The 69912-nt window shown below is 45.7% G+C and overlaps 3 protein-coding genes and 2 non-coding genes across 14 annotated transcripts in view; 4 read left to right on the top strand and 1 right to left on the bottom strand.

The window, feature by feature from the left end:
- Positions 1-4742, top strand: part of ANXA9 (annexin A9) — a 27772-nt gene extending 23030 nt beyond the window's left edge. For 3 of the 4 annotated variants that reach the window (XM_060201729.1, XM_060201728.1, XM_007531537.3), the window contains 2 exons: positions 2950-3072; positions 4257-4742. In XM_060201729.1, the coding sequence (XP_060057712.1) occupies positions 2950-3072; positions 4257-4319 (186 nt within the window). In that variant the 3' untranslated portion in view covers positions 4320-4742. Of the gene's footprint in view, positions 1-521; positions 662-2949; positions 3073-4256 lie in introns of those variants that run through there. The other variant, XR_009552570.1, reaches the window with a different exon arrangement.
- A 536-nt stretch (positions 4743-5278) lies between these two features.
- On the bottom strand, positions 5279-22665 carry MINDY1 (MINDY lysine 48 deubiquitinase 1). 5 transcript variants are annotated; one of them, XM_016191884.2, is made up of 10 exons: positions 21936-22541; positions 18153-18978; positions 17569-17626; positions 16836-16900; positions 15339-15497; positions 13576-13678; positions 12070-12212; positions 8197-8388; positions 7776-7901; positions 5279-5739 (listed from the first exon to the last, which is right to left on the bottom strand). In XM_016191884.2, exons 2-10 carry the CDS (start codon positions 18648-18650, stop codon positions 5659-5661), a joined length of 1425 nt encoding a protein of 474 aa, XP_016047370.1. In that variant the 5' UTR covers positions 18651-18978; positions 21936-22541; the 3' UTR covers positions 5279-5658. The 5 variants fall into 5 exon arrangements, with proteins under 5 accessions (XP_016047370.1, XP_007531598.2, XP_060057704.1 ...); XM_007531536.3 differs by having other exon boundaries at positions 7776-7931; positions 21936-22524; XM_060201721.1 differs by lacking the exon at positions 5279-5739 and adding an exon at positions 6336-7664 and having other exon boundaries at positions 7718-7901; positions 21936-22628.
- Positions 22666-23669: 1004 nt separating this feature from the next.
- Positions 23670-65816, top strand: PRUNE1 (prune exopolyphosphatase 1). Of its 3 annotated transcripts, XM_016191896.2 has the most exons (8): positions 23670-23849; positions 38176-38268; positions 39814-40016; positions 45990-46174; positions 48743-48901; positions 51231-51325; positions 55867-56025; positions 63522-65816. In XM_016191896.2, the coding sequence occupies exons 1-8, from the start codon at positions 23811-23813 to the stop codon at positions 63948-63950; spliced, it is 1362 nt and encodes a 453-aa protein (XP_016047382.1). In that variant the 5' UTR covers positions 23670-23810; the 3' UTR covers positions 63951-65816. The 3 variants fall into 3 exon arrangements, with proteins under 3 accessions (XP_016047382.1, XP_016047383.1, XP_060057706.1); XM_016191897.2 differs by lacking the exon at positions 55867-56025; XM_060201723.1 differs by lacking the exon at positions 39814-40016 and having other exon boundaries at positions 23781-23849.
- On the top strand, positions 38525-38628 carry LOC132541565 (U6 spliceosomal RNA). Its single transcript, XR_009552711.1, has one exon. It is a non-coding gene; the product is annotated as a U6 spliceosomal RNA (small nuclear RNA).
- Positions 38903-38983, top strand: LOC132541599 (small nucleolar RNA SNORD24). Its single transcript, XR_009552734.1, has one exon. It is a non-coding gene; the product is annotated as a small nucleolar RNA SNORD24 (small nucleolar RNA).
- Positions 65817-69912: the final 4096 nt, after the last annotated feature.

Below are 69912 nucleotides of genomic sequence, written 5' to 3'. Positions count from 1 at the left end.
ATTTTTTAAAAAATATTTTTTATTCCCTTGTTGCCCTTGTTGTTTTATTGCTGTAGTTACTATTGTTGTTGCTATTGATGTTGTCATTGTTGGATGGGACAGAGAGAAATGGAGAGAGGAGGGGAAGACAGAGAGGGGGAGAGAAAGACACCTGCAGACCCGCTTCACCGCCTGTGAAGTGACTCCCCTGCAGGTGGGGAGCCGGGGGCTGGAACTGGGATCCTTAAGCTGGTCCTTGTGTTTTGCACCACATGCACTTAACCTGCTGCGCTACTGCCGGACTCCCAGCTATTTTTTTTTTAAAAATTCTACTTATGTGTTTATTGAATAGAGACAGAGAAATCCAAAGAGAAAGGTAAGTGCTGCACTGTTTCACCACTCATGAGGCTTCTACCCTGCAACTGGAGACTAGGAGCCTGAATCCAGTCCTTTGTGCACTGTGACACGTGTGCTCAACTGGATGCACCACCCAGCCCCTTAGTTTCTTTTTTGTCATTGCTGGGTCTTCTTCACTGCTTCAGGCTGACTCTCGCAGATAGAGTGACACAGAGCAACAAAGGGAGAACAGGAACGACACCACAGCATGGAAGCTTCCTCCAGTTCAGTGGGAGCTGGACTTGAACCTGGGTCATGCACCTGGCAAACCAGGCACACTGTCCAGGTGAGCTATTTGCCAGTCCTCAACTTAGGCTAAATACAGTGATTGTATACCAACACCTCTACAACTTTGACGTAGCCAGTGTTAGTAGAAGAGAAGAATGAGGGAGTCGGGCTGTAGCGCAGCGGGTTAAGCGCAGGTGGCGCAAAGCACAAGGACCTGCATAAGGATCCTGGTTCGAACCCCGGCTCCCCACCTGCAGGGGAGTCGCTTCACAGGCGGTGAAGCAGGTCTGCAGGTGTCTATCTTTCTCTCCTCCTCTCTGTCTTCCCCTCCTCTCTCCATTTCTCTCTGTCCTATCCAACAACGACAACAACAATAATAACTACAACAATAAAACAACAAGGGCAACAAAAGGGAATAAATAAAATAAATATTTTTTTAAAAATCTAAAAAAAAAAAGAAGAGAAGAATGAATACTAGGAAGCTATTGGCAACCTTTTCACAATTCAAAACTGATAATATGTGAAATTTTAAATAAAGTCGCAATGGGATGGGGTAGTAATATGAGTGCACCTATTACTATGTGCAAAGACCCAGGTTTGAGCCCCCTGCAAGGCAAAGCTTCACAAGCAGTGAAGCAGGTCTACAGCTCACTCTTCCTCTCTCCCTCTCCCCCCTCCAATTTCTCTCTGTCCTATCCAAGAAAAAAGAAAGAAAACAGGGGAGTCGGGCAGTAGCACAGCGGGTTAAGTGCATGTGTTGCAAAGCGCAAGTACCGCCGTAAGGATCCCGGTTCGAGCCCCAGGCTTCCTACCTGCAGGGGAGGCGCTTCACAGGCGGTGAAGCAGGTCTGCAGGTGTCTGTCTTTCTCTCCCCCTTCTGTCTTCCCCTCCTCTCTCCATTTCTCTCTGTCCTATCCAACAATGACGACATCAATAACAACAATAATAATAACTACAACAATAAAACAACAAGGGCAACAAAAGGGAATAAATAAATAAATATTTTTAAAAGGAAGAAAATAAATAAAAGGGAAAAAATGAAAGCTAGGAGCAGTGGATCATAGTGCTGGCACTTCTTCTAGCGTTTGCCGAGTGCCGGCACTGAAACCTGGTGATGACCCTGGCAGCAGTAGATAAAGGAAGAAATAAAGGAAGAAAGCGAGCAGCAGCAGCAGGTTCACAATGATAGCTCACCTGGGAGAGGGCCTGCACTTGAGCTGGTACCAGTCCTTCTCCCATTGTTTTAGTACTTCCCCTATGGTGTCTCTTTCTCTCTTCCTTATCTGAAAAAAAATTGCCTGGAGTGGTAAAGCCCCAATGATGACAATAAAGAGAGAGGGAGAGAGAGAGAGAGAGAGAGAGAAGAGAGGGAGGGGTGCTGGGGAGAAAGCATAATGGTTCTTTAAGACTTTCATGCCTGAGGCTCTGAGGTCCCAAATTCAATCCCTAGCGCACCTTAAGCCAGATCTGAGCAGTGCTCTGGTCTCTGTATCTTTCTCTTTGTATCCCTCTCTTACTAAAATAATTTTTAAAAATTTTAAATAAAGACTTATTTAGGGAAGAGACCAGAGTACCACTCAGGTACATGCAATGCTAGGGATAGAACTCAGGACCTCATGCTTGAGTCCAATGCTTTATCTATTGTGCCACCTCCCAGGCTGGTAGCAAATTTGTATCTTCTTTTTGTATTCTGAATTTGGAGCTGTCCTCCTTGGCATTCTGGAGGAGTGAGGCACTAAGCTGGAAAAACATGAGGAAGTGAGGAAGGAGACTCATCTCTCCTGCTGTGATCCCTCCCACCCCAAGTCTGGAATAAAACCACTTTCCCACCTCTCTGCTGTGACCCCCCCCACACACACACCCCAAGTCTGGAATAAAACCAGGGCACAAGGACCAGTGTAAGGATCCCACTTCGAGAAGGGGTGTTGCTTCATAAGCGGTGAAGCAAGTCTACAGGTGTCTATCTTTCTCTTTCCCTCTGTCTTACCCTCCTCTCTTTATTTCTCTCTGTCCTATCCAACAACAATGATAGCAATAACAAAAATAATAACCACAACAATGATAAACAACAAGGGCAACAAAAGGGAAAAAATAGCCTCCAGGAGCAATAGATTCGTCGTGCAGGCACCAAGCCCCAGTGATTACCCTGGAGGCAAAAAAAAAATTCTGTCCCAACTCTCCTGCTGTGACCCATCCACCCCCACCCCCACCCCAGGTCTGGGATAAAACCCCTCTCCTACCCCTTGCTCTTGCTCACCTGTCCCTCCCAGAATGCTCACCACACTGTCCAGGCCTTAGTTACTATCTCCCACCCTCCATCCCATCTGCTTCTTCTTCCTTCACCAGGAACCTGAGCCCAGTCACCAAGTCCTCATGCGCATCCTTGTGTCTCGCTGTGAGGTTGACCTTCTAAGCATCAGAGCTGAGTTCAGAAAGAAATTTGGGAAGTCCCTCTACTCTTCTCTGCAGGTGAGACTTGGCTATTTCTTAGCCCCGAGTGCTTAGTCACACAGCTGAGTATTTTTATGTCCCAGGGAGAGCCCATGGTGCTGGTGGGACTTGCCTTCTGCTACCTCCTTCTCCGCCTCTTCCTCCTCTTCCTCTTTTTCTCCTTCACCTTCCTCCTCTTTTTCCTTCCTTTGCAGGACTTTGCATGGCTCCACACCTGCATGACTCTGCCACTCCCAATGGACTCTCCCTCCTTCCCTGTTCAGTCACATATAGAAGTAAAAGAGACAAGCAAAGAGGGAAGGAGAGACCAAGAAAGAGGGATAGATACCACAGGACCACACCACCACTTGTGAAGCTTCCTCTTTGCATGGGACTCCCATGTAGTGCTGGGAGAGAGGAGGCTGAATAGAGTTTCTCAAGCATGGCAACATGTGTGCTGTACTGGTTGAGCTATCTCTTTTTACCAGAGCACTAACCAGCTCTGGCTTATGGTGGTGCAGGGGATTGAATGTAGAACTTTGGAGCCTCAAGCATGAGAGTCTCTTTGCATAACCATTATGCTATCTAGATCCCTCCACTCTCCCTCCCCCTTTTTGTGGATAGGACAGAGAGAAATTGAGAACGGAGGGGAAGACAAGAGAAGAGGAAAGACACCTGCAGACCTGCTTCACCACTTGCGAAGCGACCCCCCCTGCAGGTGGGGAGCTGGGAGCTCGAACCGTGATCCTTACACTGGTCCTTGGGCTTTGCGCCATGTGCGCTTAGCCTACTGTGCTACTCCCCAGCACACTGGCTTTTAATTTTTTTTTTTTTTTTAGAGAGACAGAGAGATGAAGCTTCCTTCAATATGGTTGGGACAAGGCCCCCAGGTCATGCACACGGCAATGCTGCACATTATCCAAGTAAACTTTTTTCTTTTTTAAATCACCAGGGTTTTCACTAGGGTTCTGTGCCTCCATAACTCCACCACTCTCAGCAGCCATTTTTTAAAAAATCTTCTCTAGATGGGAGGGGTGGGAGAGAGATGCAGAGAAGGGGCACTGCAGCACCACGTCACCATTCTTGAAGCTTCCCCCCTGCAGGCACTCTCATGTGGAGGCCAGAGTCCAGAACATTGTGGCTGGTAACATCCGAGCTCTTCCATGTGAGCTATCTCCCCATCTGATGCTGGGTCTTTCTGATACCTGACTCCCTATCTGCAGGAAACGGTGGAAGGGGACAGCCAGGCAGCCCTGCTAGCACTGTGTAGAGCTGAAGACATGTGAGACCTCCCTACCCCCACCCCATGGCATGCAAGGATCTGACATTCTCTACTGAGCCTCTTGAAGACCCATGGGACCCCAAACTGGATCACCCCTCACTGAGTACCACATGATCCAGCTTCTTGTTTTTCTGTCCTTTGTCTCTCCCAAGTGATGTCTGGCTTTGGGTGCATCAGTTGTCTTGAGGGTGGGGCAATAGGGTCTCTTTGAAAGTTTCCGCCCTTTGCGTCCGTCCCTGATCCCGGCCTGACTAGTTCTTGGATAATTTGTTCGCTTTACCAGTTGTGCCACTGCGCACGCACGCCTGCGCGCACACACTCCGCCCCACCAACCGCCTGTCTGATACTTGAATTTTCTTGGCCAGTTTCCCTGTTGTTTGTGTTCCCTGACTGAAGTTTGGGTGGAACAGGACATGGGCTGAGAAGACTTTGCTTGATGTTGGATGTCCTTTGATGTATACGTCAACATTCCCCTGGAATCCTGCTCAGGTCTCCGGTGCAATAGCGATCAACATCCCTGCTCCCCGCTGGCCTATAGTGCCCCTCCCTCACCCTCATTATTCTTTCTTTCCCAGGAAGTTTTAGGCCAAATAAGTAAGGGACAAAAATTAGGACAAGGACAGAAATGGTCACAGATGGCGAGGCACCATCTGTGTAAACTGGGAAGCAAGCAGGGGGCCCAGCTGTCATCCCTTCCTGGGGAGTTTTGGGTTAGCCTGGAGCACAGCCACCTCCAAATTCATCTGTCCAAAGCATCCCCCAGATGACAGCTTTCCCATCCACATGTCAAAAGCAGATTGCAACAAAGATGCATGTTTTGGCTCCCCCTGCTGGCTCTGTTAGAAATGACCAGCAACCCTCACCCCACCCCACCATGGGGTGAAAACTGACCCACCCCTTCTTGCATTCCTCAAGGAGGTCAAATGCTTAACCCCACTGCAGCAGAGAAAGGTAAACAGCAGATCTCAGGAAAGATGTTTTATTTCCAACCCCCTAAGAAGGCAATACAAATCACAGAGAAAGAAACCCACCCCAAGCCCTGACCCCACCAGCCAGAACAATGCATTCCAAACAGGGCCCTCGCCCTGCAGCCTGAGCCTGAGATTAGTTTAACTGTCCTGGATAGGGTCTGGGGGACCACAAATCCCACCCATCCAGCCCCAGCAATGGCCTGGGATGACTGGCAGGAAAGAAAGGCAAAGGTGGCAGCACATGAGGGCAGGGCAGTCAAGGAATCTGGCCCTAGCAATGACCGCCTGCTCCAATCCCCACCAGTCCATAAATAAGTGGTTCCCCCCACCCTTCCATGTCACAGGTAACAGGAAGGTTGGGTGTGGCTAAGGCTACAAAAGGACACAGTCAGGCTCCTGCTTTGACCTCTGCCGCCGTTCCCCAGCTGGGCGTCTGGTTGGGGCTCCTCTGGCCTGTATGGGAGGTAACAGGGGTACCTAATTAAGCATGGGCCAGCAAAGAAGTTGGGACAGGGCCTGTAGGGAACATGGGGAGAGAAAGGCAGGAAAGACAGGGGAGCAGGCAGGAAATGGTGTAAGGGAAGCCTTGGAGAGACAGCTGCAGGAGTAACAAGTGCTTCTTTTTTTTTTTTTTTTTTTTTTGCATCTCCAGGCTTTTATCCCTCTGAGCTGACTTTTGTCAGCTAGAAGGGGGAGGGGCTGGGTGGTGGTGGTGCAACTGGTTGAGCACACACGTTACAATGTACAAAGACCCAGGTTTGAGCCCCCAGTCCCCACCTGCAGAGGGAAAGTTTCATGAGTGGTGAAGCAGTGCTGCAAGTGTCTCTCTGTCTCTGCTCTCTCTCCATTTCTGGCTGTCCATCCAATAAATAAATAAAAATAATAAAAAATATTAAAAAAAAAAGAGAGAGAGTGGTCTGGAGGTGGCACAGTGGATAAGGCATTGTCTTCTCAAGCATGAGGTCCCAAGTTCAGTCCCCGGCAGCACATGTACCAGAGTGATGTTTGGCTCTTTCTCTCTCTCTCCTATCATTTCTCATCAATAAATTAAAAAAAAAAAGAAAGGAAGAAAGAAAGAAAGGAAGGAAGAAAGAAAGAGACAGATACCCAGGAAGTAGCACAGTGGTTAAAATGTTGGACTTACAAGCATGAGGTACTGAGTTTGATCCCCAGCATCACAAGTGTTAGATGGATGCTTTGGTTCTCATAAATATTAAAAAGGGAGGGAACAACTTCACAGCACTAAAGCTTCCACTAGTGCAGTGGGAGCTAGGATCCACTGGGTCTTGTGCACATGATAAAGCAAGTGACCGATCCCAGTGAGTCACCTTGCCTGCCCACGTACTTTTTTTTTTTTTTTGCCTCCAGGGTCATCGCTGGGGCTTGCACTATGAATCCACTGCTCCTGGAGGCCATTTTTCCCTATTTTTGTTGCCCTTGTTGTTGTTGTTATTATTGTTATTGCTGTTGTTGGACAGGACAGAGAGAAATGTAGAGAGATGGGGAAGGCAGAGGGGGAGAGAAAGATAGACACCTGCAGACCTGCTTCACTGCTTCTGAAGCAACCCCCCTCCAGGTTGGGAGCCAGGGGCTTGGACTGGGATCCTTATGCCAGTCCTTGCGCTTTGCACCATGTGCACTTATCCTGCTGCGCTACTGCCCAGACCCCCGTACTTTCTTTAGAGAGACAGAAGTAGCAAAATAGCTCACTTGAACAGTGTGCTGCTTTGCCATGTGCATGCCCCCGGTTCGAGCCCAGTTTCCACTGCATTGAAAGAAACTTTGGTGCTGGGGTCTCTTTTACTTTCCTTGTCTCTATGCAAAAAAATAATAAGGGTTGGGGAGACAGCATAATGGTTATGTAAAAGGCTTTCATGCCTGAGACTCCTCAGTTCCAGGTTCAATCCCCAGAATACCATAAGCCAGAGCTGTGCTCTGGTCTCTCTCCTTCTGTATCTTTCTCTAGAATAAAATTTAAAAAAAGAAAAGAAAAATACTTAAAAATTAAAAAAAGATAAATCTTTTGAAAAAAGAAAGCAATATAAGAACAAAATCAAGGCATTAACCCCTTCCTTTAAAAGAGTGAGAAGGGTTTGGGGCAGGTTAAGTGCATATAGTACAAAGCGCAAGGGCCCACACAAGGATCTCAGTTCAAGCCCCCAGCTCCCGACCTGCAAGGGGGACATTTCACAAGTGGTGATGCAGGTCTGCAGGTCTCTCTCTTTCTCTCCCCCACTCTATCTTCTCATCCCCTCTCCAAAAAAAAAAAAAAAAAATCAAGAAACAGAGGGAGAAAGGGAAAGAGATCACAGTATAGAAGCTTCCTCCAGGGTGATGAGGGCCAGACTCTAACCTGGGTCTTGTGGACACCAAAGCAGGCACACTGTCCAGGTGAGCTGCCCTGCTCAAGTGCCCTGGACAGGCAAAGCAGGGTGAGAATGCCAGGGGTGTGGGATAAGCCCAGAGAAGGAGGAGGAGCTGAGGCTCACCTGCGGCAGTGGGCCCCGCACCTGTGCGGGCTGGCCCACCTGTTGCTGTTGGTACTCCTCTTGCTGCAGCTGCTGGGCCAGTTCCAAGTCACTGAGACCCACTGCACCTTGTGGCTGCTGCTGCTGCTGCTGCAGGGACAAGGCAATCAGGTAGTCCTGGAGGTGGGGAAAGGACGGCAGCTGTCAAGTAAACTGGGCCCCAGGGCCCAGTTTGTAGTAGAGGTTTGGGTTTCCAAACTGGTCTCCCTTTGCCCTGCAAAGTCTCAGGTTCTCCCCCTAAAGTAAACTTCCAGGACAGCCAAATCTGTGACCTGCAGCACCAAAGACTATGCAACGTGAGAGACAACCCAGAAGTGACCGAGGGGCAAGGCACTTGGGTCATAAGCTACAGTCTCCAGGTGGCAAAAGCCTCCCTGCACACCTGATCGAGCTGCCGCTGCTTTTCTGGAGAGCCACTCCCCCCTTCCGCTCCAGGGTCCTTGCCCAGGGAATGACTCAGGTGAAAGTCGGAGTCACAGAAGCAGCTGTCCCCGTCCACGTTGTGCAGGCTCTCCCACACCACTTGCTCCTCCTGGAGGAAGCCCTGGTCTGTCACCAGCAGGTACAGGTGACTCTGCAAAGAAGAGAACAGAGCTGACTCGGGAGACACACACAGGGGTGGTTTACTACCAGCAAACAGACCTTGGGTGACAACTGAGTCGATCATCATGCTAGCTGGAGCATGCTGGTGTAAGGATGTGGGTGTGTACCGGGCTGGGGAGACAACATAAAGGTTATACAAAACAAACAAACAAAAAAATTGCCCTGGCCAGCAGCCCACCCTGAGCAGAGAAGCCAGGAGCCTCAGCCTATTTCTACCTTCTGTTAAACCACTCTGATTTGGGGAGAGAAAAAGAAATAGAACTTTTTGATAGTGTGGTAAAAACATTGATTTGAACTATTTTAGTAAAAGGAGCACCAGAGAAGATTGCAATAGTGTCTACTTTACGCCAGATAAATAAAGGTTCTTCGCAAGCCAGAAAAAAAATTGTGAGGAGCCAAGTGGTGGCACACCTGGTTAAACGCAACATTAACAGTGTGCAAGGACCCAGGCGCAAGTCCCTTCACCACGAGTGATGAAGCAGGTCTGCAGGTGTCTCTCTCTCCCTCTCTATCTCCCCTACCTCCCCTCCCAATTTTTCTGTCTCTACTCAATAATAAATAAACCTTTTTTAAAAAAGGAAAAAAATCGGGAGTCGGCTGTGGTGCAGCAGGCTAAGCGCAGGTGGCGCAAAGCACAAGGACCGGCATAAGGATCCCGGTTCGAACCCCGGCTCCCCACCTGCAGGGGAGTCGCTTCACAGGCGGTGAAGCAGGTCTGCAGGTATCTGTCTTTCTCTCCTCCTCTCTGTCTTCCCCTCCCTCTCTCCATTTCTCTCTGTCCTACCCAACGACTACAACAATAAAACAACAAGGGCAATAAAAGGGAATAAATAAAATAAATAAATAATAAATAAATAAAATAAAATGGTGAATTCACCTTCACCTCAAAAAAAAAAAAAAAAAAGGAAAAAAATCATGCCTGAGGTTCCAAGGTCCCAGATTCAATCCCCAGCATCACCATAGGCCAAAGCTAAGCAGCGCTCTGGTAAATAAAAGCAATAACAACAAAATAAAAATATATTTTCTCAGAGAGAGAAAGACACCAGAACACAGCTCTGGCAATATGTGGTACTGACGATTGAATGGGGATGTGGGAGGAGGTACTCACCCATGCAAGACATGTGCTATATTTGCTGAACCACCTCCCTGGCTGCAAGAATGTGGATCTTTTAAAAATAATACATATAGGGGGCCAGATGGTGGTGCAGCACGTTAAGCACACAAGGCACGAAGCACACGGACTGATATGAAGACCCCGGTTAGAGCCCCCGGCTTCCCACCTGCAGGGGAGTCGCTTCACAAGCGGTGAAGCAGGTCTGCAGGTGTCTTTCTCTCCCCCTCTGTCTTCCCCTCCTCTCTCAATTTCTTTCTGTCCTATCCAACAATGACAGCAATAACAACAATAATAATAACAATAAGGATTATAAATAACAAGGCCAACAAAAAGGAAAAAAATAGCCTCCAGGAGCAGTGGACTGACTCATAGTGCAGGCATCAAGTGATAACCCTGGAAGAAAAATATTATTATTATTATTACATATAGGAGCCAGGTGGTGGGACACTTGGTTGAATGCACATACCACAACGCATAAGAACCCAGGTTCAAGTCCTCGGTCACCACCTGCAAAGGAAAAGCTTCACAAATGGTGAAGTAGTGCTGCAGGTATCTCTCTGTCTCTTTCCCTCTCTCCTCTGCTTTTCTCAATTTCTCTGCCTCTATTCAACAATAAACAATTTTTAAAATGAGAACAAGAGCTTCTCTATTAAAAGAAAAATAATAAGGGCAGGGTAGATAACATAATGGTTATGCAAAGAGACTCGTGTCAGAGGCTCTAAGTCCCAGGTTCAATCCCCTGCACCACCATAAGCCAGAGCTGAGCAGTGCTCTGGTTAAAAAATAATAATAAAATAATAATAAATAAGTAATAATAATAATAATAATACATATGGTGGCAAAGTGGTTATAGCTTTGAATGTGAAAGCATGAAGTCAGGGGGTAGAGGTAGTGCACCTGGTTGAGTATACACTTTACCATGCATAAGACCCCAAGTTCAAGCCCCTGGTCCCCAGTAACAGGGGAGAAGCTTCATGATCAGTGAAACAGTGCTGCAGGTATCTCTCTCCCTCTCTCTCCCCACTCAGTTCCTCTCTGTCTCCATTACATATATATCTGATCCCTGGCATCAAGTGTGTCAGAATGATGCTATGATTCTCTCTCCCATGTTAATAAATAAATCTTTTTTTAAAAAAAGATTTTATTTATTTATGAGAAAGATAGGAGGAGAGAGAAGGGACCAGACATCACTCTGGCACATGTGCTGCTGGGGATCGGTCTCAGGACCTCATGCTTGAGAGTCCAAAGCTTTACCACTGCGCCACCTCCCAGACCACAATAAATAAATCGTAAAGAAAGAATACACGTGTGTGGCTGCAGGCAGAGGATCAGAACATCTGAATATACAGCCAACTGGGCCTGAGTATGGTAATGAACTATTGTCAGGCATGGAATCCTTGTTTTGTTTTGTTTTGTTTTGTTTTGTTTTGTTTTGTTTTGTCACCTGAGCTGTGCTGGGACTTTGAGATAAAATGGGAGAGAGACAGCACTGTTCCTCCGCTCATGAAGCTTCCCCTGTGCATGGTGCATTTGCTGCCATCTGGAGGCTTGAACCCAGGTCTTCACGTATGGCACAGTGTGAGCTGTACCAGGTGAGCCATCTCCAGGACCCTCCCTCCCATCTTCCCATGGCTTTCTGTATTCTCTTGTGGCTGAGAGGACAGATCCATTGAGAACCCACAGCCCAGAAGGTGGCGCAAGGACTAGAACACTGGACTTTCAAAGATGTCTTCCGCTCAATTCCTAGGGTGCTGCTTCTTCTAGCGTTTGCCCTTCTTCCCTAGGGTGCTGGGGCTATTTTATTCTGTGGAAGGCTCTGTGAGATTATTCACAAATGAGACCTCTTTGCCTCCTTGATGCCACGATAACTGTAAGGTTTGCTGTGGTCACTGAGATATCAGCAGACATGACACTGGTCTTTTCCAGGCAGAAGCACAGAGAACCAGTGCGTGAGGCTGGCAGTACAGCTCACCTGGATAGTGCACCGGCTTTGCCCTGTATGTGACCCAGCTTTGAGCCTGGTTCCCACCACACTCGGGTAACTTTGGTGGTGCAGTCTCTTTCCCTATCTCCCTGTTTCTATCTGAAAAAGTCAACACAGAGTGGTGAAGTCCTAGAGATAACAAAAATAAAAAAATAATAATAATAAAAAAACAGCAGTGTTGTGGTCTGAGAAGTGGTGCAGGACTCTCAAGCATGAGGTCCTGAGATTGATCCCTGGCATCACATGCACCAGAGTAATGCTCTGGTTCCTTCTCTTTGCCATAAATAAATCTTTAGAAAGAAAGAAGTAAGTCCACGCACGGTGTCTATCTGTCCTCTTCCTACTCCAGTGCAGACAGAGGCCGTTTTGTTGGCCAGGGTCTGGAGTAAAGTCGGCAGAGCAAGGCATGGTAGCCACTCCACAGTGGACACGCAGGGAGAAAGAGCCCTTTCCAAGCCACAGGAATCCCAGGGGCCACATGACACCACCACCTCTGACACTAGCCAAGGAGTAAAAGGCCTTAGCAGTGACACCCACCATGCAAAGCCTCTCACCTTGTGCTTAGTCATCGTGCTGAAGTGGTTGTTGCGGAAGAAGACGCAGAGCTCCCCCTCCTTGGCGGTGGCTGTCAGTTCACACAGGCCATGGTAGGTCAGCTGTGCTGCCGTTGTCTCCAAGAACTGCTCTGCTATTAGGCCTGTGGGGACACAGCTTTTTCAAGGCAAGACAAGAGACCAGGCAAAGGGTCCAGGGGTCAGTCCTGCCTTCTGAAACCCTTTCCATTAATCTCCCCCCCCCTTTTTTTAGGTTTTGCTGATTTTTTTTATTCATTTTTTTTTCTTATTGAGGGGGTCATTGACATATGCATATACCATACTTTTCCCCACATATATATTTTATTTATTTTTATTTTTATTTTAGTGAGAGGAAGATACAGAGAGAAAGACCAGAGCACTACAGAGTTCTGGCAAAGGGTGGTGCTGGGGATTGAACCTGGGACCTCAGAGCCTCAGGCAGGAAAGTCTCTTTGCATAACCATTATGCTGTCTCCCCAGCCCCCATACTTTTTTTTTGCCCCCATACTTTTTAATATATATCTTATTTCTTTCTTTATTTATTTAAGGGATAGATACATAGAGAAGTTGAGAGGGATGGGGAAGGTAGGGAAGGGGGTGGAGAGAGAGATCTGCAACACTGCTTCACCGCTCAATAAGCTTTCCCCCTGCAGGTGGAGACCAGGGGCTTGAATATGTGTGCTCTCTACTGGGTACACCATCATACAGCTCTACTTATTTTAAAATTTAATTTTGATTCATTTTCTTTAATGAAAGAGAGAGAGAGGGAGAGAGAGACCAGAACACTGCTGGGCTTTGGTGTCAGAGCCTAAGGCATGAAAGTCTTTTTGCATATTCATATGCTTTCTCTCCAGTCCCCTCCCCTTTATTTTTTTTTGGCCTCCAGGGTTATTGCTGGGTCTAGGGTGTCTGCACTAGAATTCACTGCTCCTAGAGGCCTCCCCCCTTTCCCCATCCCCATTTTGTTGCCATTGTTGTTGCTTTTACTGTTATTGTTGCTGGAGAAATTGAGAGAGGAGGGGACTACAAGAGAGGAGGAGAGAAAGATAGACACCTGCAGACCTGCTTCACCGCCCGTAAAGTGACACCCCTCCACCCCTTTGGGTGAGAAGGTGGGGGCTCGAACCCAGATCCCTGTGCCAACCACAGTCCCTCCCCATTTATTTATTTAAAAGATTTATTTATTGATTTGTGAGATAGGAAAGAAAGAACTATTCTGGCATATATGGTGCCAGGGTTCAAAATCAGGACCTCAAGCTTTAAAATTCAGTGCTTTATGCACTGCACCACATGCTGGGTCACTGAAACCCCTTCTAGAAAGATTACTTGTATTCACTCACTCAACAATGACTGAGCTGCCTTAGGCCAAGCACTTCCTCAGAGGGCCCAGCAAAGAACAGACAGTTCCCCAAGTCCCCTTTCATAAAAGCTTACATCCTAGTGGAACATGGTGAGGTAGCCACAGGAAGGAGGGGCAAGTCTCACCTTCCGTCACCAGATTGGTGTCCTGGGAGTGTTTGCAAGTGATGATCTTCTCCACCAGCTGGTTGTAACTGAGCTTCCCAACTGCACTCACAGCTTCGAGACTCTGCATGGGCAACAACAAACCAAGAGAGGGAGAAGGAGAGGGAGAATTTTTTTTTAACTTTTTTTTTAAAGTTCTTTTATTATTATTTATTTATTTTCCCTTTTGTTGCCCTTGTTGTCTTTTTATTGTTGTTGTAGTTATTGTTGTCATTGTTGTTGGATAGGACAGAGAGAAATGGAGAGAGGAGGGGAAGACAGAGAGGGAGAGAGAAAGATAGACACCTGCAGACCTGCTTCACCACCTGTGAAGCGACTCCCCTGCAGATGGGGAGCCGGGGGCTCGAACCGGGATCCTTATGCCGGTCCTTGCGCTTTGCGCCACATGAGCTTAACCTGCTGCGCTACCGCCCGACTCCCTTTTTTAACGTTTTAAAAGATTTATTTATTAGAGAAAAAGAAAGAAACAGAAGCAGAGCATTTTTCTGGCACATACAATGCTGGACATCAAACAGAAGACCTTGAGGCCCAATATTTGCCATTCTGTGCCACATCCTGTCTGCAAAAAAAGAGATCAAGCCAAGCAAACAAAGAAATTTATTTAATAAAGACAAGACAAGACAAGAGAGAGGGAGAGGGAGAGGGAGAGGGAGAGGGAGAGGGAGAGGGAGAGGGAGAGGGAGAGGGAGAGGGAGAGGGAGAGAGAACCAGAGTATTGGGATGGCACATGCAATGCTAGGGATGAAACTCAGGACTTCATGCTTGAGAGTCCAACAGTTTATTCACTGTGCTACCTACCAGTTTTTGGTTTTACTCCTTTATTGATAGAGGGTAATACACAAAGAAAAGTAAAGGGAGAGGCAGAGAAAAGGAAAAACATCTGCTGCTCTCTGAAGCTTTCTGAACTGCTCCACCACTCAGTGAAACTTGCCTTGTACAGGTGGGGACTGGAAGCTTGAACCCAGGTCTTTCACTCATGGTAATGTGTTCTACTGGGTGTGCCACAGCCTAACCCCAAAGATATCTCTTTTTTTTTTTTAAATATTTTATTTATTTATGAGAAAGATAGGAGAGAGAAAGAACCAGACATCACTCTGGTACATGTGCTGTGCCACTTCCCAGACCACCAAAGAAATCTCTTTAGGAAGGAAATGAGCCCAGCCCACAAGGACTGCAACCCTATAACCACAGGTTCCTGAAACTTTCGATGTCTAAAGAACAGGCCTATTTGCATATATTTTACTCCTCTTTTAATACTATTAAAAAAAAACTGGTGTTTTTGTTTGTTTTGTTTATATGCCAGTGTACTGCTTAGCTCTGGTTTATGGAGATGCTGGGGGTTGAACCTGGGACCTTTGATGTTTCATGTATAAAAATCTTTTTGCATAACCGTTATGCTATCTCCCCCAAAGAGGTACAAGATTCTCCTGTGTCACACGCACAACCCAAGTTCAAGCCCAGCTCCCACAGCATTGAAGGTAGCTTCACTCTCTCACAACACTCTCTGCTTCTCTGTCTCTATTTAAAAATAAATAAATAAGTAATAATAAAAAACAAATAAAAATACAGAGTTATGCACTGGCTCCACCTCAATCCTAATCTCTTCCCAGGCCAATCTAATCCCCACCTCCTTCCAGCCCCCCAAGAGCTTGCCTCTCTCCTGTCAGCTACAGTGGACTGAGGATATCATCTCCCCACCCCCCACCCACCTCCCAGCCCCATACCTGTGGGTCGACCAGCCAGCCGTGGTAGAGAGGTATGCCCAGCAGGTCAAAGATGCTGCACTCAGGTGTGTACTCAAAATCTGAGACACCCGTGAAGCGCACATTGACATCCAGGCCTGTGGCCAGTTTTGGCAGCACAGTCATTGCATCTTCCACATTCTGGGGGTAGAAGATCAAAGAGTGGGCCTATCAAAACACATTGTCCAAAAGAAAAAAAACACATTGTCCATCTTAACTTTACACAGGGTGATGTATTAGTTATATCTCAGTACAGCTGGGGGCAGGGTGAGGAGCAGAGATGGCTTCCTCTCATTCCATTCACACCTCCAGAAATAAATAACTAATGTTAATATTTTTCTTCCCTGGTTCTCTTCCAAGCCATTCCATGGCACATGGCAAGGCAGCACACTATCCAAGTGAGCTATTTCACTGGCCCTATTTATTTATTTTTAATATTTATTTATTCCCTTTTGTTGCCCTTGTTGTTTTACTGTTGCATTTATTGTTGTTGTTACTGATGCCATTGTTGGATAGGACAGAGAGAAATGGAGAGAGGAGGGGAGGACAGAGGGGGAGAGAAAGATAGACACCTCAGACCTGCTTCACTGCTTGTGAAGTGACTTCCCTGCAGGTGGGGAGCCAGGGGCTCAAAACTGGATCCTTACGCTGGTCCTTGCACTTTGCACCACCTGCGCGTAACCCGCTGCGCTCCCAGCCCTATTTATTTTTAAAGATTTAATTGGGGACCAGGTGGTGGCACACCTGGTTGAGCGCACATATTACAAAGTGCAAGGACCTGGGTTTGAGTTCCCCCCTTCCCACCTACAGAAGGAAAGCTTTGTGAGTGGTGAAACAGTGCTGCAGTGTCTCTCTATTGCCCCCTTCCCTCTTTATTTCTGCCTGTCTCTACCTAATAAAGATAAGAAAACATTTTTTAACAAAGATTTCTTTATTTCATGAGAGATAGGCAGACTGAGAGAAAAAGAGACCAGAGCAGCACTCTGCCATTTGTAGTGCCAGGGACAAACCACAGGACCACATGGTTACAAATCCACTCTTTAATCACACCACCTCCCAGTTCACATATTTATTTTTAAAGATTCTATTTACTGACAACAGAGAAAGAGAGAGCCAGGGCATCATTCTGACACGTGCAATGCTGGACATCAAACTCAGGACCTTTATGCTTTCAAGTCTAATACTCTAACCACTGTGCAACCTCCCAGGCAGCTATTTGTTTTTATGAGAGAGAAACCAGAGCACTGCTTAGCTATAGGTTATGGCCATGCTGGGGATTGAACCTGGGTCCTCAGGCATGCAAGTTCTATGCTCTATTACTGAGTTATCTCCCCAGCCCTCAATTCTTCTTTTCCCCCTGCAAAAAGAAATCTTATCTCAAGGAGTTCTTTTGAGAAGCAGCAGAAACCTCCCCTAGCCATGTGGATATGTCCTTGCAGACCTGCCAGTGCCCTAAGCACAAGCCTCAGCCTGCCTTACCTGCTGGAAATTGAGCTGAAGGCCCTCTGACTTCTCCTGGGGCTTGATGGACAGGAGGCAGTCTCCTGCAAGATGAGAGTCCCAGTCAGCTTAGCCCACGAACTCAAACCTGCCCTCTCTCCTCTCAGAGAAGGGGGTAGGGGTAACAACATCATACAACTAAAGATATTTGGAGCTGGAGAGGCTTGGAATCTTCTCCAAACCCGCCATTCCTCAGAGAAAGACACAGGTGAAGGGCCCTTGTTGAAATCACAGGGGAGGGGCCTGGGCAGCGGGTTAAGCACATGTGGCGCAAAGCACAAGGACCAGGGTTCAAGCCCCAGATCCCCACCTGCAGGGGAGTCACTTCACAGGCGGTGAAGTAGGTCTACAGGTGTCTATCTTTCTCTCCCCCTCTCGGTCTTCCCCTCCTCTCCATTTCTCTCTGTCCTATCTAACAATGATGACATCAATGACAACAACAATAACTACAACAACAATAAAAAACAAGGGGAACAAAAGGGAAAATAAGTAAATAAATAAATACAAAAGATTTTTTAAAAATCACAGGGGAAAGCCAAGGGCTGAACCAGGGCTACAACCCAGGACTCCAGACACTCCCCAGTCTTGCAGAGAAATGTCTGAGAGCACTACATCAGAACCATGGATGAGAAATCCCTCACTGTTCTAGATTTGACAGAGTAGGTAGCTCCTGAACCTTCTGAGTAATTGCTCTTGGATGCCTGTCACTCACCCAAATGGGCCATGAGCTCATCTGATGTGATGACTTCCTTCTGGGGAGGCAGTTTCACCTGGGGGCAGAAGGGGTGATGAAAGAGTTAAGTTAGCCAGTGTCTGCTTTCTACCTTCTTTCTCAGAGTGCTGAGGGGAGAACCCAGAGAATAGGGGGTGGGGTGGGGGATGGTGAATGGGGCAGTGGTAAGGTATAATTAAGAAAATGGCTTCCAAAAGGCACTCCTATGAAAGGCTGTTCCCAGGTGCTAGAGAGCAGAAGGTCAGCAGCACATGCAGCTGTTTTGTTCCATCTCACTTGTTCAAGCTGGATACAGGGAGAATTATCTAGAAGGGTTTGATTGACTTGAGAAAAATTAGGTTGGTTGAGGAAGGTGGGCCAGATAAAGTGAGTTCAAAAGTTGGAGAGCCCCAACATTTTGAACCTCCTACTGGAATGCTCCCCCACCCCCATGAGAAAAAGAGAAACAAAGAACCAAAGCATCTCTCTGGCATATACTATGCCAGAAATCGAACTTGGGACCCCATCTTGTAAGTCCAGAGTTCTACCACTGTGACCCCACCCAGGATACAGGTTGCTCTTACCTTCCACTGAAGAAAGAGGATATTCATGATGGCAAGGAGAGGGCAAGGGCCATTGGTACTCTGGGTGATAATGGGAGTGCGCTCTCCCTTCCAGGGGATCCATTTGACACAGTAGAAATCCACCTCAGACTGTCGAGCCCTGGGGGACTGAAGAGGCTCCTGGGGCCTGGGGCTGGCCCCCACTGTCTCTACCTCAGACCCTGCCTGCTGGGCTGGCTCTAGTTGGCTGGAGTCTGCACCAGGTGAAGGGTCCTTGAGGCCATCCAGGCTCTGGGCAGGTGGTTCCTGGGCTGGGTCTGCAGGCTCCTGCCTCTGGGCAGGCAGCTCCTGGGCTGGGCCTGCCAGCTCCTGTGGTCCAGCTGCCTTGTCAGCGTCTCTGGTGTCCTTGCTGAGAGGGAGCTCTGCTGGCTCTAAGGGGACCTCAGGATCTTCCAGGCTTGCTGTATCTGCAGTCCTAGCCTCTGCTGAAGCTGGAGGCTCTTGTTCCTGGTGGTCCATGGTCAGAGACACCCCCTGAAGAGGTTCTTCTGGAAATTCGTCTAGTCTAGACTTGGGGTGTAAAAGGGAGGCGGACCCAAGAGGAGAGGAGTCATTGGACAGGCGCTCAACCAGAGACACACAGGTCCTGGGGCTGAAATGTGAGTGCAACACTCTAGGCTACCAGACAGAGGCTGGCTGCTTCCGAGGTCTGGATCAACAGAAGGGCCTCAAGTGGAGTGCCTGTCACCTCTAACTTGCTGCGACCAGAGAGAACCAACAAAGGACAGCCTTGGGAAGGACAATTCCAGTGGGACTGAATTGTCCCAGGAAGGTGGAGTCGAAGTGCCTGAAACAGAAAAGAGTGGCATGGAGGCTAGACAAAGAAAATGGAGACAGAAGGGAATAGGGTAGAGAAATGACATTAAATTCATAGGAATGGTTATCAACAGTGAATTTTTTTTTTCTCTTTTCTTTTTAGGTGGAGAGAGTGAGTGAGTGAGTGAGTGAGTGAGTGAGTGAGTGAGTGAAAGAGGCCACGGTACTGAAGCTGCCCTCCATGAGGTTGGGGCAGGGCTCATACTTGGGTGGTGTATATGGCAAAGCAGCACACTATCCAAGTGAGCTATTTCACAGGCCTATTAAGACAGTGACTTGTATTTCACCACTTGGGATTCTCCCCCCAATCGCCCCCCACACACATACCCTGAGGACTCCCTCCTCTGCCTCCTTCCAAGGGTGAGACAGAGTAAGTCACATAAGCCTTAGAGTGAAGAGTAGAAGTGGCAGTCAGTTTCAGACCACCAAAAGCAGGTCAGAGAGGCAGCCTCTCCCAGCAAAGGGCCCGCCTGAACTTTACACAATCCTACACCACAGCGGAAAGATCCTGGGAGGGGTTTCCTATAACCCTGAAAAGGGAAATGTAGGTCAAGGGGACTTGAATCAGGCTGGATCCAGTAAGTCACTTCGGATTAGGAGAGCAAAACCACTCCTCCCTGCCCCCAAACTCTTAAGTAAGCTTCTCTTGCCACCAGGAGTTGAGAAAGCATACTTCTCCTTCATTCCTCCGTGCTCCCAAAGCAGCCTATATCCAGAGACACTCTGGCTGGCTACTGAAATGCAGTACAGACCTGCTGACTACTGACTTGCAAAAAAATTTCCTTCTGCACTTGTCTGCTGGGGTGTTTGCTCTTTCTGTTTGTTCCCATCCTGGTTTATTTTCAAGGTGTACACAGGACCTGTTTGACCTGTTCTTTATCAGCACTGGCATCAAATCCAGCAGAAACAGACATTTTACTAATGTTGTGGATAGTGGACAATGAAAGTCGAAAAATGGGAAGGTAGACACCATAGTGGTTATTCAAAAATACTCTAATGCCTGAGGCTCCACAGTCTCAGGTTCAGTCTCCAACACCACACCACTAGAAGCCAGAGTTGCACAATGCTCTTGTTAAAAAAAGAAAAAAGAAAGTTGGTGTATTGCACTAAAGTAAAAGACTCTGGGGTGTGGGTGGGGGTGGGGGTACAGGTCCTAGAAAAGGATGACAGAGCACCTAGTGGGGGTTGTCTTGTTATGTGGAAAACTGAGAAATGTTATGCATGTACAAACTATTGTATTTACTGTCAAATGTAAAACATTAATCCCCCAATAAAGGGGGGAAAAAGAAAGAAATAAAGGGAGGAAGGGAGGAAGGGAGGAAGGGAGGAAGGGAGGAAGGAAGGAAGGAAGGAAGGTAGAAAGGAAAAAACAAGCAGTGTGTAAAGCACTGGACCCTCAGGTCTGAGATCCCAAGTTCAATCCTCATCATCACATGTGCCAGAGTGATACTCTGTTTCCCTCACTCTTTCATAAATACATATATATTTTTTAAAAGTCACAAACATAGCCCTCTGGGGGAAAAAATCTCACCTCAACTTTTCACCCCTCTCAGTCAGGGTGAGAAAAGGGGGAAATTAAATTTGCCATAATTCTAAACTTTTTTCCAGCTTTCTAACCTGAACTCCTGCTTCTTTCTTGTAAACTGCTTAGAGTTTCAGGTGAGAAGTCCAGGGGTTAAGCTGAGAAACAGGGAAATTACTGCAGTGAGCCTAGGCGCCCCAACTGATCATCCCCTTGATGCAAATATAATTCATGCTAGCTGTAGCTCATTTCCACAGAGTTCATCGAGAAGCAAGGAAGCAAAACCTGCCTACAAGTTTGATACTTTTTTTTCTCTCTCTCCCTCCCTCTTCCCTTTCTTCCTCCCTCTCCAACTTAGGAGGAGCCCAATAGGCATAAACTGGAGCATGAGAAAGTTAGAGAGGCTTGGAGGAAAGCAGGACGCATTTCTTAGCTTCTCTGCCTCGTGCCAAAAATGATCAATAATTTAGTAGGGGCAGGGCAGCTAAGGGAGAGAGTGAGCCATAAGAGACCAAGCTCTGGACACCTCAGGGAGCTGGAGCTGTGAAACAGGGCAAAGCTAAGTGGGCAGAATTCAAAGGAGGGGCAGGAAATGAACCGGAGGCACTCCTAAGTGGGTGAGCATGGAAGGAGCATTTCAGAGCAGAAAGGGAGGAAGGGCAAGGCTTGCAAACCAATTAGGCTTTCCTTCCATTTTTATTTATTTATTTTTTACCAGAGCACTGCTCAGTTGTGGCTTATGGTGGTGTTGGGGACTGAATCTGAGAACTTAGGTACCTCAAGCATGAAAGTCTTTTTTTTTCTTTCCTATTACCATTATGCTATCTTCCCAGGCTCGCTCCTTTTCTCATAATTGAGATTGGACTGTTTCTCTTCAGAAGAATTATCTTCTGGTAGTGGGTGGGAGAGTTCAGATAGCCTAGCCTGAATCCTGGAGGCTATAGAAAAGACTTTCATGCTTCAGGCTCTGAGGTCCCAGGTTCAATTCCTGTACCACTATGAACAAGTGCCCAGGATGTATATATTCTCCCTGTCTGCCCGCCCCCCCCCCCCCGTGGTCAATAAATATCAATAGTCAAAAGTTGGAAGAAGCAAAGCTAATAGTCTCTGGCTTCAGTAAGACACACACACCCCCAAGTCCATTACTGTCCCACTCCAAACTCCCTCTCTGTCTGACCCTCTAGTAAGACCAGCACCACCATAGTGGCCTGGCTAAGTGCTCACCAGAGAGCAGGGGGAAGATCCCATGCAAAGTCTGAAATCAAGGAACCAAGTGGCATCCCTTTTCCACACTCCTTCTCAGCTCCTGTCGCAGTCCAGACTAGTAGACCCCAAAGGAAATAAATGCCCCAGGGAGGGAGGGGAGCCGAGAAGACGGGGAATGGGGGGGGGGGCAAAGTTTGTACCTTAAAGCACGGATGCAGAGTTCAGCTCGTTCAATCCCTGCGGGCAGGTGGGGACCATGAAGGGCGCTGCCACAGCCCCTGCTGCCTCCCAGCTGTCAAAGCTAGAGCGTCTCCACATTCAGGAGCGCTGTTCTCCGCCTGGTCACGGCTACTTCCCGATTCACGCCCACAGCCTGGGGGCACCCGGGGCGGGCGGGGGCCGACAGGCCAGCAGTCCCAAGCTCACTGGGCGCCCAGCACCTCCTCAGGCTTCAGGAGTCGTTGCGTCCAGGGCGTTAGCTCCAGGCCCTGACTCCAAGCCGGCTTTCAGAGGAAGTTTGTGGCTATTTTCTTTCTTCTTTTCTTTCTCTCTTTGCTCCCCCATCGGGACAAAGAGAAATTAGTCAAGGACAAACTCTCGGATGGAGGAGGGGCCTGCCCCGTCCTGGAGGATGGCCATCAGGGCTTCCTGACCCGGTCAGCAGCTTGCTGATCGGCAGCGAGGGAGAAGAGAGAAAGAAGGAGAGAAAAACAACAGAGCCTTTCTCTTCCCTTCGCGCCTGCCTCGGGAGGGGACGGAGCGCTTGTGCCTCTCTGGTGAGAACCGGGAAGAGCAAGTGCCCTTGCTGAATGGGAGGAGCTGGGCTGGACAGGAGGGCCTGGTCTTGCTCCTGTGGTTTGACCATCCTTTGCTCTGGAGCCCAGAAACTGAGCAGAGCACCTGATGTCTGCACACTCACTCACTCAATGAAAGCAACCCTACTTCTCACTAGGTTAGTTTTTGAAATCTAGAAGTGAAAGTGGCTGGGTTGTGCAGCACAGGTGTGGAGAAAGCCCCAGGTTCGGGGAAAGGAGAGCAAGCAGCAGATGCTACAACCCTTTGCGCTTGTCCTTGTTCCCACAGCAAGGCCTCAGCTGCGCAAGAATCACCTTCTCTTAAGTTTCTGGCTTGAGGAGCAGGAGCAGCTGGAGTGTTGTTGACAGTAGGAAGTAAGGGGATGGGTTAATAAACGAGGGATCATTTGATGATGAGAGTACATTGATTTGCAACTCTCTGGGCTCTCCTGGGGTTGGCAGTTAAACTACATCCTAAAGGACCCTTCAAACTACTTACTGGGGTGCCACGAGATGCCGCCTCCATCTGCTCAGAAGGCTGAAACCGCAGCTGGGACAGTTAGGGATGCTGGGAGCAAAGAACCCAAATTACGACAGTCCAGGGGAAGAGACTGGTCACAGCTGCAGATGAAGCAGGCTACAGTGTTGTAAGGAAAGAAGCAGCAGCAAGAAATTATAGGTATTTCATTTATTGGGGGCCAGTGGTGATTCGAATATGTTTATAACACGGACAACCCCAAAACTGGTAGCAATAGGTCGGTCTGGTATAGAGAATTTGAGAAGGGAAGAAGATGAAGCACTGTTTTGCGTCCCGTGTTTAAGATGTCAACCGAATGCTCCGTGTACGATATGGAAAGATGCTATACTTAGCCTGACCCAAGAGGGGGAAGTTCAGATGCCACAAAAATAGGTCACTGTGACACTTAGACATTTGTGCGTCCTATGAGTGATCACCAAAACAAACAAACAAAAAAATTCTGCTTTTCAGCAAATTCTTGGGGCCGTTTCGGAGCTTGACTATATTTCCCAGAGTGCCCCCGCACCCCGTCCCGGAGAGATTTCCCGTGAGCCTCTGGGCTCAAGCTCCGCCTCCCTCGCTGGGGCGGGGCGACGTCGGGCTCATTACGCACTTCCTCCGGGGGCTGGGGGCCGAATGGTTGTGTGGCGGGTTCGAGTCCCGCCCACTAGCTCTGGTCGCTGGCCCCGGGTGTGGGGCGGGGCAGGGTGCATTTGCCGGGTCCTCTCCTAGGCGTGGGGTGGCAGCGAATCTTGGGCGTCACCATGGAGGACTACCTGGAGGGGTGTCGAGCTGCTCTGCAGGTAGCGGGTCCTGGGGTGCCATCGTAAGGAAGGGGAGCTTGGGGGGCCGGGCAGGACGAAGGCGTTGGCGCTGGGCAGTCGCCAGGGTCTGCGGGGCGGCGGATTTGGGATCTGATGGGCCCCGGGGTCTGCTTGTTGGGGGGCTGCCCGAGAGCGGGGCGGTGGCGTGGGTCCGGGTTGTGCCTCCGAGCGCCCGCTCGCTGGTGCCTGAGTCGGTTGGGTGCAAAGGTCCGGGGCTGTGCCGTCCCGCTGGGGGCCAGGTGCTTGGCTTCGCTTCTCCCCCGCCCCTCTGTCGGCCCGTGGCCCCCTGGCCGGCGGGTGAACCCCGGGGGTGCCCGCGAGCCTCGTCCTTCCAGACGAGACAGGGTCGCTCGCGGCGGAAAAGGGACTGTCGCCCGGGAAAGGGACTGACATCTCCAGGTCTGTCAGTGGCCGGTGCCCGCGCGTCTCTGCTCGCCGCGCACACCCGCTACATAAAACCCGCGGCCGGGCGGGCGGCTGGAGCACAGCGTGAAAACGCAGAGCTTTCGGCCCTCTCCCAGGCAGCGGGGCTCAGGCGACCCCGGGCTGCGACACCCCACCCCCTCCTGGGCCAGGGAGGGACTCCAGGTCACCTGCCCCCTTTTCTTGAAGTGACACCGCCCCTGTAGAGACCGAGAAGGAAGGTTGGCCGTGCCTTCCATTGGTGTTTTTCTAAAGATATATTTCATTGATGTCTTATCGCATAGAAAAGCCAGAGCACCACTCCCTTACTTGCAGAGCTGCGGTAACACAGGGAGCCGCGGGCATGCAGGACTTCACTCTGTCTGCTAAACTACTTCCCCAGCCTAGGTCGCCGTTTGTTTATATTTTCTTAAATTACAACCAGAGCGTAGCGGGCATATGTGATGCCGGGACTGAGCTCAGGACCTCGTGCTCATGAATCCAGTGCTTTATTTTCTGCGCCTTTTTAAAAACATTTAATTTATTTATTAGAGACAGAGAAATTGAGAGTGGAGGGGGCGATAAAGGAGAGAGACACCTGCTGCTCTGCTTCACCACTTGTGAAGCTTTCCCTCTGCAGGTGGGGACCAGGGGCTCGAACCAAGGTCCTTGAGCACTGTAATGTGCGCTTAACCAGGTGCGCCACCACTTAGCCCCCCCTCATTTTTAAAATTTGTTTTTGGATAAAGAGAGAAATTGAGAGAGAAGGGGGAGATAGAGAGGAAAAGAGACAGAGAGACACCTGCAGACCTACTTCACCACCTGTGAAGCGACTCCCCTGCAGGTGGGGAGCCGATTCTAACGGGTCCTTGTGCTTTGCACCACATGTGCTTAACCCGCTGCGCTACCGCTGGACTCCCTGCCCGTTTTTTTTTTTTTTTTTTTAGTACCTTACGCTCTACAAATTCTCCTGAGCAGTAGTCCTTTTTTATTTATTCCCTTTTGTTGCCCTTGGTTTTCTTTCTTATTGTTGTAGTCATTGTTGTTGTTGTTGATGTCGTCCTTGTTGGATAGGACAGAGAAAGGAGGGGAAGACGGGGAGAGAAAGATAGACACCTGCAGACCTGCTTCACTGCCTGTGAAGCGAACCCCCTGCAGGTGGGAAGCCGGGGGCTCAAACCGGGATCCTTACGCCAGACCTTGCGCTTTGTGCCACGTGCACTTAACCCGCTCCTCTACTACCCGACTGCCTGCAATAGTCTTTCTGTTTATGCCCACCCCCAGCATACTGTTCAGCACACTGTTCAACCTGGTTTATGGTGGTGCTGGGATTGAACCTAGGATTTGGGAGTCTCAGACATAAAAGCCTTTTTTTTTTTTTTTTTTGCTTAACCACTATGCTATCTCCTCAACCCAGCAATAGATTCTTTAACAAATCTTTTTTTTTTTTTAAATCACCCTGCAGATTCAGCTGCTATCATAAAAAGTGTAGTTTTGTTTTTCACACCAGTTACCAGTTATACCTAATTTTCCCTTGCAAAGTACACACATTTGGGGAAAGTTATTTTAAAGCAATTAGATACGACCAGTTGGAAACAATTTTGTTTTCCTGTTTTCCCACTTTATGGCAGGGTGGGGGGAGGTTAATGGTTTACAGTATAGTTAACACATAGGTAGGTACAACCTAGGTTTCTTTTTATGATCACAGTAGTAAATGTACACACTGAAGATACTTAAATACAGAAAGTATGATATAATATCCAGGAAGCCTCAGCTCTTATTTGTGTATGTGGTGCCTGTGCCTTTCTACCACTCCTGGGCCATCATTTTCATTCTTTATTTTTTTTAATTTTTATATTTATTTATTTTCCCTTTTGTTGCCATTGTTATGGTTATTGATGTCGTTGTTGTTGGATAGGACAGAGAGAAATGGAGAGAGGAGGGGAAGACAGAGAGGAGGAGAGAAAGACAGACACCCGCAGACCTGCTTCACCACTTGTGAAGCGACTCCCCTGTAGGTGGGGAGCAGGGGGCTCGAACCCGGATCCTTAAGCCCGTCCTTGCACTTTGCGCCACGTGCGCTTAACCCGCTGCGCCACCACCCGACTCCCGATTAAAAAAATTTTTTTTATTAATATTTTGCCTCCAGGGTTATCGCTGGGGCTCGGTGCCTGCACTACGAATCCACTGTTCCTGGAGGCTGTTTTTTTCCCCCTTTTGTTGCCCTTGTTGTTTATCGTTGTTATTATTATTGCAGTCATTTTTGTTGGATAGGACAGAAATCGAGAGAGGAGGGGAAGACAGAAGGGGAGAGAAAGACACCTGCAGACCTGTTTCACCGCTTGTGAAGCGACTCCTGCAGGTGTGGAGCCAGGGCCTCCAACCAGGATCCTTATGCTGGTCCTTGCGCTTCGTGCCACGTGCTCTTAACTTGCTGTGCTACCTACCCACCCCCTATTTTTATTTATTTTTATGTTTAGCCAATGCACTGCTCAATTTTGGCTTCTGTGTTGCTGGGATTGAACCTAGGACCTCACAGCCTCAGGCATGAAAGTTGTTTGCATAACCTTTATGCTAGCTTCCCCAACCCCATTTTTGTTTGTTTTACTTTTGGACAGAACAGAGAGAGTGAAAGAGACCACAGCACTGAAGTGCTGTGGGGACTTGACTTGAACTTGGGTCTTGCATATGGCAAAGCAGAGCCATATGCAAATGAGATATTGTGTAGTCCTTCCCTGGGCCCATTTTAATTTTTTAAAAATTTCAGATAGGGAGAGATGATATAACACATCCTCCCATTGTCATGCTGCTTCCATGTGGAGTTGGGGTTTAAGCTGAGGCCATGTCATTGGTAAGCAGGTGCCCTATTGGGTGAACTCTTTCCTGGCCCCACATACTATCTCTTAGGGCAAGAAAGATATTATCAGGCTGAGCGGTGGTGCATCTAGTTGAGCACACACATTACCATGTTCAAGAACCCAGGTTTAAACCCCCAGTTCCTACATGCAGGGGGGAAGCTTTAACTAGCTCTGAAGTAATAATGCAGGTGTTTTTCTCTCTCCCTTTCTAGCTCCTCTCCCCTCTCAACTTCTGTCTATCTTATGAAATAATAAGTTAATTAATTTAAAATTAAAGACATGGTGGGTGGGTGGTGGCGCACCGGTTTAAGCACACATATCTGGGTTTGAGGCCCACTCCCCACCTACAGGGGGGGGCTTTCACAAGTGATAAAGCAAGTCTACAGGTATTTATCTTTCTCTCTCTCCTTATCTCCCCTTTCCTCTCAATTTCTGTCCTATCAAGTGTAATAGAAAGGGGGGGGAGAGGGAAAAATGGCCACCAGGAGTGAATTCATAGTGCTGACACTGAGCCCTAGAGATAATCCTAGTGGCAATTAAATTTTTTTTATTTTTGAAGACATGATTAGACAGAGACACTGAAGTTGGGTAGAACTGTCAGGGGATTGTAATGCTTGGCTTTTAGACAGGATAAGAACAGCTGGTAACCCCCCAAATTTCCTGTCGATGCCATGTTTTCAGCAACTGATAACCAGGGACATTTTCTGTAGCCTCTGCCACATTGGTAGTAAGATTTTCCATCTAAAAGGAATTCTATTGAACTTTGTGTCCTCTTTGGAGTGACTCATCCTTTGGTCCTGGGGGAGGAGACAGGAGGATCTTTGCCCAGGGTGGGGCCACATTTGAGTCTCATCCAGAAGCCCTTGGGTGTCTGTATCCCACTCACTGTCCAGGGAGAACTTGCAGTGTTCTCTCTTCTGGGAGGGTATCTCTGGTTCTGGCTCCCTGATTCATGAGTTTTGTCCCTCCTTTATTAACTATTTTGGAGGGTAGGCACCAGACCACATTTGCCTTCGAAGGGAAGTGGCTTACTTTGCCAGCCTTGAGCCTGTCGCCTCCCCCATGGAGGCCACAAAGAACACCAAGATCAGTCATTTCAGCCTGTGGATTTTTTTTTTCTTAATTATTTATTCCCTTTTTGTTGCCCTTGTTGTTTTATTGTTGTAGTTATTATTATTGTTATTTATGTCATTGTTGTTGGCTAGGACAGAGAGAAATGGAGAGAGGAGGGGAAGACAGGGGGAAGAGAAAGATACACACCTTCACCATTTGTGAAGTGACCCCTCTGCAGGTGGGGAGCTGGGGGCTCGAACTGGGATCCTTACGCTGGTCCTTGCGCTTCCTTCGTGCCACCTGCGCTTAACCTACTGCGCTACCACCGGACTCCCAGATTTTTTTTTTTTAAAGGGAAAGATAGAGAGGCAGAAAGAGAGAGTGAAAGAGACGATAGCATCAAAGCTTCCTTCAGTGTGGTGGGGGCCAGGCACATGGCAAAGTAGCACTCTATTCAAATGAAGTCTTCCACTGGCCTTGTTTTTTTTTTCTCTCTCTCCTTTTCTCTCTTTCGATATTCACTTGAGGCCCTCAGATTATATTTCCTCCATTGGCAGCTCAGATTTCCTCACACTGAGTATAGCTATATTTGCCCTGAATGCTGCTTCTGATGGTCAGAAAACTCAGGCTCTTTGGCTTGTGCTCTGGCTGGTGGGGTGAGTCAGACGTGTTATCCTAACTGAGGAGAATGGTGTCTTGTAAATGGGGCAGTCATCCATTACCCATAATGTTCTCAGTTTATTCCAGTGCTGTCGTTGACTGCACTGCACCCCTCTTCATTCTCAAAAGTGTTTCAGTTTGTGAAAAAATAGTAGTTCCCTGACCTAAGTTGTGTTAAGGTTTAGGAATGCAAGCACATGAGAATTGAGCTCCTGAGAGTCGAAGTTAAGTTCCAGGTGAGAGTCATTGGTGCTGGGAGCTGGGGTGTGTAGAGGAAGGTTGTTTTGGCCTGGACGGGCAGGCAGACTTCACAGAGAAGTGGAGAGAGGAGAAAGCCCCTCTTCCTACTAGAAACTAAGGCGTCTGTGCGCCATGTCATATAGATCCTCATGGCATTTGACCTTGGACTTGGGGCAATAGATGGAGTGTTGGATTCTCAAGCATGAGGTCCCAAATTCTATTCCTGGCATGACATGTGCCAGAGTGATGGCTCTGGTTCTGTTGCTCTCATAAGTAGCTCACTTGGATAGGGAAATAGCTCACTTGGATAGTGCACTGCTTTTCCATGTGAGCAACTGAGCTACACAGGTTCGAGCCGGCCCCCACACCATTGAAGGAAACTTCTGGGCTGTGGTCTCTATCACACACTCTTTCTGTCTATCTGAAAAAGTCAGCTTCATGGATATGACGGGGTAAAAAAACACCACCATAAATGATAGGCCTGCTGCTTCTGGATGGGGACAAAGTGCAGAGCTGAGAATGTGCACATCATGGTTTGTCGGGGTAGCTGGACAGACCAGTCATCCCCAGGCGCTGTGGGCACTGCTACACGAGAAGAGTAGACCTCCTCTCTTGAGCTCTTTTTTTTTTTTTTAATTTATTTATTAGAAAGTTGAGAGAGAAAAAGGACCAGACATCACTCTGGTACATGTGCTGCTGGGGATCGAAGTCTGGACTTCATGCTTGAGAGTCCAATGTTTTACCCTCTTCACCACCACCCAGACCACTGAGCTCTTTTATTATTAATTACTGGTGATTTAATATTGGTTTGCAAAATTACAAGATAATGGGAACAATTCCACACTGTTCCCTCCACCAGAGTTTTATGTCCCTAATTCCCTCCATTTGAAACTGCAGTGGTTCTCCCAAGGTCACAGATGTGGGTTGACTGTTATTTCTACATCTATCTAAAATTGTCCCTTGGTCCTGCCTTCTCTTCCTTTCTAACTCACACCTACACCTGTTAGTACTTCCAAATGTCCTTCCTTTTTTCCCTCCTCTCTCTCCGTGTCTTGATGGAATTGGGTTTCAGAGCCTTCTAGTCATCTTCCCCTAACATTTCTCCCCCTCTGCGAGTATGGACCAAAATTATTTTGGGGTGCAGAAGGTGGGAGTTCTAGCTTCTGTCCTTACTTCTTCACTGAAGCTCTTTTACTTTTTAGATTTTTAAATTTTTCTTCTTTGTGTTGTATAGAGACGCATAAATTGAGGAAGGAGATGAAATAGAAAGGAAGAAACACTTGCAGCACTGCTTCACTACTCTTGAAACTCCTCCCATTCCCCCTCCCGAAGGTTATGGGAATGTGAGAGTAGGTCCTTGCACATGATAATGGAGGCACTCTACTGGGTGCTTCACCACCCAGCCTTTTATGCTTTATTTATTTAATTATTTATTTTTACTAGAGTACTGATCAATTCTGGCTTATGGTGGTGTAAGGGATTAAATTTGGGCTTTTGGAGCCTTAGGCATGAGAATCTCCTTGCATAACCAGTATGCTCTCTACCTCCTCCCTTTTATTTACACATTTATTTTTAATACTATTTTTTTTATTGTTGTAGTTATTGTTGTTGTTGATGTCATCATTGTTGGCTAGGACAGAGAGAAATGGAGAGAGGAGGGGAAGACAGAGAGGAGGAGAGAAAGATAGACACCTGCAGACCTGCTTCACCGCCTGTGAAGCGACTCCCCTGCAGGTGGGGAGCCAGGGTTCGAACTGGGATCCTTATGCCGGTCCTTGTGCTTTGCGCCACCTGCGCTTAACCCGCTGCGCTACAGCCCGACTCCCTAATACTATTTTTATTAGTGGTTTAATAATGGTTTACAAGATAGGTCTTCCGCTTTTTCCCCCTTTTGTTGCCCTTGTTGTTTTTCATTGTTGTCGCAGTTATTAATTGTTGTTGTTATTGATGTCATCGTTGTTAGATAGGACAGAGAGAAATGGAGAGAGGAGGGGAAGACAGGGGGAGAGAGAGATAGACACCTGCAGACCTGCTTCATCGCCTGTGAAGCGACTCCCCGGCAGGTGGGGAGCCGGGGGCTCGAACCGCAGGTCCTTGCACTTTGTGCCACGTGCACTTAACCCGCTGCACTACCGCCCGACTGCCTGCAATAGTCTTTGTTTATGCCCACCCCCAGCATACTGCTCAGCACACTGTTCAACCTGGCTTATGGTGGTACTGGGATTAAACCTAGGACTTGGGAGTCTCAGACATAAAAGCCTTTTTTTGCTTAACCAGTCCCTGTGCCTTGCGTCACCTTTGCTTAACCTGCTGCGCTAACGCCCGACTCCCCAGCTTTTTTTTTTTTTAAGGATTTTATTTATTCATGAAGAAGATAGGTGGAGAGAGAAAGAACCAGACATAACTCTGATACATGTGTTGCCAGGGATTGAACTCGGGACTTCATGCTTGAGAGTCCATTCTTTTTTTTTTTTTTAACATTTGTTTGTTTGTTTGTTCGTTCCCTTTTGTTGCCCTTGTTGTTACTGATGTCGTCATTGTTGGATGGGACAGAGAGAAATGGAAAAAGGAGGGGAAGACAGAGAGGGGGAGAGAAAGATAGACACCTGCAGATCGGTTTCACCGCTTGTGAAGCAACTCCCCAGCATGTGGGGGGAGCCAGGGGCTGGAACTGGCATCCTTAGGCCGGGTCCTTGCGCTTTGCGCCATGTGTGCTTAACCCGCTGTGCTACCACCGGACTCCCAAAAGTCCATTCTTATATCTGCTGCGCCACCTCCTGGCCCACTCCCTTTTATCTTTTTTTTTCTTTTTTAAATATTTATTTATTCCCTTTTGCTGCCCTTGTTTTTTGGTTTTTGGTTTTTTTTTTTATTGTTGTAGTTATTATAGTTGTCGTCGTTGTTGGATAGGACAGAGAGAAATGGAGAGGGGAGGGGAAGACAAAGAGGAGGAAAGATAGACACCTGCAGACCTGCTTAACCGCCTGTGAAGTGATTCCCCTACAGGTTGGGAACCGGGGGCTCAAACTGGGATCCTTACTTGTGCTTTGCACCACATGCGCTTAACCCGCTGTGCTACTGCCCAACTCTCCCTTTTATCTTTTAACAGAAAGATTATTGTGTGTATGTATATGTGGAGGAGTAGAGAAGGGCAGTTGGTGGTGCACCTGGTTGAGCACATTTGTTACAATATGCAAGGACCCAGGTTCAAGTCCCTGGTCCCTGCCTGCAGGGCAAATGCTTTACAAGTGGTGAAGCAATGTTGCAGGTGTCCTCTATCACTTCCTTCCCTCTCGATTTCTGGATGTCTCTATCCAATAAATAAAATAAAGATAATTAGAGAGAGAAGGGAGTCCGGCAGTAGTGCAACACGTTAAGTGTAGGTGGCGCAAAGCTCAAGGACCGACTGGCATAAGGATCCTGGTTCGAGCCCCCGGCTCCCCGCCTGCAGGGGAGTCGCTTCACAGATGGTGAAGCAGGTCTGCAGGTGTCTTTCTCTCCCCCTCTCTGTCTTCCCCTCCTCTCTCCATTTCTCTGTCCTATCCAACAACGACAACAATGATAACTACAACAATAAAACAAAAAGGGCAACAAAAGGGAATAAATAAATATTAAAAAGAGAGAAAGCACTGCTCCAGTACATGTGCTACTGGGGATTGACAAGACCTCACATGTACAAATCCAGCATTCACTCTTGTTCCCAAATTTGCTCAGAGTTTGAGAGAACTTGTTGTGTATTGGTTCTTTTGGGCTGCTTTCTGGGTGAAGTCCAGCATAAGTTAGTTTATTTTGCATACTTGCTTCTCACCTCCATCAATAAGTTATGCTTGATCCTTTTTGCTTTCCTTAAAAAAAGTGTATTTATGGGAGTTGGGCAGTAGCGCAGTTGGGTTATACGCAGGTGGTGGAAAGTGCAAGAACCGGCATAAGGATCCCGGTTCAAGCACCCGGCTCCCCACCTACAGGGGTGTCGCTTCACAAGCCTTGAAGCAGGTCTTTCTCTCTCCCTCTCTGTCTTCCTCTCCTCTCTCCATTTCTCTCTGTCATATCCAACAACGACATCAATAACTACAACAATAAAACAAAAAGGGCAACAAAGGGAGTAAATAAATAATTTTTTTAAAAAAAGACTATTAACACTAGAGAAAGAGAGAACACCAGAGCACCACTCTAGCACATGGATGTTAGGTATTGAACTCAGAACCCCATGCTTCCAAATGTAGTGTCCTCCTCACTGCAGTATTTCCTGGGCCCTCTTTTTTTTTGAGTCACATTTCACACTTATTTTTCAGTTTTCATTTTTCTTTTTTTGTAAACAAGTGATGGGTGAAGGAACGCAACACTGTAAAATCACATTCAAGGATTATTAGACTTATGCTTCAACCGGTCAAAATTGGATTCCTTAATGTTGTCTCGCCATAACATGCAAAACATGAACTTGTATTAATCCTATATAATAAATTTATCATGCACTGTATCCACAAAAGGTTGGAAAATCATGCCAGTTTCTGGAATTTAAGTTTTGTTGTTGTTGTTGTTGTTGTTTTTCCCAGAACTCTTTGTTCTGGCTTGGGACTGAACCTGGGACCTTGGAGACGCAGGCGTGAAATTCTTCAAGTATGACCATTACATTGTCCTTAGCCCTGGGCCCTTCTTTTTGCTTTTCCTTTCGGTCTCCTCTCCATTCTGGTTTCTAACTGATCTGATCCCAACTCAGATGCCACTGGGGATGAGGTGGTATGTATGAGTAAGAGTGGGAACAATGTTCCAAGGGTCCTTGAGCCCAGTGACCCGTCTCTCTCCCCTGGCTCTACTTCCTCTCTGTCTGCTCTGTCCTTGTTTCCCCAGAGGCAGAGCCATATGGCCTGGCATGTTTGCACAGCTCCCTGGAGAACACAGCACACAGACTTTCCCATGCACTGAATAAGTGCTCTGGGCAGTCCCGTTACCTTGAGTGCCTCACTCACTTTAGGTCCCAGCCATCTGGGCAGTTCTCGGTAGCCAGGTAACAGAGGGGCCTTCTTGGGTGTCAGGAGGAAGAATTGCAAGTCAAGAGTTACCATTAGAACTGGGAGTCCTCTATAACAACAACAACAGTAATAACTACTACAACAGTAATTTTTAAAAAGGGCAACAAAAGGGAAAATAAATAAAAATAAAAAACTGAGAGTCCTAGGTATAGAACTCTCAGTGTATTTGGAAAAGGGTTTCATATGAAAGGTGCCTAGCTCACCTAGTAAAGCACACCTACTGCCGTGTTCGAGGACCCTGGTTTGAGAGAAAGAGAAGCAGGCAGAGAGGGAGAGCCACCACGGCACTGCACCATCATCCATGGAGCTTTCCCCAGTATCATGGTTCTCCCAATGGTGCTGGGGATTGAACAGTAGCCTCCCACATGAGAGGGCTGGGGCTTTGTCAGATAAGCTATTTCCTGGCCCTGTAGGTATTGCTTGTCATGAGTGGGGTGCTACTAACATTAGAGAGTGGAGTCTACCGTTCTGACTTCTCTGGGCAGACAACCCTACCTATGTGTCCTAGATCCTCGCACCTCCAGAGCTCTGGTCCACTAGGGAAAGATAGAAACAGGCTGGAGGATGGATTGACCTGTCAACACCCATGTTCAGTGGAGAAGTAATTACAGAAGCCAGAACTCCTACCTTCTGCTCCCCAAATACAACCTTGATCCATACTCCCAGCAGGGGAGAAGTGATAGGATGAAGATAAGAGGACTCTGCACTCCAGCGCCATCAGCATCCAGAGAGAGAGAAGGAAAAGGAGAGGGACATATGGAGGTAGTTATGATGTCATGAGTGCCTTGGAGGGGAAGAGAGGGTTGGATCAGGAAAATGGGCAATTATGTATAAATATAGACAGTTGTAGAGATGATGGTTGACCCTTAGGGGAACTGTGGTGGATTGCAGTGGGGAGACTGAAGATTCAGAACTCTGGTGGTGGGAATGGTGTGGGTTCAAACCCCTGTTGACATGTAATTTTGTAAAATAAAAAAAATTAATAAAAAGAAGAGAGTGGAGTCCAGGGATGTTGCTAGACATACTGTAGTGGCCAGGACAGACCTCCACAACAAAGAATTCTGTACTCCCAAATGCCCATAATGCTGAAATTATACTCCAGAGTTCCAGGTTCAGTCCCTGGCATCACCATAAGGCAAAGCTGAGCAGTGCTCTGGATGAAAAGAAAAGAAAAACCCAGATATAACCAGTGAGACTCACTTAAATATTTCTTATCCCTTCCTCTTTCAGAATAAGACTGACATATAGGTTCAGAAAAGCAACTTTCTAATTCATAGCGATTAGGCTGAGCTATAAACTTTTTAAATTTATTCCCTTTTGTTGCCCTTGTTTTATTATTGTAGTTATTGTTGTTATTGATGGATAGGACAGAGAGAAATGGAGAGAGGAGGGGAAGGCAGGGGGAGAGAAAGATAGACACCTGCAGACCTGCTTCACCACCTGTGAAGCAACCTCTCCTGCAGGTGGGGAGCCAAGGGCTTGAACTTGGATCCTTACGCTTGCTTGCTTGCTTCCTTGCACTTTGCGCCACCTGCGCTTAACCTGTTGTGCTACCACCCAACTCCCAAACTTTTTTTTTTTAAGATGTACTTAACCTGTTGTGCTACCACCCAACTCCCAAACTTTTTTTTTTTAAGATGTATTTATGAGAGAGGCTGAGAGAGAGAGAATCAACATATCACTCTGTCACATGCAATGCCAGGGATCAAATTCAGGACCTTATGCTTGAGAGTCCAATTCACTGTGCTGCCTCCCAGACTGATGATCATGAATATTCATGGTCTTATTCCCCGTGGCACATAACTAGCATGAAATAATCTCCCACCCTTCCAACCCCCCTTCCCCCCCCACACACATCAGGGCTTCACCACTCTGGGTTGATATTTTTCAGGTAGACAGTGGCAGAGACAGAAGGAGAGAGGAAAAGACGCTACAACAAATTTTTCCTAGTATGGTGAGGGCCAGGCTCAAACCTGGGTTGTGTATGTGGCAAAGCTGGTGCACTGTCCCTGTGAGCTAGCTTTCTGGCCTGAAATACTAATTTTCCCCCACCAGGGTTATTTCTGGGATTCAGTGCCTGCACAACTCCCAGCATTCAGTGGATATGTATATATGGAGACAAAAATAAAATGGTAGAAAGGGACAGAGACAAACGCAACACTGCTCATAAAGCTCTCTCCCTTCCAGATAGGGAGGAGGTGCTTGAACCCATGTCCTTGTACATGGTAATGTGTGCACTCTACCACGTGAGCCGCCATCCAGCTCTGAAAATCATACTTCTATTTATTTATTTAGGATAGAGACAGAGAAATTGAGAGGAAAGGGGGAGATGGGGACAGAGAGAGGGGAAGGGAGAGAGAGATACAAAATTGCTTCACCACTTCACTGCTTATGAAGCTCCCCCCATGCAGGTGAGTACCAGGGACTTGAACCCAGGACCTTGCATACAGTAGTTGTGCCCACGGCAAGTGCTCCATCACTTGGCCCAAAACAGTAGTTCTTTTTTTTTTTTCTTTTAATTTCTTCATTAGGGGATTAATGTTTTACATTTGACAGTAAATACAGTCATTTGTACATGCATAACATTTCTCAGTTTTCCACATAACTACAACCCCCCACTAGGTCCTCTGTCATCCTTTTTGGACCTGCACTCTCCCCCGACCTACCCCAGAGTCTTTTTTACTTTGGTTCAATACACCAACTCCAGTTCAGGTTCTACTTGTGTTTTTTCTTCTGATCTTATTTTTCAACTTCCGCCTGAGAGTGAGATCATCCCATATTCATCCTTCTGCAAAACAGTAATCCTTAAAGTATGCTATCATGAGGCTAGGGAGAACAGTATCTAGTTAGTAATGGACATCAGATATATCAAATACATCAAATATCCCAGGCTCTCTTCTCAAAAATCAAAAGGAGCATAAGAAATTAGAGAACTGGGGCTGGGTGGCAGCACACCTGATTAAGCACACACACTACAGTGCACAAGGAACTGGGTTCAAGCCCCCCAGCCCTCACCTCAGGGGGAAAGCTTCATAAGCAGTGAAGCAGGGCTGCAGGTGGCTGTTTGTCTGTCTCTCTCTCCCTTACTTTCAATTTCTGGCTGTCTATCTGATAATAAGTAAAGATAATAAATAATAATAATAAGAAGAAGAAGAAATTAGAGAACTATGGCCCAGGAAGTGGTGCAAAGTCTAGAGCTTTGGACTTAAAAAACTGAATTCCCAGTTTGATCCCTGATACTGCATATGTGCTAGAGTGATGCTCGGGTTCATCTCTTTCTTTCATTACTATTTAAATCTTTTAAAAAGTATTTTCTTTATTTATTAATGAGAGGGATAGAAGGAGAGAGAGAAAGAACCAGGCATCACTCTGGTACATGTGCCGCTGGGGATTGAACTCGGGATCTCATAGCTTGAGAGTCCAACACGTTATCTACTGCGCCACCTCCCGGACCACTAGTTAAATCTTTAAAAAAAGAGAAATTAGGGCTGGGGATCCAGCATAATGGTTATGCAAAAGCCTTTCAAGCCTGAGGCTCTGAGGTCCCAGGTTCAATTCCCAGCACCACCATAAGCCTGAATTGAGTAGTGTTCTGGTCTAGGAAAAAAAAAATTAGAGGGCTGGGGAGACAACAGAATGGTTATGCAAAAACCTCTCATGCCTGATGAGGCTGTAAGCTCCCAAATTCAATCCCCAGCACCATCCTAAGCTCTGGCCTCTGTATCTCTCTGTCTTGTAAAATAAATAAAATGTTTAAAATAAAAAAAAAAACAAGAGAATGATTTGCTGTTTTCAGTAATTCAACACTGAAGAAGTCAGTGTGATCGAGAAGAAAGCGTACTTTTCCGTTAACTGTACATATGTGGAATTCTTAGACTTTAAGACACATTGGGTCTTTTAAGCTAATAATAGCCTCATCCAGAAATGAGCACCCAACGCTAATGTGATCTCCCTTCTCTGCAGAGAGCAGTGAGCAGATGTGCATGAAGACTGCTATAAGATAAGGTAAATAAAATTAAGTAGAAACACTTTGCTTAGTTTCCTCCTCTCCTTCCTCTCCAGGAGTCCCGACCACTCCAAGTGGTGCTCGGAAACGAAGCCTGTGACTTGGACTCTGTGGTATCAGCTCTCGCTCTGGCTTTTTACCTGGCAAAGGTGAGTCCTTAAGAATAGAGCTCTGGGAGGGGCCTGGTGGTGGCATACCTGGTTGAGTGCACACATTACAGTGCACAAGGAGTCAGGTTCAAGCCCCCACCCCCCCACCTGCAGGGGCAATGTTTCACCAGTGGTAAAGCAGGGTTGCAGTTGTCTCTCTGTCTCTCTCTTCCTTTCTATCTCCCCTTCCCTCTTGATTTCTGACTATCCAATAAATAAATAAAAAAATTAAAAAAAATAAAGCTCTGGGGTGCTTGCTTCTGGGGTGCAGTACATATGAAAATTGGAACAATACAGAGAAGATTAGCATGGTCCCTGCACAAGGATGTCACGCAGTTTCGTGAAGAATAGAGCCCTGTGGCCAGGCAGTGGTATTTCCAGTAGAGCATGCATGTTACCGTACACAGGGACCCAGATTCAATCCCCTAGTCTTCAGTTATGGGGGCACCAGACGGAGCTTCATGAGCAGTAAAGCAGTGCTGCAGGTGTCTGTCTCCCATCCCCTCTCAATTGTTTAATCCAAAAATAAATAATAAAATACTTAAAAACCAAAAACACAAAGTCTCTTAGAATGAAAAGATCTGGGGCCAGGGAGATAGATTACACAGTGGTTATGCAGAAAACCTTCATGCCTTGCAGAGGATGTGAAAGAATATTTGCTATCTGAGAGATAGTGATGACATTCCAGACCAAAATAAAAGAAAACTTTCATGCTTGAGGTTCTTAGGTTCAATCCCTAACATCATGATAAGCCAGAACTGAGCTTAAAAAAAGAACTAGAACTGTTAAAAAAAAAAAAAGGGGGGGGGGTCCAGGCAGTATTATATCCAGTAGAGCACACACATAATAATGCATGAAAATCTAGGTTTGTACCCCTCCCCTGTCTCCCCACCTGTAGGGGGGAAGAAACTGCTTAAGCTCCCCCCTCCCCAATTTTCTGTCTCTATAAAGAAAAATGTATGGGAGAATAATGGCCACTGACTAGGAGCAGAGGAGTCCTCATGTAGCCACCAAGTCCCAGCAATGACCCTGGTGGCAAAAAAAAAAAAAAGATCTTTTAAATAAAATATCTGAATTCAAAACTCAACTCTGCTACTTTATACTAGCTAGCCTTGGGTAAGTCAAATCCATTAACTTTTCTGAATCTCATGTCACCATCTGAAATAATAACAGTTCGCATTTCAGCTCTGAGGATCAAATGTGCAAGTACATTTTGAAGGATTTGTAAAGCATAAATAATATTCAAGCCGTTTGTTAGAGAGTGTTGGGCAAGAGTAATACAGTGTAATCTTTCCCAGGTCAGAATCGGAACCGAAAATTCCATCTCTACAATTTCCAAAACTATTTTTTCGTGTGTTCTCTTCCTGACCCTCGGCATTGCTAAGCAGGGCAAGAGCTATCGTTTCATTTCTGTGGACTAGGTGATTATAGCTTTGTGAAAGGTCATGGGTTCACCTAAGATAATTTCTCCCCAGTCCCAATAGTCTTACTATTTCTCCTGCTAACTCCATAACATCGTCATATCTTTTCCACTTCCCTATGCAGACAAATGAGGCAGAAGAAATCTTTGTGCCAGTTTTAAACATACAGCGTTCTGAGCTATGTCTTCGAGGTGATGTCGTCTTCTTCCTTCAAAAGATCGGCATTCCAGAGTCCCTCTTGATTTTCCGGGATGAGATTGATCTCCATGCATTGCACCAGGCTGGCTGGCTCACCCTCATCCTTGTTGACCACCATGTCTTACCCAAGTAGGTGGGAGGCAGTTCAGCTGACCCTTTCCAGGTGTCAGGTTGAGCTTCGTTGGAAGGAACTGAAAGAGAAAACATGCTTGCTTTCAGGGATCTCACAGGCTAATTATAATTGATGGGATACATCTACTGTAGAGAATAAACATCATCAGTTCTGCTGTAATGCCGGCATTAGAAGGAGAAACATGGAGAGTACAGGCTGGGGGCAGGGGTAGATAGTATAATGGTTAGACAAAGAGATTCTCATGTCTGAGGTTCCAAAGTCCTAGGTTCAATCCCCTGCACCACCATAAGACAGAGCTGATCAGTGCTCTGGTAAGAAATAATAAAAATAAATAAATAAAAAAGAATATGGGCTGGGTAGATAGCTGAAGGTCTTAGGACTTTCATTTTGGAGGGGCCAGGTTTGATCCTTGGCATCTCATATGACAAAGCTGACTCTGGCCGCTTTGTTTTTAAAAATTAATCTTGAGGCCAGATGGTGGTGCACCAGGTAAAGTGCATATGTTGATGTGCAGGGATTGGGTTCAAGCCCCTGGTCCCCACCTGTAGGAGGGGAAGCTTCACGAGCAGTGAAGCAGTACTGCAGGCATCTTTTCTTTTTCTCTTCCTCTCCATCTCCCCCTGTCCTCTTGGTTTCTCTATATTTCTATCCTACAAATAAAAAACGTGTATCCGGTTTGAGCTCCCGGCTCCCCATCGGTAGGGGGGTTGCTTAACAAGTGAAGCAGATCTGCAGGTGTCTTATCTTTCTTTCCCCCTCTGTCTTCCCATCCTCTCTTGATTTCTGTCTGTCCTATACAACAACTACATCAATAACAACAGTAATAACTACAGCAATAAAACAACAAGGGCAACAAAAGGGAATAAATAAATATAAAAAATTTTAAAAATAAAAAAGTGTATCTTTTTAAATCTAAAAGAAACAAACATAATGCCAAAGAGATAGCTCACCAGGTGGGTTGTCTCCATTGCTATTCACACTACCCAGATTCAGGCCCTGGAACTACCTAGAAAGAATGACAAGGGGCCAGGTGGTGGCACACCTGGTTGAGTACACATGTTGTAGTGCACAAGGACCCAGGTTCAAGCCCCCAGTCCCCACCTGCAGGGGGACGGCTTTGCGAGTGGTGGAGCAGGGCTGCAGGTGTCTCTCTCCCTCTCTATCACCCCTTTCTCCATTTCTGGCTGTCTCTATCCAATAAATAAATAAAGATACAAAAAAACAAAGAAAATTATCAACATTAAAAAAAAAAAGAATGACAATGGAAGAATCTTCAGTGCTGTGGTGTCTTCCCCCCACCCCAGTCTGTCTCTCTGAATAAAAATAGTGAGCTCAAGCAGTGAAATCAAACTAAAGGAAAATTCAGAAAATCATTTAAATCTGCCTTTGACATCATTATTTTAAGATGTAATTGAAGTGGTCGGCTGGTGACACACTGGTTGAGGGCAAACACTGCAGGGCACAAGAACCCAGGTTCAAGCCCCTGGACCCCACCTGCAGGGGAAGCTTCACAGTAGTGAAGCAATGCTGCAGGCCTTTCTCTTCCCTTTTTAAAAAATATTGATTTATTTATTCCCTTTTGTTACCCTTGCTGTTTTATTGTTGTAGTTATTACTATTGAGGTCGTTGTTGTTGGATAGTAGAGCGAGGAGGAGAAGACAGATGGGGAGAGAAAGATAGACACCTGCAGACCTGCTTCACTTGTGAAGCCGCTGCTCAAATCGGGATCTTTGAGCCAGTCCTTGTTCTTTGTGCCACGAGCACTTACCCCACTGCACTACTGCCCCACTCCCTCTCTTCACTCTTCATTCCTCCATCTCTATTCAAAATAAACAATTTCAAAAATGTTTTTAAAATGTAATTGAGACCTTCAGTAATGGTTGTAATCTGATTTTCTAATTTTGAAGAGTTAGCAAAATTACTTCCTACACTGGGCAATATTTGGACAGTGTCTGTTTAACAAATCTATGTGGTATAATGATTCGATCTTAATTTAGGACTGGGAAGAGCTGCCAGCAAAGCCTCATAAGTGTGAGAACTTGCTATGTGTCTGACTTCTGTAGACATAGTCAGACACATGCTAGTGTGTATATATTTATTCCTTGAGCACACTGGGTACAGCTGGCCATCAACAGAGCGAGGCATGGGGCCATTCATCCAACTCTCTAGTCATGCGTTAATAAGCATTCTTAATTTTAATATCACTGTGTTCATCTATTTATTTATGCACTTATTTTGTGTGGAGCAGGGACCTCATTTATGCACCACTTCACCGCTCTAGGGCACCACCTCATTCAGACAGTGCCATGGGAAGCTCCCCGATGGTGCCAGAGCCTAGGCCACATGCACAGCAAAGAATGTGCCTGACCTATTGAGCTATCTCTTCAGCCCTGCTTCCAGTCTTGAAAGATGACTTGGTATTTGCTCAGGCAAGAGGGAAGTAAGGTAATGAGAGAAAACACCCAAGGAGAGAGAGAGCAGTGCACACTTGCAAAGGCAGGCAGGCATGAAATGGCATGGGGAGCTGGAATTAGTTTGGTATGACTAGAATGTAAACTATGAGGGAGAAGTGAGACAGGGAAAAGATAAGACGAGAGTGGGGTTTAGGTCATGGAGGTCTTGTTGGCCTGCCAAAAAGACTGGACTTTATTTTCAGAGAGTAGAGAACTGTTGTTATTCATTATATCTGGTCCAGAAAAGTCATGCTATATATATATTTTTTTATCTTTTTCTGTGCAAAAATGTGTCATGATTTTTCCAACAACCCTATGTATACTCCAGGTCACAATAAAATCGTGTTGGTTTTTTTTTTAAGATTTATTACCTTTATTTAATATGAGATAGTATTTCCCATGAAAGAAAGACAGAAGTCAAAGCACCGCTCAGGCACATGTGATGCCCAGGACTAAACTGGGAGCTTCAGGCTGGCAACTTCCTTCCTATACCGGTTGAGCTATGTCCCCAGTCAAATGCTTGCACTTTTCAAATGATTTGTGAAGGACACCTTAAGAGGGCCCAAGACTGGAAGCAGATCTTTGGAAGAAGCACTTGGAGTGTGACCTGGGAGGTGGCCCACTGGATAAAGCATTGAGTTCTTGAGCATGAGGTCTTGAGTTCAATCTCCATTCATTCTCTCCCTTTCCTCCTTTAATAATAAATAAATATATATTTTTAAATGTTTTATTTTTGTAGCTATTGTTGTCCTTGTGTTGGATAGGACAGAGAGAAGAGATGAGGGGAAGACAGAGAAAGATAGACACCTGCAGACCTGCTTCACCACCTGTGAAGCGAACCCCCTGCAGGTGGGGAGCCAGGGGCTCGAACTGGGATCCTTATGGCGGTACTTGCGCTTTGCACCATGTGCATTTAACCCACTGCGCTACCACCCAACCCCTGCAAATGCAATGTTCTAGGCACTGTTCCACTTCCTGGGCTACTCTGGTCTTTCTCCATGTATCTCTTTTATTTCATAAAACAAATAAACAAGTCTTAAGAAAGGAAGAGTTGGTGGGAGTCGGGCTGTAGTGCAGCGGGTTAAGCGCAGGTGGCGCAAAGCACAAGGACCGGCATAAGGATCCCGGTTCGAACCCCGGCTCCCCACCTGCAGGGGAGTCGCTTCACAGGCGGTGAAGCAGGTCTGCAGGTGTCTATCTTTCTCTCCTCCTCTCTGTCTTCCCCTCCTCTCTCCGTTTCTCTCTGTCCTATCCAACAACGATGAAAACAACAATAATAACTACAACAATAAAAAACAAGGGCAACAAAAGGGAATAAATAAATAAAATAAAAATAAAATATTAAAAAAAAAAAAAAAGAAGAAGCCAGAGCTGAGCACTGCCTGCCCCCAACCCCTCTCTTAAAAAAAAAAAAAAAGAAAGGAAGAGTTGGAATGGCTCAGCTAAGGAATATTAAGGACCTAGAATAAGGCAGTAGCAGAGGTTAGAGAGGAAGAAATGGATAGAAATTGGGAGAGGAGCCAGGCAGTTGCGCACCTAGTTAAGTGCACACATTACTGTGCATAAGGACTTGGGTTCAAGCTCTTGGTCCCCACCTACAAGGGAAAGCTTCATGAGTGGTGAAGCAGGACTACAGGTCTGTCTCTGTCTTCCCCCCCATTTCTCTCTCTTTTCAATAATAAAAATATTTTTTAAAAGATTTTATTTATTTATTTTGCCTCCAGGGTTATTGCTGGGGCTCGGTACCTGCACTACAAATCCACTGCTCCTGGAGACCATTTTTCCCCCCTATTGTTCCCCTTGTTGTTTATCGGTGTTATTGTTACTATTATTGTTGTCCTTGTTGTTGGATAGGACAGAGAAATTGAGAGAGGAGGAGAGACGGGGAGAGAAAGACACCTGCAGACCTGCTTCACCGCCTGTGAAGCGACTCCCCTGCAGGTGGGGAACCACCTGGGGCTCTCTTGTGCTTTGTGCCACGTGCGCTTAACCCACTGCACTACTGCCCGGCCCCTAAGATTTTATTTATTTATGAGAAAGATAGGAGAAAGAACCAGACATCACTCTGGCACATGTGCTACCGGGGATCAAACTCAGGAATGCTTGAGAGTCCAAAGCTTTACCACTGTGCCACCTCCCAGACCACAAATAAAAAGATTATCAAAATGTTAAAATAAAAAAAAAAAAGAATTTTGGAGAAGGTAGTGTGTCTCAGACAAAAAATAGAAATAATCTAATGAAGAAATTGGGAGAGAAACAATCAGATCTGGTTACCTGCATGATCTGGATTTTAAATGGATTGAGGAAACAGAAGAAATGTGTATGCTGGGTATCAGTTGGAAGGACAACAAATATGCAGATGAGATATTTGTATCAGGCACATCACCAAATTCACTTAAACACTTTTTAAAAAATGTTTATTTATGGGAGTTAGGTGGTGGCATAGCGGGTTAAGCGCACGTGGCGCAAAGCGCAAAGACTGGTGTAAGGATCCCGGTTTGAGCCCCCGGCTCCCCACCTACAGAGGAGTCGCTTCACAGGCGTGAAGCAGGTCTGCAGGTGTCTTATCTTTCTCTCCCCCTCTCTGTCTTCCCCTCCTTTCTCCATTTCTTCTGTCCTGTTCAACCAACAATGACATCAATAACCACAATAATGTTAAACAACAAGGACAACAAAAGGGAAAATAAAAAAAAATATTTTTAAAGCTAAAAAATTAATTTATTCCCTTTTGTTGCCCTTGTTGTTTTATTGTTGTAGTTATTATTATTATTGATGATGTTGTTATTGGATAGGACAGAGAGAAATGGAGAGGAGGGGAAAACAGAGAGGAGGAGAGAAAGATAGACACCTGGCAGGCCTACTTTACCGCTTGTGAAGCGACTCCCCTGCAGGTGGGGAGCCAGGAGCTCGAACCGGGATCCTTACTCTGTTCCTTGCACTTTGTACCACGTGCACTTAAACCTGCTGTGCTACCACCCAACTCCCAAAACCCTTTAAAAAAAAAAAAAAAAAAAAAAGATGTATTTATTTACATGAGAGAAAGAGAAGGGAACCTGCCATGCCAAGAATTAAACTAGGTACCTCATGCTTGAGAATCAAACACTGAATCCATTGGACCACCTTTCAGAATGCTATACGATTTTTAAACTTTTGTTTTTCATATACTCTAGACAGATTCATATGAGAGAAGCCTATATGTGTGGCACTGGGAATCGAATGAGGAATCCAGGCATGCAAGTTGCTCACTCTACCAGCTGAGCACTCTCCCCAACCCCACTTCTACACTATTTAGAGATGACTCGGTTATAACACAAATGGGGTGGGGGAGGGGCAGGATTAGAGAGCAGCAAGGCAGAGGAAAAAGTGACCAAAAGTTTAAATGCTTGCCAAGTACCTTCATTTTCTTTCATGGGTGAGGTGACTATTGCTTAGAAATAGTCTGAGCGTCCCAACTTGTATTTCTTTCTTTTTTTCTTTTTTTTTCTCTTCTTTCTCCACACCCTCTTCACCACACAGAAATGATGCAGCCCTAGAGGAGACTGTAGCAGAGGTGCTAGACCATCGGCCCATCGAGCAGAGACACTGCCCTCCCTGCCCTGTGTCAGTTGAGCTGGTGGGGTCCTGCGCTACCCTGGTAACGGAGAGAATCCTGCAGGGGGCACCAGAGATCTTGGACAGGCAGACGGCAGCCCTTCTGCATGGTGAGGCGGCATGGTGAGGTGGCTTGGGGGCCGGGACCTGACTAGTTCCTCTCTCCACAATGCAGAGCAGAGCGAGTGGCAGTGCAGTCTTCCAACCCGACCATGCCTTCTCAAAGCTGAGCAGCCCAACCAAACCAGGGAAAGACCATGGGGTAATTGGTAGGGGAAAGAAGGAAGCCCAGAACAGCAGATCTGGAGGCTGCCTCCTAGTAGCATCATTTAAAGGAAAGAGGACTAAGCAAATGCATAGGCAGTGAGGTGGCTGGGGAAATAGCTTGCCAACAGAGCACAGGCTGTGCAAGCTTGAGGTGCCAGGTTTTATCCCTGGTGTTGGCACTGCATTTGCCAGAGTTGAGAGATGCTCTGTTTTTTGTGTTTTTTCTTTGTTGGGTGTTTTTCCTTTTTGCTTTGCAGAGCTAGGGAACGAACACTGTGCCTTGTGCATACATAATGCCACAGCTGAGCAGCCTCCCTGAGTAATCTTTTTTTTTTTCCTAATATTTTATTTATTTTTGAGAGAGTGAAACACCAGAGCACTGCCCAGCTCTGGCTTATGGTGGTACGGGGGATTGAACCTGGGACTTAAGAGCCTCAGGTATGAGAGTCTCTTTGCATAAACATTATGCTATCTACCCCCGCCCTTTTTTTTTTTTTTAAGTGAAGGGGAAATAGACAATGCAGTACCATTCCCGTCACCTATGGGTCACCCCATTCCAGTCCCCTATGATATCTATCTGATCAAACCTAGAGCTTCACGTATAGTAAGACCAGGTGAGCCATCTCCCTGCCCCTCTCGTTTCTCTCAAAAAAAAAAAAGTCAATTTTTTTCTTCCAAAAAAGTAGGAAGTTGTTCCTAATACCCCAGAAAGTAGTCATGTGCCCTTGAGCAAATATCTTAACCTTCCTTGTTCTCATTTTCCTCATTTGTAAAGAAAGGAACCAGTTGGAGGACACTATCTTCTTCCAAGATTCTTTTGTTTTTATTTTAACCAGAGCACTGCTGACCTCTAGTTTATGGTGGTTCTGTACATGGGAGCTTCAGGCATAGAAATGTTTTGCTTAACCATTAAGCTATCTCCCTGACCCACAGAATTCTTCAGTGGAATTTGACCTGCCACAGTGAGGTCATCTCTCTCTGGAAGTTTCAAAACCTCCAAGGATTGAGATGCTCGGGCTTGCTTTTTGGTTGTTGTTTGTGATCCCTAGAGCTTGACCTCTTTGGGCCAACTTTTTTCAGATAAGAGAGACGCAGAGACCAGGCAGTGGTGCACCTGGTTAAGAGCACAAAGTACGCCCTAGCTTTTTACCTGCAGGGAGACGCTTCACACATGGCAAAGCAGGTCTGCAGGTGTCTATCTTTCTCTCCCCCTCTCTACCTTCCCCTCCCCGCTCAATTTCTCTCTGTCCTATCTAATAACATGGAAAAAATGGCCACTAGGAGCAGTGAATTTGTAGTGCAGGCACCAAGCCCCAGTGATAATCTTGGAGGCAAAAAAGAGATAACACAGCGCTTCCATATGGCATATGGGAGATTCGAACCTGGGTCACACGTGGCAAAGCAGGTACCTGTCTAGGTGAGCTATTTAGTCAGCCCTTTACTGATTTTCTTTAACCAGTGCACTGCTCAGCTCTGGCTTATTGTGGTGTGGGGGGTTTAAACCTGGGACTTTAGAACATAACCATTATGTTATCAACCCCTGCCTTTTTTTTCCTCTCTTTATTTTTTATATTTGTTTATTTTCTCTTTTGTTGCCCTCGTTGCTTTTTGTTGTTGTAGTTGTTATTGATGTCATCATTGTTAGATAGGACAGAGAGAAATGGAGAGAGATGGGGAAGACGGGGAGAGAAAGATAAGACACCTGCAGTCCTGCTTCACCGTTTGTGAAGTGACTCCCCTGCAGGTGGGGAGCTGGGGGCTCAAACTGGGATCCTTACACCAGTCCTTGTGTTCACTGTGTTACCGCCCAACTCCCCCCCCCCTTTTATTTTTTTTACTTTAACCAGTGGACTACTAAACTCTGGCTTATGGTGGTGCTGGAGCCCTCTATATTTTTTTTTAAGAATGATTTTATTTCATAAGAGATAGAGATTCCTATCTATGAATGAGAAAAAATGCACAGCACTGCTCTGATACGGGGGTTGTTACATGTGGGTCCTGATCACCACTAGCTGAGCAGCTGAGCTCTTTCCTCTCTGTGCCTTTAAAAAAAAAAAAAAAAAAAACTAGAGCACTGCTCAGCTCTGGCTTATGGTGGTGTGGGGGAATGAACCTGGGACTTTGGAGCCTAAGGTGGTCTCTTTTGGGACCCAGTCCTTGTTTCCTTTGTTTTCATAGAATCTGCCATACAGTCTTTTCTGTATTGTGTCCATTTGGTTTGAAGGTACATTCATATACATGTGTGTCTAACTCAGGTCAGGCCAGGAAGGGATGTGAGCAAGGGAAAAAGCCAGTTAAACGTGTGCATGCATTCACAACAGGGTGTCCAGGAGGGGAAAGTCAAGGGTCAAGTACGTTTCAGTGATTGTGGAGGCCACAGAGTTTCACTTCAGCCATCTCCCTTCCCACAGGAACAATCATCTTGGACTGTGTCAACATGGATCCTAAAATTGGGAAGGCCACCCCAAAGGACACGAAGTATGTGGAGAAACTGGAGGCTCTCTTCCCAGATTTGCCCAAGAGGAATAACATCTTCGATTCTCTACAAAAGGCAAAATTTGATGTCTCAGGTATGAGGTAGTAAATTGATGCCTTTCCCTCCCCATGAGAAAGCAGAGAGGAGGCCTCATCTATTATGATCTTGAACACCAAACAGTTTCAGAGACTGCTTCATCACTTCAGCTTCATATCAGAAAGAACGATCCTGATCATGAACTAACCAATCATTACCTTATTATTCTGTCCTGATAGAGCATAATGAGGGGGAAATATATATATATATATATATTACAGTAAAATACATAAAAATATTATATGTGTATATATACTTTATTCTTTTTAATGAGAGAGAGAAGAAGACACAGAAAGACCAGAGCACTGCTCAGCTCAGGATTGAACCTGGGACCTCAGAGCCTCAGGCATAAAAGTCTTTTGTATAACCATTATGCTTTCTCCCCAGCCCAAGAAATATGTTAAGAGTTTCAGAGAGGGGCCAGGTGGTGACGCACCTGGTTGAGTGCACGTTACCATGTGCAAGGACCCAGGTTCAAGCCCCCGGTCCCCACCTGCAGGGAGAAAGCTTTGCGAGTGGTGAAGCAAGGCTGCAGGTGTCTCTCTGTCTCTCTCCCCTCCTAGCACCCCTTTCTTGATTTCTGGCTGTCTCTATCAAAAAGAGTCTCAGAAATTTCCAGTCTATCCAAGAGTATAGATAAATATTTATAAAGTGGGGGCTGGCGGTGGCACACATACCACCATGCACAAGTACCTGAGTTTGAGCCCCCGGCTCTCCACCTGCACCAACCCACAGGCAGTGAAACAGCTCTGCAGGTGTCTATCTTTCTCTCTCCCTCTCTATCTCTCCTCCCATCTCAATTTCTTTCTGTCTTGTCCTACCAAGTATAACAGAAAGAATATATATGTACATGTATAATGTAGAACATCATTATGTAAATACATATCTATATACTATATTTACATGTCTTTTCATTTTTCACTTGTGATTAATGGTAGGTTACAAGATTGTAAGAATATTTTTAATTTTATTTATTTTCCCTTTTGTTGCCATTGTCTTTTTGTTGTTTTTGTAGTTGTTGTTGTTACTGATGTCGTTATTGTTGGATAGGACAGAGAGAAATGGTGAGAGGAGGGGAAGACAGAAAGGGGGAGAGAAAGATAGACACCTGAAGACCTGCTTTACCACCTGTGAAGGGACTCCCCTGCAGATGGGGAGCCGGGGGCTCAAACCAGGATCCTTACTCCGGTCCTTGCGCTTAACCCTCTGCACTACTGCCTGACTCCCAAGACTGTAAGATTATAAGGTATAGTTCTGTGCCACACCTACCACTGAAGTTCTGTATCCCCACCCTCCCACCTCCTAAAGATAACCACCATAGTTTTAACAAAGTCTTAACAGTTTGCTTCTGCATTTTTTTTGTTTGTTTTTGTTTTGGTTTTCAAGTTCATGCGTATCTATAGGAGTGAAACCATCTGGTAACTGTCTTAATATATAAGTGAACACACATGTAATTGCTGAGGAACTACTGGATTATCATAGGTCTGTAGGAAAACAGAAAAAAACATCTAAGGTGACTATGCAAAAGGTATAGGAAGGGAACAAAAAAAAGTATATATTCCGGGCATATTCCACATTTATTTCTTTATTTTTTAATATTTATTTATTCCCTTTTGTTGCCCTTGTTTTGTTGTTGTTGATGTCGTTGTTGGATAGGACAGAGAGGAGGGGGAGAGAAAGATAGACACCTGCAGACCTGCTTCACTGCTTGTGAAGTGACTCCCCTGCAGGTGGGGAGCCGGGGGCTCGAACCAGGATCCTTCTGCCGGTCCTTGCACTTTGCACCACGTGCGCTTAACCCGCTGTGCTACCGCCCTACTCCCATATTCCACATTTTTAATAGAGTCAGAGAGAGAGAAGAAAAACAAAAATTGCCACAGCACCAGATCTTCCTCCAGTGTGATGGGGCTGAACTTGAACCTGGGTCATACAAATTTCAAATCAGTGTACTATCCAAACAAGCTATTTCGCCTGTCCTCTTCCATAATTTCTGGCCCAGAAATCCCCTACTGACATGAAAGAAAAGCATTTACTGGCTAGAGACAAAGAGAAATTGAGAGGAAAGGGGGAGATAAAAGAGAGACACAACTACTTCACCACTCGTAAAGCTTTCCCCCTATAGGTGAGGACTTGGCGCTTGAACCTGGGTCCTTGCTCATTGTAACATATGTGCTCAACTGGATGCACTACCACCCGCCCCTAACAGATATACATTCTCAGGACAGGACATATCCCTGACTGTTTCTCCAGAGAGAGGCTGTTTGATGTATCCTCTGAGACATGTCTTCACCTTCCTGACCTGGGACACTCTCACACCTGCTTTCTAGGACTGACTACTGAGCAGATGCTGAGGAAGGACCAGAAGATCATCTTCAGGCAAGGCACCAGAGCAGCCATTAGTGCAATATACATGGACCTGGAGGTGAGTGCAAGCTGGAGGAGAGGAGCCTTCAATTATGCACAGCCCTGCCCCTCACTCGTGACTTGCCTCCAAAATGCATGTTTTGCTAACTCTTTTCTGTCTGCACTGTACCTCCAGCACTACCATTGCTCACTGCACCTTAGTGACCATCTCCAAGCTGGCTTCACTGCCCCCTTAACTGTTTCCACTGTGTCACTTCCTGGGGCACAGTGTCTCTTCACTAGAGGTTTTCCCTGGGTCCAAAAGATAGCTCACCCCATACAGCACATGCCTGACCAAGTGCAAAGCACTACATGGGAGCGCCACAGCACCAGGGGAAGCCATATGGATGGTGGAGCAGTGCTGTGATAGCTCTCCCTTTCTGTTGCTCTCTAGCACTGGTTATGTATGGTGCTCCCATGTGATCCTGGGGTCTCAAACCCAGCTTCTCAAGTACAATAAAATGTGTGCCGTGGGAGTCAGGTGGTAGTGCAGCTGGTTAAGCGCACGTGGTGCAAAGCGCAAGGACCGGCGTAAGGATCCCGGTTCGAGCCTCCAACTCCCCACCTGCAGGGGAGTCCCTTCACAGGCAGTGAAGCAGGTCTGCAGGTGTCTGTCTTTCTCTCCTTCTCTCAGTCTTCCCCTCCTCTCTCCATTTCTCTCTGTCCTATCCAACAACAATGACATCAATAACGACGACAATAATAAGTACAACAATAAAACAAGGGCAACAAAAGGGGATAAATAAATAAATATTTTTTTAAAGTGTGCCATACTAGATGAGCTATCTCCTAATATCCTAATATTCTCCATCTTAAAAGAGAGAGAAAACACAGCCCAGGAACAGAGGAATCACACATCTATGAGACTCTAGGACCACACGCACACATTTTTCTGCCTGTTCTGCATAATATCCTTTGTGCTAAATGTCTCTCGCAACTATCTTTTTTTTTATCAAGATAAAATTCTATTTAATTTTTTATTTGTGATTTATCATAAGTTACAGGATTATGAGATTACACCATACCCACCACCAGAGTTCTGTATCCTGACCCTCCCACCTCCCAAAGATAACCATTATAGTTATCATAAGTCTTAGAAACAGTTTGCTTGCTGCTGCTGCTTCTTTTTTCTTTTTCAAGTACATGTGTATCAGGTCTCTAGATTCCACAGTGGAATCTAGAGATCTGATAAACCTGAATTTAAAATTTTGGTTTTGTAGTTTATAGTATGATGCTGAGGGTTAATCCAGGACCTCATACTTTTATTTTTTTTAACATTTTATTTTTACTAGTGACTTAATAATGATCAACAGATTGTAAGATAAGAGGGTACAATTCCATACAATTCCCACCACCAAAGTTCCATGTCCCATCCCCTCCATTAGAAGGTTCCCTAGGGAGTCGGGCTATAGCGCAGCGGGTTAAGCGCAGGTGGCGCAAAGCACAAGGACCGGCATGAGGATCCCGGTTCGAACCCCGGCTCCCCACCTGCAGGGGAGTCGCTTCACAGGCGGTGAAGCAGGTCTGCAGGTGTCTATCTTTCTCTCCTCCTCTCTGTCTTCCCCTCCTCTCTCCATTTCTCTCTGTCCTATCCAACAACGACAACAACAATAATAACTACAACAATAGAACAACAAGGGCAACAAAAGGGAATAAATAAATAAAATAAATATTAAAAAAAAAGAAAAAAACTTTAAAAAAACAAAAAAAGAAGGTTCCCTATTCTTTATCTCTCTGGAAATATGGGCCAATTTTTTTTTTTTTGCCTCCAGGGTTATTGTTGGGGCTCTATACCTTTACTATAAATATATTGCTCTTAGCAGCCATTTTTTCCATTTTATTGGATAAGACAGAAATTGTGAAGGAAGGGAATGATAGGGAGAGAGAAAGATAGACACCTACAGACCAGCTTTGCCACTTGTCAAGCATCCCCCCTGCAGGTGGGAAGCCAGGGGCTTGAACCCGGATTCTTGCACGGGTCCTTGCACTTAGTACCATGTGTGCTTAACTGGGTGTGCCACCGCCCAGCCCCCCCGGACCAGAATTCTTTATGGGGTGCAAAAGGTAGAAGGTCTGCCTTCTGTAATTGCTTCTCCATTGAACATGGACATTAGCAGATCAATCCATACCCCCAGTCTCTTTCTATCTTTGCCTGATAGGATAGGGCTGTGGGGAGGTTGGTGAAGTCATTCTTTTTGTCTTCTTTATAGCACTTGACACACTGAAACAAAGGTTTATGATTTCCTTACTTACTGTCCCTTTTCCTCTGGTTGCTCTGTCAGCACCCCCAGAGCCTGGATCTCTACCCTTGCCCCCCCCCCCCCCGATTTGCTCTTATTTTTTAATTTTTATTTATTTTGGGTAGAAACAGAGAAATTGAGAGAGAAGTGGGAGAGAGTATGAGAGAGAACCTGTAGCACTGTTTTACCACTTGTGAAGCTCCCTCAACCCCCCCACCCCACCTCCACAGGTAGTGACAGAGGGCTTGAACTAGATCCTTATGTGTGACAGTATGTATTCTAGCTGGTGTGGCACCACCCAGCCTCCCAGATGTGCCTCTCTGGCATACAGTCAGACCCAGGACCCTGTGCATATAGGTCCTACACTATACCACTGAGCCCCCTCCCAGTCTCCCAGACAGTGCCTGACACTTAGCAAATGCACCAGCAACCTTGTTGATTGGGGGAATGAATGCTTCATTGATAGTGGTATCTTTACATTGGTTCATTTGATGACCTGATCTGAACACATATCTGCATAGTCTGCACTGTTTTCTACCAAATGCTATGTAAAAATAGTACTAAATAAATTCAGTCACATGGCCTCTACCCATGCGACTGATGACCTAGTTTCAGAAATAAGTACAGGAACATAAAAAGTTCACTAACATTTAACCACAGTAGAAACTGATACACTTGGAATGCCAAGGACAGAGAGCAGCCCTGCTCTGAAACAGCTGGTGCTATTCTACACTGGAGGAAATACTGCATGGAGTTTTGGAGAAGAGTACAGATTGACAAAAGAATGAAGAGCCTCACATCCAGCTGTCACATGTCTGCTCTTACCCGTATGCTTCCTTGTTTTAGCATAAAACAAGGAAGATTTGTTAGATTACAAAAACAGGAGAGCCATGTACATGTTAGGAACATCAAGTATTTTTTTTTTGTTTTTGTGTTTTATTTTTAAATTTATCTTTATTTACTTCATAGAGACGGCCAGAAATCAAGAGGGAAGAAGGTGATAGAGAGGGAGAGAGACAAAGAGGCACCTGCAACATTGTTTCCCCTCTCCCAAAGCTTTCCCCCTGCAGGTGGGGGCCAAGGGGAGATTGAACCTGGGTTCAGTGCACTGTAACATGTGCACTCAGGTGTGCCACTACCTGCCCCAGGAACATTAAATTTTCTTTTTTTTATTTTAAAAATATTTTATTGGACAGACAGAACTGGGGAGGGACAAAGAGGAGAGATAACCTGCAGCAATGCTTCATCACTCATGAAACTTTAACCTTGCAAGTGGGGGTTGGGGCTTGAACCCAGGTCTTTGTGCATTATAACATGTGCGCTCAACCAGGTCCACCACCACCTGGCCTGTTCCTTTTTGTTTGTTTTGCTGTTGCTATGCTTATTTGTGGTCCGGGAGGTGGCGCAGTGGCCAAGGCACTGGACTCTCAAGCATGAGGTCCTGAGTTCAATCCCCAGCAGCAGATGTACCAGAGTGATGTCTGGCCCTTTCTCTCTCCTATCTTTCTCATTAATAAATAAATAAAATCTTTTAAAAATTTCTATCTTTATTTATTGGATAGAGACAGAAATGGAAAGGGAAGGTGGAGAGCTACTTTGCTTTTTTTAATTTTTAATTTTGGATTGAGACAGAGAAGTTGAGACTGAAGGGGGAGATAGAAAGGGAGAGAGACACCTGCAGCACTGCTTCATAATTTATGAAATCTGTAGGTTGGGACCAAGGGCTTGAATCTAGGTCCTTGCACACTATAATGTGTGTGCTCAACCAGGTGTACTACCTCCCAGCCCCCTAAAACTGATCTTCTTTTTTTTTTTTTACATATACATACACACACACATTTTTTTTTTTTTTTTTAACCAGAGCACTACTCAGTTCTGGCTTATGGTGGTGCAGGGGATTGAACCTGGGACTTCAAAGCCTCAACTCAGACATGAGAGTCTCTTTTGCATAACCACTATGCTATCTCCCCCGCCCCTTAATATTTGTTAATCCAAGTAAGAGACAAGATCACCACTTCAGTGCGTGCTGTGCTGAGTCTTGATCTCATGCTTGAGCATCCAGTGCCTTGTCCACGACACCACCTCCAGACTGCAATAGAGCTGCTTTTCAGACCAGCTCTTTCTGAACCCAGAGCCTAACTTCTTCCATTCTGTGCGCTGCCTCCCGACATATAAATAACAGAGAAAATGATGGGTGTCTTTTTATGGAGTCCAAGGCCCAGGCTGACATGCAGAGTCACCCTTCACAGATATATTTGGTTGACGGGGACAAGGAAAGTGCAGTCAAAGCCCTCATCCCTGGCCATTGCTTCTCTTTTAGGCTTTTCTGCAGAGGCCCGGCCTCATGGCAGACCTCCAGGCTTTCTGCCAGGCCCACAGCTGTGATGTCCTGATCGCCATGGCTATCTTTTTCAACACCCACAATGAGCCAGTGCGGCAGTTGGCCGTTTTCTGTCCCCATGCAGCACTCCGAACGATGGTGAGTCTATTCCTCTTTCTACCTGGATGCACTGCTCTGGTCTGTGAAAATCTCTCATTGATTTTTAAATGGACATCTTGGTTCTTTTTCTAGAATCTCCCCTGTCTGCTTTTCCCCATTCTCCACGCATGTGAATATCCTTACTGTTGTTGAGAAACAGAAATTCTAGTGGTCCGGGCGGTAGCGCAGTGGTAAAGCTTTGGATTCTCAAGCATGAGGTCCCGAATTTGATCCCCGGCAGCACATGTGCCAGATGTCTGGTTCTTTCTCTCTCCTCCTGTCTTTCTCATAAATAAATAAAATCTTTAAAAAAAAAATTCTAAAGAAAATCAGGATATATAATTCCTTCTTAGAAAGAACTTGAAGTCTAGTTAAAAGGAAGTGTTATAAATCCAGGGTTAAAATTCAAATCTTGGCTTAATCATTAATTCCTTACACTCAGAAAATCTTTTTCTTTTTTCTCACCAGAACACTGCTCAGCTTTGGCTTATGTGTGCTAGGAATTGAACGTTGGGGCCTTGGAGCCTTTGGAACTAGAGTCTTTTTGCATAACCACTGTGTTGTCTCCCTGTGCCCACCCCCACCCCTTTCTTTCTGCCCCACTGCCTTAAACCCTGGAGACTGAAGAAAGGGTTTGCAGGGCCAGGCAGTGGTGCACCTGGTTAAAGCACTCATGTTACAGTACACAAGGACAAAGGTTCAAGCCCCTGGCCCCTGCCTGCAGGGGGAAAGCTTCACAAGTGGTAAGACAAGTGCTGCAGCTGTCTTTATGTCTCTCTGTATCTTCCCATTCCCCTCGCAATTTCTCTCTGTCCCTAGCTAGTAAGTAAGTAAGTAAATAAATAAATAAATAAATAAATAAATAAATAAATGGGTTTGCTCACATCTAACCATAGAGGGTTCATTGCTGAGGATAACACTAACTATAGAGAAGTGCTCTGGGGGGCACAGGCGGTGGGTGGGGGTGGGGACAGGCAGTGGCGCACCTGGTTAATTGCACACATTACAGCGCCCCAGGACCCAGGTTCAACCCCCCTGGTCCCTACCTTCGGGGGAAAGCTTCACAGGTGGCGAAGCAGGGCTTCAGGTGTGTGTCTGTCTCTCTCCCTCTCTATCTCTCTCTTTCCTTCCCTCTCAATTTCTCTGTTTCTATCCAATAAAAAAATAAATAACATTAATTTTTTAAAAAGAGAGAAGTACTCTAGGGGAAGATTTGTCTTCTTTCCTGATCTTCCTTTTGACCTCCTCCCTGATCTTTCCCTCTGTTGGTGACTGATTAGCCCAGGGAATGTAAATGTGAACTTCAGGCTGCCCATGGACTCTATGTGAGAACTGCCAAAGACTGGTCTAAATGCAGATAAGCTTTTGTGCCCATAAAAGATGTGTTAATTTCCTCCCTCTGCCTTTTTCTTTCAGGAAGCAAATGTAATTCCATTCAGTGGAAGGCATTATGGGAAAAACTAGTTGTTTGTGTTTTTGTTTTTTTATGGATTTGTTTATTTACTAGTGATAGAGACCGAGAGAGCATCACTCTGGCACATGCAAAGCTAGAATTGAACTTGGGAACTCGGGGTTTTTTGTTTGTTTTTTATTTATTTATTTATTCCCTTTTGTTGCCCTTGTTTTCTTGTTGTAGTTATTATTGATGTCGTTGTTGGATAGGTCAGAGAGAAATGGAGAGAGGAGGGGAAGACAGAGGGGGAGAGAAAGATAGACACCTGCAGACCTGCTTTACCGCTTGTGAAGCGACTCCCCTGCAGGTGGGGAGCCGGGGGCTAGAACTGGGATTCTTTTTTTTTAAATAGTTTTTTAAATATTTATTTATTCCCTTTTGTTGCCCTTATTGTTTTATTGCTGTAGTTTATTGATGTTGTTGTTAGGACAGAAAGAAATGGAGAGAGATGGGGAAGACAGAGAGGGGAGAGAAAGATAGACACTTGCAGACCTGCTTTACCACTTGTGAAGCGACTCCCCTGCAGGTGGGGAGCCAGGGGCTGGAACCGGGATCCTTACGCCAGTCCTTGCGCTTCCAGCCACATGCGTTTAACCCGCTGCGCTACTGTAGCCTGACTTCCAGAGCCGGGAGTCTTACACCACTCCTTGTGCTTCGCACCACCTGCGCTTAACCCACTGCACCACTGCCCGACTCCCGGGAACTCATGTTATAAGAGTCCAGTGCGCTAGCCATTGCAACACCTCCTGGACTGCTAGAACTCCAGTTTTAACTTTAATTTAGGATTTATTTTTTTAGGGTGGGAGAGATAGCATAATGGCTATGCAAAAGGAATTTTGTGTCTCAGACTAGAAGTTCCCAAGGTGAATCGCCCACACTGCCATAAGCCAGCACCCTAAAACTTTTATAATTTTTTTTAGTTTCCCATAGAGAGAGAAACTAATACCATTCTGGTACATACAATGACAAGGCTAGAGCTAGGAGCCTCAGGCATTAAAGCCTCTTGCTATTTCAATAGATCTGTGTCCGTAGCCACAAGAACAACTGGTTAGATTTATTTTATTAATATGAGAGAGGAGAGATAAAGAACTGGAGCATCACTCTGGCACATGTGATGCTAGGTCTCTATATACTTATTTATAATAATTTATTTTTTGTATATATTTATTTATTCCCTTTTGTTGCCCTTGTTTTTTATTGTAGTTATTGTAATTGTTACTGACGTCGTCGTTGTTGAATAGGACAGAGAGAAATGGAGAGAGGAGGGGAAGACAGAGGGGGAGAGAAAGATAGACACCTGCAGACCTGCTTCACCACTTGTGAAGCAGGTGGGGAGCCGGGGGCTTGAACCGAAATTCTTACTCTGGTCCTTGTGCTTTGTGCCACCTACACTTAATCCACTGCACTACCGCATGACTCCCATTAATAATTTCTTAGTCATCTCTGGGGCTACATTGCTCCAGGCTGATTTGTTTTCTTTTTTTCTTTTCTTTTGTCTCCAAGGTTATTGCTGGGGCTCAGTGCCTGCACTACGAATCCATTGCTCCTGGAGGATATTTTTTTCCCTCTTGTTGCCTTTGTTGTTATTATTTTTATTGTTATTATTGTTGTTGGACAGGACAGAAAGAAATGAAAAGAGGAGGGGGAGAGAAGATCTGCTTCACCACTTGTGAAGTGACCCCCCTGCTGGTGGGGAGCCAGGTTTCAAACCGGGATCTTTGAGCTGGTCCTTGCCCTTTGCACTATGTGTGCTTAACCCGCTGCACTACCACCCAGCCCTCCCCCCCCTTTTTTTAATCTTTATGTATTGGGTAGAGATAGCCAGAAACTGAGAGGAAGGGAGAATTAGTGGGGCCAGGTGGTCTGAGAGATGGCACAATGGATAAAGCATTGGATCCTCAAGCATGAGTTCCCAAGTTCACTCCCTGGCAGCACATGTACCAGGGTGATGTCTGGTTCTTTCTCCTCCTAGCTTTCTCGTTAATAAATAAATAAATAAAACAAAATCTTTAAAAAAGTGGGGGACAGGTTGAGAGAGATGCACCTGGTTGAGCCAGAGAGAAAGAGGCACCTGGTTGAGCACACATGTTACAGTGCACAAGGACTCGTGTTCAAGCCCCCAGTTCCCACCTGCAGGGGGAAAGCTTCATGAGTGGTGAAGTAGTGCTGCAGGTCCCTCTCTCTCTCTCTCTCTCTCTCTCTCTCTGTCTCTCCAGAGCACTGCTCAGCTCTGGCTTATGGTGGTGTGTGAGGGATTCAACTGGGGACTTTGGAGCCTCAGGTATGAAAGAAACTCTCTTTTCATAACCATTATGCTATCTACCCCCACCCTCTCACTCCCTCTCTACCACCCCCTTCCCTCCATTTCTGGCTGTCTCTATCTAATAAATAAAGATAATACCTAAAAATGAAAAAGGGAAAAAAAAGCCTTTGTGCTTTGTGTGCTCTCAATCAGGTCCGCCACTATCTAGCCCCACCATATTACTCCTTGGGGTTCAAATTACTGTTAAAGATTATTGTATTTATTACATACATGGAAGAGATTTACATGAGGCAGAAAGGAGAGAGACAAGCCAGAACACATGGTGCCAGAGACTGCAGCAGGAACCGCAGGCATGAAAGTTCATGCTCGACCAGTTGAGCCACTTCCCCAACTACCAAACTACAGTCTTCTTAAAGAAGCAGATAGATGTGCTTTTCTGTTTCAGATATGTCACTTAACTTTTTTTTAACTTTTTCTATTATTTATTTATTTATTTATTATATAGATAGAGAAATTGGGGGAGGGAGATAGAAAAAGTGACAGAGAGGCACCTGCAGCCCTACTTCACCACTTGTGAAGCTTTCTCCCTGAAGGTAGGGACCAGGGCCTTAAACCTGGCTCCTTGTGCACTGTACTGTGTGCGCTTAACCAGGTACACCACTGCCTTGCCCCCTACTTACTTGCTCTTTGAGCCAGGGCAAGTCAGTAGACTTCTGCATCTGTAAGTTGCATAATGTTGCCTTCTGGTCTGCTGTGATCATTAAATGCAGTATTCTATGGAAAGTCCATTGCTGGACACAAATAAGCACTCAGTGAATGGCAACTCTTACTAATTGTATCAAGAAAGAAAAGCTGCTCGGCTATTAAGTCCACTCCCCACCTTCTTACATCTCCCCAGATTTCCCCTGCTAGACCTCTCCCTCCCCAGTCCTGCTGCTCTGAAGCTGTGCAAATAGTGATGGCTCTACAATTGCCTGGATGCCTCTGCTGAGAAATGGGAGTGCCCCCCCCTTTTGCTATTTTAATGAGAGAGAGACAAGAGCACTGCTCAGCTCTGGTTTATGATGATGCTGGGGATTAAACCTGGGAGTTTAGAGCCTCAGGAATAAGAGTCTTTTTGTATAACCATTAATGCTGTCTCCCCTGCCCAGGAGTCCTCTCTTCATAGTCTACCCTCCCATCCCCTCTCTTCATTCCAAGTTAGGAAAAGCAGTGCTTCAGAATCCTGGGTTCAGTCAGCCTGGGAGGTGGTACAGTGGATAAAATGCTGGACTCTAAGAAGTCGGGGTGGTACACCTGGCTAAGCACATATATCACCAAGTATATGGATCCAGGTTTCAAGCCCCCACCTGCAGGGAGTCAGTTTCACGAGTGGTGAAGCAGATCTGCAAGTTTCTATCTTACTCTCCTGCTGTCTCCTTGTCCTCTCTCAATTCCTCTCTGTCCTAGCTCATAAAAATTAGAAGAAGAAAAAAAAAAAAGTCACCAGAAGCAATGGACTTACAGTGCCAGGATGGAGCCCCAGCAATAATCTTGATGGCAATTAAAAATAAGGGGGGTGCCTAGACTCTCAAGCATGAGGGCCCAAGTTCAGTCCTCTACATTGCATGTGCCAGAAAGATGGTCTGGTTCTCTTCCATTCTCTTTTATAAAAAGGTAACTATTTAAAACATAAATGTTTTGAGGACAACATTGGGTTAAAGTGCCAGTTTTTGCTTCCTTCAGACCATGACTTTACATCAGTTATATAATCTAAGTCTTGGTTTCCCAACATGTAAATGAAGATAATACTAATACTAATCTCAGAAGATTAAGTACTGTTTCTAAGTGACCAGACTTGACACAAGGCCTAGCATAGCTCCTAGTCTCGCTTTGATCTGTGTCCTTTTTGCCAGTATCCTACTCTTAATCTTGACTCAGATGCTTGTCTCATCCCTAAGGATAAGAGTTCATCTTCTGGGGGCCGGACAGTAGCACACTGGGTTAAGTGCATGTGGTGCAAAGCGCAAGGACCCGAGTTAAGGAACCCAGTTCAATCCCTGGCTCCCAACCTGCAGGGGGGTTGCTTCATAAGCGGTGAAGCAGGTCTGCAGGTGTCTGTCTCTCGATTTCTCTCTGTCCTATCCAACAACAATGACAATAACAAGAGGAACAAAATGGGCAAAATGGCCTCCAGGAGCAGTGGATTCTAGTGCAGGCACCAAGCCCCAGTGATAACCCTAGAGGCAAAAAGACCAAAACAAGCTCATCTTGGGAAAAAAAAAAAAAGCTCATCTTTTTTTTTTTTTTCCACCAGAAGATACTTGAAAACAACTTAGATTGCTGGGAGGTTTGAGTTCTGGTTCAAACTCTATCATCATCCACATGATTTTGTTTAGATAGTGAATCTCTCTGGGACTTGGTTTACTCATTAATAAAATTAAGTACATGATTACAGTGTTTTTATTTTTCCAGTTTCTAAAAGCTATGTATGTTAGCTGATGTGCCTTTTGTGGTGGGCAACAAAACTGAACTCTGGATAACTTCTTTTTTTTTTTCCCAGAGCACTTCATAGCTCCTGCTCATGGTGGTGTTGAGGGTTGAACCTGGAACTTGGAAGCCTCAGGCATAAAAGACTTCAGCATAACCACTACACTGTCTCCCCAGCCCTGGATAACTTGTTTAATATATACATATATATCCCTGGAGCTGTCGAGATAGCTCACTTAGTATATTTGTTTTGTCATGGGTGTGACCTGGGTTCAAGCTTGGGCCCCTACTGTATTGAAGAAAGCTTCAGTGTTATTGTTGTTGTTTTTTTATTGTTATGTTGTTTTTTTCTATTTTTATTTGGCAGAACAGAGAGGAATTGACAGAGGTGGGGGAGATTGAGAGGGAGAGAGAAAGACACCTGCAGACCTTCTTCACTACTTGTGAAGTATAACCCCTGCAGGTAGAGAGCGGGAGACTTGAACCTGGGTCCTTGTGCATAGTGATATGTGCACTTGATTGGGTGTGCCACCACCTGGCCCCCTAGTCTTGTGGTTTCTTTCCCTCTGTTTCCTCTGTCTGTCTTCCTATATGGAAAAATAAATAATAACTGTTACAGCCTAGAGCAATGAAGCCCCATTGGCCAAAAGCAAGAAAAATCTTTTATTATTTATTGGGGGGGATAAGAAACAGGAGGTTTATTACATCATGGATTATTAAGGCACATATAAACCGTGGCAGCAAACTAGGCAAAGGGGAAAAGGCTAGCTAGCAGGTGTCCTGGAGCCATAAATCTTTAAGGTTTGTTACAAATGTTTAGATACATATGCTCAGGTCATGGGAGAAGCAGCATGGCAGGTCCAGGGAGAAAGAGCAGGTGAAGAGCGGAAAGAACAGAGCCCAATGGGAGAAGAGCCAAAAAGGGGCAAGCAGGAAGAAAGAGCTTACTTATTTTATCTTAATGATATAGATGATATAAGATAAAATAGATGGATAAACATACACAGAGAGAGACCAGAGTGCTGCTCAGCTCTGGCTTATGGTGGTGCTAGAAATTGAACCTGGGACCTCAGAGACTCAGGCATGAGAGTTTTTTACATAACCACTATGCTGTCTCCCCAGCTGAAATCTTTTTTTAAAAAGCAATTAAAAATTTTTTTTATTATTTCTTTATTTGTTGGATAGAGTCAGCCAGAAATTGAGAGGGAATGGGGTGATAGGGAGCAAGACTCTTAAGTAGATCCTTTGAGAAACCTCAGCTCTTTGCTTCCCATCTTTCACACCATGTCAACACTTTTATTTCCTTCTCAGATGTGTGAAGTCCTGGAACGCTCCCAGTCTCCATCCCTGAAGCTGGTCCCTCTCCCCAGCACACACCCTAACCTGCAAGCCTACCTTCAAGGCAACACCCAGGCTTCCCGAAAGAAACTCCTGCCTCTGCTCCAGGAGGCCTTGTCAGCATATTCTGACTCCACGAAGAGCCCTTCAGGGCAGCCGGAGACACTGGGTGTGCCCGGGGAGCAAGTGGACAAGGAATTGGACCGAGCAGGGAACTCCCTGATTTCTGGACTGAGTCAAGACGAGGAGGAACCTGTACTGCCCCCCACGCCCATGAACAGCTTGGTGGATGAGTGTCCTCTGGACCAGGGGCTGCCGAAACTCTCCGCCGAGGCCATCTTTGAGAAGTGCAGCCAGATTTCCCTGTCCCAATCAGTTACAACCTCCTCGTCCAAGAAGTGACTGTGGAGAATGAAGGGAATAGCGAGCGAGCGAGGTTGCCTGAACCACCTCCAATGCATGTTTTGAAACGTTTCTGTGAGTCTGTCTTATTGCCCCAGGAGCTGGTGTGCTGTTGTTGTGAGCCTGGGAGGAAAAAAAGTAAGAGAAAGCAGCTGCTGTAGGACTGGCTTCCCACTTGCCGTGCCCACCCGCCCCACAAACCACCCCCCATCTGCCAGACAAATGTTAATAATATTTAATTTAATTATTTTAATCTGCACTGACTTCCCTTTATTGCATTTGGGAGGGACCCAATGTAGTCGATACAGTTCTGGCAGAATAATACATGAAGACAGTGTACCCCAAAAGTACCCTCCTCCATGAGGCTCTTTGAGCAATCAGTATCGTAACACCCATGGAGGCAGTCAGTCCTTGCTTGCCTCTGTATAGTCATTTACCTACTTACTAGTTTGAGTATTTATTGAGTCACTACTTGAAGGTAGAGAAAAAATAACGTGCTTTGGAAAAATCCATTTTGGTATTCCTCCTTGAGCCGTAGAGCCCCAGCTCCCTAACTACCCTTTCTGGCCCCCAGTTAGATAGTGGCATCTGATTCGGAAGTGGCCGACCTTTTTCATGAGCTTATGACTCAGGAGGGTGGCGAACAGATCAGAGGCTATTATCTTCTGGCCTCATCAGGTAACCTGGCTTTTGTGGCTCTGGTTCTCTCCCAGATCCTAAAAAGAATTCTGAGGGAGTCGGGCGGTAGTGCAGTGGGTTAAGTGCACGTGGCACAAAGCACAAGGACCGGCATAAGGATCCTGGTTCAAGCCCCCGGCTCCCCACCTGCGGGGGAGTTGCTTCACAAGCGGTGAAGCAGGTCTGCAGGTGTCTATCTTTCTCTCCCCCTCTCTGTCTTCCCCTCCTCTCTCCACTTCTCTCTATTCTATCCAGCAACAATGACATCAGTAACAACAATAATAGCTACAATAAAACAATAAGGGTGACAAAAGGGAATAAATAAAAAAAAATTCTGATTCCTGGGCTAGAGAGATGACTCACAGGGAAGGGCCCATGCCTTAGCCATGCTCCTGGCCCAGGTATAATCCCCAGTGCTGTAGTCTCTCTCTGGAAGAAAAAGTTGGCTTGATTTCCTGAGATTTGCAGAGATACACAGGAAGGCATGGTCTCTTCCCAAAAGCCAGCAGAACTGAAGTGACAGTCGTGGGTCTGTCCCCTGCCCCAAGTGGCCCTCAATCTCCTGTCCACTCTCTGCTCACAATGAAAGGAGCTATGCATTCTAACACTGACTGCCTTGAATGTGTGTCTATTAGCAAGACACTTCCTTCACACCTCGTCTTCCCATCTGTCACAACAGGAGCTGGACTTAGATGTTCTCTGGTATATCTTGATCTGCCTCTCACTTGCCATGTTCTCTCTACTCTGCATCTGTTGTTTTGGTTTTTTTTTCCCCCGTGTGTGTTCTCTGTTCCTCCTGGGCATGCACAGGGTCTCTAGCATCTGTATCTGTGATTGTACCAAGGGACTCAGCCTCATGTAGCATAGACAGGGCCCAGCCCAGCACTCCCTCCAGCCAAGGCCAGCTCTGCCTGCATGTATTGTCTCCCCCCTTTTTACTTTAGACTTACCTGTGCCCCCTCTTCCAGCTGTTCCTTGTAGCCGACAGTTTCGCTGAGCAGTGAAGTCCAGTGGTTTTGGCATGTCTTCAGTATGAGGGGGATGGTCTGACTTCGTTGTGGGGTTGGTGTCTGTCACCCATAGAAAGTAAAAGTAGTGGCGTGATGGTTGAACCAAAGGAATTTGTTTTGTAATTTGGGTACTTTATTTTGCATTTTGGTAAACTATTAAAGACTTTTTTTTGCTGTTCAGGGGTCTGATTGTCTCTCTTTGCAACTATAATCAGGTCTTTCTTGCTGATTATTATTTCAACCACATACTGCCCCATCACTGTAGGCCAAGAGGTAAGTCACCCAGCAAGAGTATGTACCCAGGTTTGAACCCCAACATGACATGCACAGCAACATGGATAGCACCAGAGAGAGCTCCTGAATGAGAGAAAGTATTCTGGAGTCTCTCATCTCTATCTCTCCCTTTCTCCTCTGACTCTCCCGACAAACAGGGATCATTATGCCAGTCCTTGCGCTTTGTGCCACATGTGCTTAACCGGCTGTGCTACTGCCAGACTCCCCCCCTTTTTTTTTTCCTATGGTCCTGCCTCCCCTTCCATTTTAAGTCACAGCTACACCAATTACTACTCTGAATGTCTTTCCTTTTTTTCCTCTTCTCTTTTTGAGTCCTGATGTAATTGGGGCTCAAGAGCCGTCTTAGCCATCTTCCCCTTCCTCTGGGATTATGGATCAAAATTCTCTTGGGGGTGCAGAAAGTAGGAGGTCTGTCTTCTATAATTGTTCCTCTGTTGGACATGAGCTTTGGCAGGTAGACCCATACCCCCAGCCCGTTTCTATCTTACCCTAGTGGGAAGGAAAAACATGTAAGCAAAGATAAGTGCTATCAGAATATTGGGGTGGGGTGGGAAGGGTTTATGGTGGTGTGAGGGATTGAACCTGGATCTTCGGAGAAGGCTCCAAAGGTTTTTTGCATAACCATTATGCTGTCTTCCCCACCCAGGAGACAGTATATATGAGACACACCAAAGGCTGTACTAAGAAAATCATGACAATACAGGGTCACATCAGAAAAAAAAAAAAAAAGATAAAATTTAAATAATCTAGCCTGAAGAGGAGAGTTTGGGGAGCAAGTGTCTGGTGGAGAAAGATGGAAGATGTCTTGGAGAGATGTGGAACTATTTCCCTGTGATAGCAACAATCCTGTAAGTCAATATTTCCTCCATCAGCTTTTTTTTTTTAGTTCTTTATTTTCACCATATATACCTAAGGTCTGATGAAATAGTTCATTTGTATAGTGCACTGCTTTGTCATGTGCTGACCCAAGTTCAAATGCAGTCCTGGGTTTGAAGGAAGTCAGTGCTGTGGTCTCTTTCACTCACTCACTTACTCACTCACTCCCACATTCTCTGCCTCTGTCAAAAAAAAAAAAAAAATCAACTAGGAATACCACCTGGAGACCACCTGGGACCACAACAAGACAGGACTAGAACGACTTCAGGGACCCACCAAATCACCCGTGAGTGCAAACACACATTGCTGGTGACAGAGGAGCCTAGGGAGAGACCAAGTGGCTGGTAACAGTCCGGCGGTTTATCAGTTGAGACACCACCTCCAGTCTGTTCCACCAACAAGGGGACAGCTGAAGGGAGGAGAGGACTCCCCGGAGACTCACCAAGTGCAACTCTGAGTCTCCATTGCTACTGCCCTCAGAATATGGAACAATGGCAGGGAGGGACACCAGGGGACAGAGATCTAACCAGGAAACTCAGGAGAAGACCTACCTATACCTTGGTGGCATAGCTTAGAGGCTGTGAAAGTCTCTTTGCATAACCACTGGACTATCTCTGCCACACCCTGCCTTATCTCTTGGTCAGGAGTCAGCGATTAAGCTAAGAAGCCTACTTATAGTTTAGAAGCCCTCAGGCTCCCATAGCCTACAGAGAAAAAAAAAAAGCTCCAACTCAGGGATTAAAATACTATTGAAACAATTGTTAACTTCCACCCCTGTGAACCCTTTAATTACCTTACTTAGACACAAATAAACCCAGGAAACAGTGATCAGTAATTTGAAAAGTACTAAAAGAGGGAACTCATAACAATATATAAAATGGGTAAACCAACAAGAAGAAATATTGGAGAAACTAACCAGGACAACAGTCCAGCTAAAAGCTCCCCAAAGGGTAAAGCACAAAATAACGAGTTCAACATCCAAACATTAGCTAAGGAAATAATCACAGGACTGAGTAAAGAGTTTGAAAGAATTGTAATCAGAAATACAGGAACAATAAATGAGACTCTGGAAGAAAACACTAACTTCTCAAGGTTATTAGAGAGCTGAAAGCTAAAATAGCTGAGCTAAGAACACAAATAGCTGAACAAGCTAAAACAGTATCAGAACAGGGAAACAAAATAGATGAACTCCAGAAAACAGTAGAGGGCAGAGAGAATAGAATCTATGAGGCCGAAGACAGAATTAGCAAGATTGAGGACGAAATAGAGACAACTAAAAAAGAAGTAAGAGACCTCAAAAAGAGATTAAGAGATGCTGAAAACAACCACAGAGACCTATGGGATGACTTCAAAAGAAACAACATACGCATTATTGGCTTACCAGAGGAAGAAAGAGAGGGAGAGGAAGAAAGCATTCTTCAGGCCATAATAGCTGAAAACTTCTCTAGTCTAGATAACATCAAAGACATAAAGATTCAAGAAGCCCAGAGGGTCCCAAATAGAATTAACCCAGACTTAAAGACAACAAGACACATCATATTTAGAATGGAAAGGAATAAGGATAAAGAAAGGATCCTGAAGGCTGCAAGAGAAAAACAAAGAGTCATGTACAGAGGAAAACCCATAAGATTAGCAGCAGACTTCTCTACACAAACACTACAGGCCAGAAGAGAATGGCAAGATATCCATCGAGTGCTCAATGAGGAAGGCTTTCAACCAAGAATACTATATCCTGCTAGACTGTCATTCAGACTAGATGGAGGCATCAAAACCTTCTCAGACACGCAACAGTTGAAGGAATCAACCATCACCAAGCCTGCCCTGAAAGAAGTTCTGAAAGGTCTTATACAAACAGTCAGACCATCATAAATAGGATATATATCAGAACACTCTAAAACTCTACAAGAATGGCATTAAAATATCTTCAATCTTTGATATCAATAAATGTCAATGGCCTGAATTCACCTATTAAAAGACACAGAGTAGGAAGATGGATCAGAAAATACAACCCAACAATATGCTGTCTACAGGAAACCCACCTAACTCAACAAGACAAACACAGACTTAAAGTGAAAGGATGGAAAACTATCATACAGGCCAACGGCCCAAAAAAAAGGGCAGGAACAGCTATTCTCATATCTGACATGATAGACTTTAAAATAGATAAGATTAAAAAAGATAGGAATGGACACTACTTAATGCTCAGAGGATGAGTCAATCAAGAGGACTTAACAATTATTAACATCTATGCACCCAATGAGAAGCCATATAAATACATCAAACGTCTACTGAAAGAGCTACAGCAACATATTAACAGCAACACAGTCATAGTAGGGGACTTCAACACCCCACTATCTCAACTTGACAGATCATCCAGGCAGAAAATCAATAAAGACATAAGGGAGCTAAATGAAGTGATAGTTTAACTAGAACAGTTGGACATTTTCAGAGTCATTCATCCCAAGAAACTGGAATACACATTTTACTCAAATCCACATGGGTCATTCTCAAGGATAGACCATATGTGAGGCTACAAAGACAGCATCAGCCAATTCAAGAGCATTCAAATCATCCCAAGCATCTTCTTAGACCACAGTGGAATTAAACTAACACTTAACAATCAACAAAAGATTAGTAATAGTCCCAAAATGTGGAAGCTCAACAGTACACTTCTTAACAACTTCTGGGTCAAAGAGGAAATCAAGGAAGAAATGAAAATATTTCGAGACTTCAATGAAAATGAAGACACAAGCTATCAAAATATTTGGGACACAACTAAGGCAGTACTGAGAGGGAAGTTCATAGCTATACAAGCACATATTAGGAAATAAGAAAAAACACAAATAAACAGCCTGATTGCACATCTTAAAGACCTAGAACAAGAAGAACAAAGGAACCCTAAAGCAACCAGAAGGACAGAAGTCACTAAAGTTAGGGCAGAAATAAATAACATTGAGAATAAGAAAACCATACAAAAGATCAATGAAAGTAAATGTTGGTTCTTCGAAAGAGTGAACAAAATCGACAAACCTTTAGCCAGACTCACAAAACAAAAAAGGGAGAAGACCCAAATAAATTGGATACTAAATGAAAGAGGAGATATC

This window comes from Erinaceus europaeus, chromosome 11 (genome assembly GCF_950295315.1).
Source record: "Erinaceus europaeus chromosome 11, mEriEur2.1, whole genome shotgun sequence".
NCBI classification, from domain to species: domain Eukaryota; kingdom Metazoa; phylum Chordata; class Mammalia; order Eulipotyphla; family Erinaceidae; genus Erinaceus; species Erinaceus europaeus.
This window is presented reverse-complemented; position numbering and strand designations above follow the sequence as displayed.

Coding starts and splice junctions, on each gene's coding strand:
- MINDY1 (XM_060201720.1), bottom strand. CDS start 18,650: ATGGACCACCAGGAACAAGAGCCTCCAGCTTCAGCAGAGGCTAGGACT. Junction 13,679..15,338: donor GCTGGCTGGTCGACCCACAG/GTATGGGGCTGG, acceptor TTGCCCATGCAG/AGTCTCGAAGCTGTGAGTGC. Junction 7,665..7,717: donor ACACCCCTGGCATTCTCACC/CTGCTTTGCCTG, acceptor TGGACAGTGTGC/CTGCTTTGGTGTCCACAAGA.
- PRUNE1 (XM_016191896.2), top strand. CDS start 23,811: ATGGAGGACTACCTGGAGGGGTGTCGAGCTGCTCTGCAG. Junction 46,175..48,742: donor GACGGCAGCCCTTCTGCATG/GTGAGGCGGCAT, acceptor CCCTTCCCACAG/GAACAATCATCTTGGACTGT. Junction 51,326..55,866: donor CAATATACATGGACCTGGAG/GTGAGTGCAAGC, acceptor CTTCTCTTTTAG/GCTTTTCTGCAGAGGCCCGG.